The sequence below is a fragment of the Rhinolophus ferrumequinum genome, chromosome 22, assembly GCF_004115265.2.
Source record: "Rhinolophus ferrumequinum isolate MPI-CBG mRhiFer1 chromosome 22, mRhiFer1_v1.p, whole genome shotgun sequence".
Taxonomy (NCBI): Eukaryota; Metazoa; Chordata; class Mammalia; order Chiroptera; family Rhinolophidae; genus Rhinolophus; species Rhinolophus ferrumequinum.
The window spans coordinates 14,039,717-14,111,805 of record NC_046305.1 but is presented as its reverse complement, the minus strand read 5'-3'; the positions used below and the strand labels follow the sequence as shown (position 1 = coordinate 14,111,805).

General features: G+C 46.2%; 1 protein-coding gene across 1 annotated transcript; it reads left to right on the top strand.

Annotated features, from left to right (window-relative positions):
- The first annotated feature begins 53,710 nt into the window (after nt 1-53,710).
- Nucleotides 53,711-55,231, top strand: ZNF648 (zinc finger protein 648). The gene has a single exon (XM_033092719.1). The coding sequence runs from the start codon at nt 53,711-53,713 to the stop codon at nt 55,229-55,231; it is 1,521 nt and encodes a 506-aa protein (XP_032948610.1).
- Nucleotides 55,232-72,089: the final 16,858 nt, after the last annotated feature.

Below are 72,089 nucleotides of genomic sequence, written 5' to 3'. Positions count from 1 at the left end.
GAAGGTGCAGGGGTCTGAGGTGAGAGTCCTTGCTTGCTGTGTTTCTGAGGATGAATCCCTTTGGGTGCATAGAAATAGCCAAATGTGTTTGGGGGAAACCAAGACTTGCTTCCTTGAGTCTAGCTTGGAGAGACTGTAGGTTGTCAGAGATGGTCCTCATTTAGCACAGTGTCGTGTCCATAATGGTGACAAGCAGGATTCCACTATGATGGAGGGAAGTATATAAAGAGATAGTCACAACTGCACAATCCTGGGATTTTTATGTGGTGCCAGCTGATCCAGGAGTTATGACTTGCTCCAGGGTGGGGACATGGTAGAAGGGTAGAGAGGCTTGTTGGATGAGAAGGAGCCTGGGGTCACAGTCAATGAAGAGGTCCCCAGTTTCGATGACATCAGGAGCCATTGAAACACCTTGAAAGACCACAACACATCACCTAAGAACCTTAAAACTGCAGTGCTGAGGCGAGCAGCGTTGCCTTGTTGATTTCCTTCTTGGAATACAAATCTCTGACTTATACGCATGACTACTTCTGCGACTGAGCAGACTGGCTTCAAAATTCTCAAAATTTGGCAAATATTAGAGTTAAGTGCAACAAGGCAGTGCGAGCTCTTCAAACTGAGGATTGAGGGAGAGTGAAGAGGAGGGCTTCGGAGTCACACTGACCGGGGTCTTACCCTGGCTCTGCCTTTTACTTACTCTGTGACCTTGGGGACATCCTTTCTCTCATAAGTGAATCACAGACAGGAACATCTACCTTTCAGCATTGCTATAGGGATTAGCAAGTATGTAGGGACATCACCTTAATCCTATGTATGTGCTTAGTACCTAGAAGGTACTCGAGAAATGAAACTGTTCTTATATTGAGTTGAGATTTGCAAGTTGCTAAGAACCTAGCACGCTTCTCTTTCCATTCTACTTTCTTTTCAGAAAGAATTGAAAACCTTTCGTTATACCTACCCCAAGAAGAAAAAGGATGACTGACAGTAAACCCTTCGTATGCCCGGGACTGCGATTTCCAGCAGTGTCTACCCCAACTTCAATATTCAGTTTTACTATTAATCCGCATTTTCTGACAATGAACTCACACTGCCTGTGAAAGTCTATTTTTATTTGTTTCTTGTGATGCATTTTATTTTAGTAAAGAGAACCCCTTATTTAACGAAGAAGGTGTCTTACGTCACAGGAATCTAGAAGGGGTCATTCATTCATTGATTGTGCCTTCTCGAAGCCTAAACACTCATCCAGTCCTTTTCCTAAACCCACATTTACTATACCCAAGTTTACTATAGCGGGACCCCCTGGCCCACAGCAGCACTTCTCAAGAGTACCCTCTCATACCCAAGGCTTGGGTTTTAAAACTTTAGGTCACCAAATCCATGTTAGCAGAACCTGATGTGCCTGAAATTAAGATACATCTTCACGCCCAGTGCTTCGTAGGGCATTTTCAGGTAGATCCCCAAGAGTCTGCTGGCCCACACACGAGGCTAGCCTCGTGGTAGCTTTCAAGGCAGATAAGCTTCATAATCTTGAGAGGTAGGCAGGTCACTGAAGCTACTGTGATTAGAATGGCTGTAGGGGTTGCTGAACAGAAGAAAAAAAGTCCCAAATTTTATTAAATCTTTCAGCCACTCCATTCTCCAATAATTTCCTTGTGGGATTTAAATTCCATAGAAAAAGGTCTGTGGCTATTGCACTGTAGTTCACGGAGGTGTTCTGCATTGTCACTAGAGGAAAGAGGAGAGATTGTGGTCTAGACTGACAGGAGCACACCATATGAGGGGCTGAGGGGTCAGCTCCTAGGACCGAATAATCATGGTTCCACTAAATAAAAGGCTCCAAGAGTCTTAGCTGGTTCAACAGTCAGCTAAGAATAAAAGTAGCAAAACAGAATTGGGTTCAACTTCAAGGTTGACCAAGTGAAATGGAACAAGCACATATAATAAGAAAATCTTATAAGAGAACTGGGGAGTTTATAGGAACTAGGCAGCCGTTTGGAAACAGGATACCAAGGCCAAGTGAGGACTTCAAGTCAGGCCTACCCCTGGGTTACCTGGGAAGCTACTTCTCTAGCCAGAGAAGCTTATGCTTAAGTCAAACTTTTCTCTTCCACTAATAAGATAGGAAATATGGTCAGACACAGCACACCTGGGGAATGTCATCAATTTCTGTATTTTACTGTGGTCCTTATTGGAGCTCATATTATCAGAGACGGTCAACTACTCTTTTTTTTTTGTTTGTTTTTTTTTGAGTCAAAAATTTGTTGAAACTAATTTACCCAAGGTTATTATCAACAATGAGCCAATGAATATTTGAAGAGTAACTACTTCGCCTCCCAATTGCAAGATGATATCTCATGATTTCATCTAATGTACTAGCTCTGACCTATTAGAGTGGTTCCTGGAACGTTTGGGGTTGAGAAGGATTCTGAGCTTTTGACTGTTCTTAGAAGGAAAAAAGGAAGACACTGAGGAGTGACAACTCCATGAGTACAGGAGGGAGGAAAAGTACACGTGGTACTTTTCACCAACCTTATACCAACCTTACACTCCTCACAATATTGTCTATTGTTCTTTACACTCACTCCAATTCACTACACTTAAAACTTGGAGACTTCTTTTGCTTCTTCACTCCACTCAAATCTACGTGATCAACAAGGCATTTCTGAAATCCCTCTCTCTCTTTCCATTCCTCCAGCCCCAACCTTGGTCCAGGTCAGCTTTTTAGACTATCAAAGCTGTTGTCATTCAGAGGGATGAGGTATAGTCCAGGAGATGCAATTACATGCCCAGAAAGAATCCAAGTGACTAGATCCCCGGGGATCTTACCATATTGAGCTTCAGTCCTCCCTCAGCCAGCCAGGTTTAAACCTCAGTCATGTCTGTGTCCCAAATTGGACCCAGAGGGAAATGATTTCTATGAATCAAAACCATAAGATACTGATGTATAAAAAAAACTACAGTAAAAAATGAACTGGTCTTACAGAAAGTTTTTTTTTTTTTAATTTATTGGGGTGACAATTGTTAGTAAAATTACATAGATTTCAGGTGTACAATTCTGTATCACTTCCTCTATAAATTACATTGTGTGTTCACCACCCAGAGTCAGTTCTCCTTCCATCACCATATATTTGATCCCCCTTACCCTCATCTTCCACCCCCCACCCCCACAGAAAGTTTTAAAGTTCTCTGATCTGCACATCTCCATACAAAGTCAGGACCTGATCAGAACAGGGCTTGGTGAACATGAAGCCAAGCCAGGGAACTAGCTGTGTGGTCTGAAGGGAGTGAAGCCGTCTCCACACAGGAACGTCTCATTGCCTTTTCCCCTGGACTGTTCTAGAGAAGCGCTGAACGTGCTTCTCTTTGCTGGTTTGCATGCTGGCAATGTACCCTTGTCAACAAGCCGTTTAACAGCATGGATATTGCTTCAGCCACGGTCAAGTGGCTCCATTCAGTGCGGCGTGAACAACCTGCCTTTCAATACTGAGTGTTGATTTTATGAGCTGAACCCTCACAATTGGGGGAGTCCCCCACTCTCATGCCTACCTCACCCACTCCCTCACTGCTTAGTTGGCTTCACCACCTCCAGATTTCTAATGAATTCATTTGCCTGCAAAGACCTTTAGTCATCTAACAATACCTCACTTTTGATGGGCCACTAGCTGACAAAGCCCTTCCGTGTGCAGGGTCTCATGAAGCCCTCACAACGGGCTTGGGTGGCAGGAAAGCATGTAAGTCCATCCCCATTTCACAAGCTCAGGAGCCCAGGCTACTTCCACTCCTGCAGAGAACCTGCCCCAGCGCGCCAGGCCCGGGACATGTTTCCTTTGCTACTCCCCCTCCCCTGTTCTCTTTCCACTAAAGATGCTGATGAAAGTTCCCAATAGCTCAGGGTCGTGAAACTCCTAATGATGGGTGTTCAGGCCCCTACCCTGCGTCTGACTACCTGCTCCCTATCCCCCAGAGTTTTCATTCTGCTCAGCCACGTGAACCCTGTTCTCATTTCCTCTTGCCCCCGCTTTTCAGCCTCGGCTTTGGCAGCTGCTAAGCAAGGAGAAAATGAGTTCGGAGTATGCTTCTGGGTCCCATTTGAGCGCCCTTCCCCAAGCTACAAGGGGTATCAGTTTGGCAGGTCACCTTCTGCTGGCACTGGGCTTAGGACACTGAGATGGTGTGGGACAAGAGAGGGATGACAGACTGAGAACTGAATATTTTCAGGGCATGTTTGGTCCTCATTTCCATTCAGGCCTCTCATTAGGCCTCAGAGGCAGCGCCGACCTGTTCTGTCCCTCCTTTTGAGTTGGCAGGGCCCGCAGCCCCATTAGCACTAATATGCACCAGCGGGACTCCAGGGAAAGGAAGAAGGCTGAAAGGACTGGACTTTCTGCTCCAATTTTTTAAAGAAAAGAAGAGAATGAAAGTCTCACAAAATTCAGAAACACTCTCTTCCCTTGGTTCATTCACATGGAAATGCAAGTCTGATGATCACGGACAGGGAGGTGGTGGCCCCAGGAGCAGGGGTCAGGGTGACCTCTAACTCCTCTGCTCTAACCCCACGTGCCTGCAGGACTCACCTCCTGAGTCACCAGTGCCAAATGGAAAGACTTGAATGTCACGTCTTTGGACACTTGGCAGGAAAAAACACAAGTTTCCAATTACTAAACTCATAAACACTCGAGACCCCAAACAGTCCTTCCTGGTACACGTGCTCCCAAGGGCTGGGTGATGGGAAACTCGTGAAGCACAAGAAGCCCCTTTGATTGCTGTGTTCCTGTATGGAGCAGAAAAAGAATAACAGTAACGACCGTGGCAGAGGCTGTCAACAGTTCCTCAGAGGGCTGCATGTGCTGGGTGGTCTAAGGCTCACTGATGGGTGTCAGGCTTAATGCAGGGAAAGGAAGCTGTGGATCCTGTTTCTTGCAACTTAAAGAAACAGGTACTGAAACGAGATCAATGTGTTGCAACCTGATCTCTTGATGACAGATGTAGACGGCAGCACCGCCTTTGTTATCGCCGCTCTGTTTGTTACTTAACCTGTATGCACGCTTGCCCTGAGCACAGCATTTCAGATGACGCATGGGGAAATGCCAGCCCTGATTTCAGCAGATTCTCAGCCCACCCTCACAGCCGCTTAGGGAGGGAGGCAGGGTGGTGTTAACCGTCCCATCTTACACGTGAGGAAATTCAGACTCTGCATGTACATGAGTTGCCTATGAGCAGCAGAGTTAAGGCTTCCGATCAACTCCAGTACTTCTTCCAGGAATTCACTTTCTAGAAAGATTTCAAGCTAACACGTGTGCTTAGGATTGGCAAGGGCATCCACCTTGGGACTATGAAGAACTCTGTTTGAAGACAAGTTTCACGACATGGGCTTCCTGAAGTCCACCAATTACCAGAACTTTCTTTAAGACACCTGAACTAAGGCTCTCATCTCAAGGAACAGCCTGCTATGAACACAGTCACAACAGGTATATGGTGCTCTTCAGCTTACCACGTTGACTTCCCATACACGGTTCATTTTCTACTTTCCAGCTGACCTCCAGCTTCCAAATTCCCTTTACTCCTCCTTCCACGACGACTGACCTCTTAGCTTTCTTTCCTTGGGTTTATTGTCCTTCTTGCTGCCTTCTCCTCCATTCTGTTTGTTGTCGGGAGCCAGAAAATATGTGTCCATTGGGGGAAAACAGACCATTCGATGAAGCCACATATATGCAGATGTCCTACAAGCACCAGAACTTCTCATAACACCATATATTATGTGTCTGGAGTGCATTTATCCATCAGATGAGAATGGCTGTAGAGTTGCACCAGCCTGCGAGTGACCTCAGCCTTCTAGTGTTCTGTCTAGGGAACAGAGGGGTTTGGAAGATGGAGATTGACTCATTTTACAAATGTGGACCCCAAGAAGAAAGATTCATTTGATATGAACACCAAGAAGGAATCTATCTGCTAAGATGGACTTTCCACGGTCAACAAAGGGCCCCAAATTTATAAATAATAAGAATCTAAGGGCCATTTGCTGACAGGGGCTCCTCATGTACCGGGAATAAGCTCAGACTGAACTCCTGGCTTCCCTCACTATGCCCTGATCGTTTACTTCATATGAGTCAACTAGTACAGGGAAGCCCTGGTTTTGCCTTTAGACCAATGGACTGAGACTTGCCCTGTCCAATGAGAACTGCACAACTATATCCTCATTTACATGTATACTGACCAATCAGCACTGCATGATTAGGATCAGAGCTGTATGAATTTGGAAACTTCATTTGCATGCCAACTGGAAACCTGGGTGGGAACTTTCTCTATAAAAGGCAGCCTCCCCTCTGTCCCGGGGGAACATACTCTCGGCTTTTTTTGGAGACTACATTTCCCCTGGTTTGCAAACTGTTTCACCTGAATAAAAAGCATCCCCTTTTCCACACCTCTTTGGGAATTTTGGTTGACACAAGTAAGTCATGATTTCCCCAAAGTTAGTTGGCTAGTCAGTGGCAAAACAGAGGCTTATTTCTACCTGTGTTACTCTCTTTTTTTCCCCTATAACTTATAGGACTGAAGGATGGAAAGGAATATCTGGGTCCTTTTTAGATGGGAAGACAAATCATACGAGTCCACACTGCCTTCCCACATAGTTTTCCTGAAGACCATAAGGGTAAGCTAAAAGGGTCTTGCTCAAGTTTTCTTGAGGGGAAGAGCTTAAAGAAAGAAAATCAATCTGTTCTCTGCTTATGGACTATCTTTCCATCAGTACTTCTACATCTTTCTATCAGTTCCTTTAAGGTATGAGTAGGAAGTGGAAAATGTGGTCCTCTAATCTTCAATGCAAAAGCACTATAATTACCTTATCTGAACTGAAGAACTAAAAACATGAGGATTTTTCATCCCATATACCTCAGGTAGAAGTATTTTGCAATCTTAAATTTGAATCCTAGATTACAGAATACAGTGGCTCCATAAAATGCCCATATATAACACTTCTCTATAAAGACACAATGAAGAACTTGTCTTTGTCCACGTCTGAGCAGCTTAATGGACTCGCCAGCCTCTGTTTTCCCTGACAGTGACCTTATTTTCCAACTTCAAAGCCAAAGCTCCTATTCTAGCAAAGAATTATTTTATGTTGGGAGTTAACTTATACAGAAAGGCTTATAAAGGTGTAAAAGTAAAAGTGCATTTAATTATGCAATTGGCTAAACATAGGTATGAAAAAGGACAAAAAGAAATGACATCAAGACTATTCCTATTAAAGTTTTTCATGGGGAAAATCATGAGTTGCTAGTCTATGTTTTTAAGTTTAACTTTTCAAGATATGTTTGGTGACTTTTTAAAATAATTATTGTCTTCTAAAACTCAATATTCATGGTAGAATATTTAGAAAATACAGATAAGCAAAAATAGTGAAATTTTAAAACTTGATGATCTCACCCTTCAAGATAACCAGGGTTAGCAACTTGATTCACCTTCCTTCCAGACCTATACACGTACTATACATACTATACCAGCAATGCACACACACACACACACTGGATTGTACAGCCTCATATTTTTTCCATTTAATATTCCAATAGATATTTACCTACAACATTATTCCCATGACTGATTTGTATCCCTCTGTATGGTGTTCTGTTATTTAATTAACCCATCCCCTATTGTTTGACTATTTTAAAGCTGCAATAAACATTCTTGGAATTAATTAACCACTGCAGAGATCTCTCAAATTCTGAAGCAGTAGTTTTCCTAAAATGCATACTTCTAACACGTTAGTGTTCAGTAATAGAGAAGGTGTATAAACTGTCCTGCAAACCATCATGCCGGCAATAACTTAGAGAGCGACTGAAATAAGTCAGGTTGTTAGAAATTAAACTTGAATAATAAAGGACAGCATGACCCATAAAAATGGTATCTGTTCAGGTAATCACTGCTAAGCAGGGGTGAGGGAGGAGGCACTGTGGTGTTGCAAGGACTGGTGTGAGAACATCAACAGTTCGCCCAGCACACGGTTGGCACCCTCATAGTCTCTTAACTCCCCAAGGTGCCCTCCTTGCATTTATTTTGCCCTTCTATGTTGACCTTCAGTAGAGAATCAAAATTATAGAAAGGTCAGGTATTGCATGTGATCTGTCCCCGGTCCCGTGACCCACGTCCTCCATCCTACCCCCATTCATCAGTGTTGGTCCCAATGTGACATTAATAAACAGAGTGAGGAGGGCTGATGAACACATGGTTGATAAGATGTGTACACAGTCTCGGGAAGATTGGTGTGAACTGGCCTGGGTATATTCCCTTCCTTGCCTGAGACTGGATGAACACTGTTGGTTTCTGTACCATTCATCATCTGTCAAAATTAGGAGCATAATAACTTAAGTGACACATCTTGGAGACCAAGTACCACAAAAGTTCCTTTGGCATGTTTGGCGATGGTAATTTACTATTAGTAGTGTCCATAGTGGATGGTCGCAATGTGTTTTTTAAAAATATCCTCAAATTTCTTATACTCAGAATCTGACCAAAGAAAACCAAACCAAAACAAAAAAACCCCACAACTCATCAATTTTATTATCCCAATCTAGATGAACCTATTTATGAAAAATGGCCACTTCCACATTAGTTTCTTCAGGCTATTTGAGAGCAATTTGGGTTTTCTGCTACAACCTTTTTCTCCCATGAACTACTTTATTCAAGGACTCTGTTTTCGATGCCTGACTTTGGCTGAGAACTACCGAGACATGCAGCCAGCCCCTCCGTCTCATCTACCTCCAGGCCTGGTGTGTGGCCCTCCTCCACCAGGCCTTCTCTGATACAGAGTCTGCATTCCATTCCCAGCACAGGTCCTGCCTCAGGGAGGCAACCTCCTTCTAGGACATTCTTTCCCACAGTCCCTGATGTCCATGTGCTGAGATAAAGCAAGCCTTGGGCGCCATCCCTTTGTGCCGAGCATCTGCGTATGACCAGGCAAGGCAAATATCGTTGGACTCTTTCAAAGTGCTGCTAATCAAATTACAGTGCAGTCCAAATGACCTGGTTAAGCGTTGTGAGCACTCACTGGTCCTGGCATTGACAAGCCCTTGAAGGACGTCAACAGCTTCAGTGGGGATAAATATCAGGTTATCCTTTGGCATTGAACCTGTCAAGCTGAGCTGGAAGACTAAGGACCACAAGGGCTGGGATCTTTGCGTGCTTTTGTCTTCTAATCTATCCCCTAGTTCACCTGCAGTACTTCCAGAACAGTACCCAAAAGAGTGCCAGGAACATAGTTGGTACTCAAGAAATGATTTCTTAAAAACTGAGTTAAGGTTTCCTTATAGGGAACAATCTGTTCTTGAACTTCATTATAAATGGAACCCTTTCGTGTGCACTCTTTTTGTATCTGCCACATTGTTTTATCTCAATGTGTTTTGGAGATTTATCCATGTTATTCCATGTGTTAGTAGTTTGTTCCTTTTGATTGTTGTGTAATATTCCAGACGTGAATATTCCACAATTTGTTTATCCATTCTCTTGTTGATATTTGGTTGTTTCCAGTTTTGGGCTACTATGGGTAAAGCTGTCTAAAAGATTCTTGTACAAGTCTTTTTGTGGGCATATGTTTTCATTTCTCTCAGGTAAATACATCAGTGACTTTGCTGGATCATAGGGTAGGGGTAACTTTATAAGATTCTGCCAAACTAGCAACAAATATTTATTGGGTCCTATGAAACATATTCAAATAAGTTGTTCTTTCTATTTAAACTATCCTTTCCTTTCTCCATCAATTAGAGTGAAATTTATTTTTCAGAATTTGGCCCCCTCCTACATAAAGACTTCCCTGATTGCCACACTGTGTATTCAGCAATTTCAATGGTTAACAGATATATATTGCCTACCTGCTAGGTTCCTTGTATGTTATTATTTTCTGAGGCTTACAGAGATGGAAATCAGTCTGTGTCCCCAGGAAGCTCACCGTCTAGTGGGGAAGACAGACACTGATAATGGAAGACAGTGAGGTATGCACAGGAGGCTAGTGGCCCACAAAGAAATGCATAGTACAGACACAGGTTTTTCTAGGACTGGACACTTCAGTTGAAGCTAATAGCTGGGGTGGAGAAAAGACATTCTAGGCAATGAAAAGCGGAGGTCCAGTGGTAAAGGACCATGCTGCATTTGAGAACAAGTGGGTCCCCGAGGCTGGAGCACTGGGTATGAGTGGGTCAGGGTTGGTGTGAAGGAGACAAAGGGGGCTGGGAACAGCCAAGACCCAGAACACACAAGGCCTTGCTTCAAGCCTTGTTAAGTGCCCGGCACTTCACCTTGAAAACAGTGGAGAACCACTGAATGGTCTTACGCCAGGGAAGGGGTGGGGAAGGTGACTTATCAGAATTCACTGTCCCCCTACCCGCTTTTCCACGGCAATTGGCTTGACCTTGATCATACCACTTGTTTCAATTTGCTTCTTGCCGCTGGGGTTTGCACGTGTGCCTCCTTCCCATCCGGCCCACAAGAAAACCCTCGGAGTCTCCATGACCCCTAGGTACCTGTCAGCAGGTGTGTGTATAGTAGGTACAAGTGCATTATGGGTGTTTGATACATAGGACTGAACCAGGGCTTCCTAGAGACTGTCATCACCTCCGGGGCTGCCACACTGAGATTTATAGAGGATGTTATTGTCACTGGGGCAGAGGTCCCATTGAAGCAGATCTGAGAGAAAAGTTCTGAACTCTAAGAGCGAAGAAAGGGAGGCAAAAATCACACAGAACTAAGAGCCCTCCGTTGGTTTTGTCATAACCTGAACTGCCTCTCACCTGGCATCCCACCGAGGTATTTTGAGGCTGTTCTGCAGCAAAAACCTGGTTGCTTTTCTGAGACTTTCTGGAATTTCCATTTAGTAAACAGATGGCATTGTTTTCATAGGAAGAGCAAAAGAAGTTCATGTTCTCCAACACTGAGAGCTTCAGAAAACACACAGCGCATGGGTAGTGATTATAAAGGGGAAGTATATAATTCAGTCTGAGAGGTTTTTCTAGGACTGGACAACACAGTTGAGGCTAAGTTCGAAAGAACATGATATGTCGACAGACAGCTAGACTCTGTACAAGGCAAGAATCCAGCTGGATGCCCAGCCAGGATTGAGGACTCTGCAGGGGGAGGTTGAAATAGACTGTACTGACAGGTGGTGGAACAGGCCCTGGGCCAGGCTGGAGTCTCATTTACAAGCACAGCTGAATTGCTTTCTCTGCCTCGGATGTTATGGCCGTGGCCCCGAGCATTCAGAGATGAAAAGAGATAGTCCCTGCCCTCAGGGGGCTTTTGGGTGGTGGTGGAGACAGAATCGTAAAAGATCTGCATGGAAAATGAGGACAGAGAGTAGAGGCCCCCACCCCTGCCCACAGGGGGCAGGGGAAGCTCTGGGAAGGTGTTATCTGAGCTGAGTCTTATGAGAGGACTGGGAGCAGGCCAGGAGGGGTGGTGGGGAGGGAAAGTAAACGACAAGATGAAGGGCATTCAGGATGGAGGGTCAGTGCGAGCAAGGGCATGGAGGTCCCAGGAGTGAGCTGAGGACACGGACGTCACACACGCACGTTGGCACGGCTGGAGAGGGCAGGGAGTGGCAAATATGAGGCCAGAGACGCAAGCTGGGGATTAGAAATACCTGACTATAGGGAAATAGCTGAGCGCGGCAACATTATACAAGTTCATGCAAATTAGCTGCAAAACAAGGTGTGCTTTATCAGTAAGCCTGCTCATAAGGGCATATTTGGCGACAGAATCACACTGCCAAGATCAACAGGCTGCACACGGAAGAATTAGTCATTTAGGCATTTCATCTAGGCCCATAGAGAGCTTGTGCCCAGCGCCACGCATGGGCAGCCCCACGGTGAACACTATATTCCTCACAAAAAGACTAGCCCTCGGCTGGCACTCTGCCCAAGGTGAGGACTCGATAGGCAGTTTGTTGAATGAATACATCAATGGTCAATTTGGGCCTTTGCCCAAGGAACTCGCAGTGTGCTGGGAGAATCAGAGAGGTAAACAGATGAGTATGATATCGAATGATTACAATTAACATAGAGCAGGAAATTGATCCTAACAATGTCTGCAAGAGCCAGAAAAGTGAAATAAGGAAAGGAAGAGACCTCTGGGTGAAACACAATAGGGACTGGTGGGAACTACAGCCAGTGGAGAGAATGTGCTACTTCTAAAGGGGGCAGTGGCTACTCAATTCCAGGTAAATAAGGATCAAATGATGCTCAAAATCTGTGTTTCTTAATGAAGTGAAATATCACTGTCTAAGCTAGTTGCTCCCACACGCCCAGGATTCCAGCCTCGTCAACCTGGTACCTACATGGAAGTGATAGGGACATTAGTTAGCAAGACACAAGTCCTGACAAGCAGCCTTTCTGGATGGACGTGGCGTGGGACAGTGGTCTGCATAATCACAGGGGGACACCAGAGCCTTAACAGCCAAGAGGGCAAACAGTATGGGGGTCTGCCAACTGCCAGGACCCCCACCTCTCGGCAGCCCCTCAGGCTCACGTGTACCTGACGAGGGCCCGACTTTAGGTCAGTCTCCGGCCTTCTTAGGCCAGGTCGGGGCTATGCAGCTTCTCCCCCCAACCCGTGTGGCAGTTGCTAATTCTCTGGCCCCAGGGATCTGTTTGGGGCTGTTTATTCTGCAGAAGGAAACAGAAGATTGTACTATGTCAGAATCCTGCACTGCTGCCTCCCCCACTGCATAAAAGCTGCTGAGCAAACAGAGAAATCAAAGATGATTATAAGCCGCTGGAAACCCGCGTGCTTCCGCCTGGCTGCGTCCCCCTGCCAAACTGTTATATAAGCCATGGCCCCACTCAAGCCTGGAACCAAGCAGAGATGCCACGGACAGCCTGTCCAGGACGGGATCATCACCCACAGCCTTCCTCAGATCCTGGCTCACCTGGAGAAGACCTGCCCCGGGGAGGGGAGGGCCACAGCACAGGCTGACAAGCTGCTTTTACATTTGTTTTGGGATTTCCCTCTCCTTTCCCAGCCGGTTCAGAGGCCCGGGTGGGTCAGCACTAGGAGTTTACTTTGGCTGGTTTCCAAGTGACTAAGACATTTTCATACTGGAAAGCTTTGTTTGACATTCCACAGGAGGTGCCTGGTTTTCACCCTCTGCAGTGAAGAATTCACTTTGTTTAGATACCAGAGAGGAACAAGTAATTCCTGGAGCCCAAGGTGAACTTCTGGCCAGGAAGGGCCTGACCACACTTCTCTGATGAGCACCACTTATTTCTATTTAGGGAATCTGGCCATGTCCCTCAGTCCCAAACCCCCCAAGTGGACTTATGGGAGCTTTTCATTGATGTGTCAGTGACTTGGGTTAATGAGCTGAATTCTCAGTGTTTTATTTATTTTTTTTCCTTTCTGCATCACAGGGTTTGGACTACTCAGTGGCTCTTACAGCAAGTGCACTAGAGGTTTTAAAATGTTAACTCCCTCTTCTTGGCATGGTTATAATTATATCTGAAATGAGGTCCAAGCTATGTAGTGTCGACACCGTTGAGGAGTTTGTGTGTTCGTATCTATTCAGCACTGGGCTTCCATTCTTCTCCTTTTCATGGACCAGACCCTGTGTGAGAGGCTCAAATCTCAAGCAGAAGGGGCCCGATTTCTGGAGTCAGATAAAACCATGTTGGAGCTATCGTTTGATCATTCAGAGGCTGTGTGACCTTGTGCTCTAGCCTAAAGCTTGCTAAGTCCGCGGAATGTATTGCTGTCCCTTATTTTTCCTACATCACTTTTGGAAACCACAGGCTCCCAAGGAGGCCAGTTCTGGCCTTGGAGAACATCTGACCATGTCCACCTCTCGCTTCTTCATCATGGATCCCGTGTGCAGCACCCTTCATTTGTTGGTGACATTGCCCTAGGAGTGAGGACGTGGACTGGAATCTTGGGCTCAGTGCCCCTTTCTTGGCCTCCATCTCTTTTCCTATTAACCCTGCAGGGAGCCCCTCACAAGCCAAAGGGCCTGGTCCAACCCTTTCTCACTGCTGGTGACCAAGGCACCAGACCTTGTAGTTGGTGGTGATGTTTCCTCCCAGGAAGGTGGCTGACAAATTCGTATTCCTTGCACAGGTATTTTGAAAACGCTCACACCAACAAGGAACTACCTTTTCTAGATTCCAGTCCATAGAAGGACTAGTCAGCAGGGCCCTGAAGCCTGACAAGAAAAGAGATTTTTGAGGGTACCCAGAAGCACCATGGCAGGAAGAGAGAGCAAACTCTAAATAGCCTGTAACTATTTTTCCTAAGTATCGCATTGTAACTGCACCATGAAAGTAATAAATTACTTTCCCGTTGAACCAACCTCAGGTCTTATTCCTCATCTTCAGGATAGCTTTGCTTCTCACTCTGCTTCATGAGGAACTTTGGCGAGGACAATAAATGGGTCTGAATTCAGTATAGCTTGGAACTCCTGCACTAACCTTTACATCCGTAACAATTACTGCTCAGTCTAATCTGGACCATACTCTTGGGTAGAGTAACTCAATTGTTTCTGGAAATTTCTACGAATACAAAGTCTCCTGGAATGTGCATGTGGCTTTGGAGAATGAGGTTTTTATTTAGTGTTTTTTTAAAAAAATTTTAAATAAACTTTATTTATTTTTTACAAGTTTTAGATTTGCAGAAAAATTGCAAAGAGTGTAGAGTTCCCATGTACCTCTCATCCAATTTTCCCTATGGGTAACGTCTTACATGAGCGAGGTATATGCGTCACCATGAACGAACTGAGCTTGATACATTGTTATTAACTGAAGTCCATACTTTAAAGGATTGGGGGAGGGGGTGTTACAGAAAATTGGCATTAAAATTCCTGAGAAGTCACTTAACTCAGGCTTTCAGGGAACAGACAGAGGGTCTTTGCTGCCCTTGGATCTACCCATCGCTTCCTGGAACATTCGCTGGCTGTTTCCTCCATCACTGCCTTCTTTCTGCAAAGGAAAAATGCTTTCTGGTCTAAGAACTTGGCTATCTATCCACTGTGAAGCAATTCCCATACATCTTGTTTTAAGTCATTCTCCTCAAAAATATTTTAAAATAGCAATGGCATGAACTGGTGAGCTAGGGATTTTGGAGTCAAACAGACGGAATCCCAGGGCTCCCATGTATAAGCTCTTACTTTATCAAGTGTCATTTTTGTCATCCTTAACATGGCAATAATAATATATCTTCCTCACTGAGCTGCTGTGAGGATTGAATAAAGATATTTCAAAAGCATTTAGCACAGGGCTAGCATATAATAACAGTCCCGTAACGGTAGCTATTATTAAGCTTAAAAGCTGAAGCCCTTTTGAAAAGCATCTGTGGTCAACAGATTAGACATTGCGTAATCTAGGTCCATTTGATGAAAAACAGCGTTTTCAACAAAGATCAGTTTCAAAGGTTGGTTGAGAGAAAATAGTTACAGAAGCATAAATTAGTCGCCTAAAGAATTCTCTTCAAATTGGAGAGAAAAAAAAGGGTAATTATAGGGACTGCGAAAACATGTGAGGCGTTACCCCATGGGCTTTCTCTGCTTTCCATTCTGCGTGAAGGATCAGAATATCGATAAATGTGTAGAGCAGTAAATATCTCTATCGAAGGCATGGTTTAGGCAGAAATGACGTCTCAGGGCTAATCGAGAATATCTACATCTCCAGTTTACAGTCACCATATCCCATCTCACCGCTTCTTTCCATCCTCCAGCCACACGGAACTATTGCAGTTGATCAAACACACAGGCTCTCCTACCTTCCATGCCCTCGCATGCTCTACTCCTTCTGCCTGGCTGCACCCCATACCTTCACCTGGCTAGCCAGGTGATCTTCAAGATTCAGCTCAGGTTACACCTCCTCTGGAAAGTGTCCCTCAGCCACTGCTATTCTGGTGAGACATGCTCCCACCAGCTCCCAGCCTTCCTAGCATTGAAGGCCCTGTTGTCACCACTCTCCCTCACTCTGTCGTGAGTAGCACAGGTAGCTCAAATCTATGGCACCTGGGACATGATCAATGTTCAAAAAAAAGTTGGCAAGTTCCAAGGCTTTTGCTTCTTCTCTCAAGTTCTGAAGTGGAAGCCATTAGGGGAGGCACATGAATTTGGTGAAAGTTGCATTTTTTATACTTGAAGCATAAATGAGAACACGTTAAAGGTTTCTCTTTAAAGAATATAATTAAAGCCAGTGGAGGATTTAACTGCAACAGACATTTTGTACGGTGGTTTCCAGCCTCAGGACATGAAACAGTGTTGGTCCGTGTGAAGTTTTCCCAGGTTAAAGAGGAATCTCAAAAAATGGCCACCTGTCTGGTGAGGGTGCACGGTGCTGTGAGCAGGGTCTCCTCAGCGGAGAAGGGCCTCAGGGGGGGGTGTCCTGCAGCCTGCTTGCTTCCACTTTCCCAGGACATCTGCTTGGGCTGGCCCTGCCTATCTCCCTAATATCAATAACGGCCGTTGTGATTAGTTCAGTTGAGAAAATAAAAGTAACTTCTTCGAGATCTCATAGTGACCACAGTTTGAAATTAGGACCCAGGCTCACCTGTCTGATTCTAGAGCATGTAACCACTGTTTTCTTCTTCAGTTGGCACCTGCTAACGTTGTAGGTTTGGTGCCCAGAAGGATGGAGCCTGCCTGTTTGAGGCTGAGCTGACAAACCCGGATCTATTTCATGTGTACACGTATTCCCAGACGGGATCGTATTGGTGCTTTTTTATCATTCAGGAAGCATTTTACATCCCCTGACTCTCTTCTCTCCTTTATCCTATGGAGTCCTCTGGTACTGGACAGGAAGATAGCATTCCAGAGTGGATAAACAGGGATGTTTATATCTTATAATATTATAACTTACCCATCGCAGGATCCACTCAGCATCTGGGGATTACGGTAGAATTTCTAGTGGTAGGAAAAGTGCCATGGGTCAAACCGTTCTACAGTGGCCTGCAAAAATCTCTTTAAATAGGTAAGTTGGATAAGAGCTTTGCACCAAGATAAATAGGTCTTTGCTGGAGTTTGGACATTTTTCGTTACTATATAAGATTATTTGTTATAATTTGGTATCTTCTTGGCTTGAAATTTAGCCTTACATAAAATACTCACTACAGGACACTCATAACTTTTTGGTTAACTTTTCAGCATTTGTGGTTTATAAGTTAAGGCAGCAATAGACATACCATATAGTCATAGTACAGATTCCCATGCAAAGAGTCTCTGGGCCCAGCAGTTAAATATTTTCTCGATGTGACTTCAGACACAAGCCTGGAGCTATAGCCAACCTGTCCCTGGGCTTGGAGAGCACCTCAGAACAGGTGAGCTGGCCAGCTGTGTCAAGGAAGGTGCACCTGTCTGCATAGCCTCTGCACTTCAGCATCCCGCATCAACGTAAAAGATGGTGTTATTTCTGTCTCCGAGTAATCATCTTGACTGACAGCATTCTTTTCCTTCAAAGTGGTGAGCTAGCACAGAGGTAAAACATGAGCTGACTCAGAAATGAAAAGCCATCCGGCAGTGACGAAAACAGACAGAAGCAGAAGGCAGACCCCACAGCAAGTTAGCCTTGCTGTTTCCTTGCTAGGAGATTATTCTGTGGATTTGGCACAAGACCACGATCGGGGAGAGCAGGCAAAGTCTATGGATATGGTGGTCTTTTCTCCTCAAAGCCAACGAGTGCCTTGTTTGTCTGTGAGCCTGCCACTGTGGGAAAACTGCGAGAGTGTAAAGTTTCCCTCTTTGTCCCCAGAGCACTTCATTTACCAGGGAGCCAAGCTGGAAACAGAGCAGCCTCTCACAGAGCTCATGAATGACTCCATTTTCTCAGGGAAGCCTCTGTCTGCCCATTGTCTAACTGTCATGCCCTCTTGTATAGGTGTTCCCTGCCGTCCCGGCTGTTATGTAATGCCTGTGCAGGGAGTATTGCATAAGAGAGAACCCAGGGCACCAGAGGAAAAACCCAGAGGGTAACCAAGACCAAAATGTCTTCCTGGAGAAGGCAAAACCAAATGCTAGCGATGTGAGCCCTTGCCTCTGGCTTGTTTGCCTGAGTGATAAACTTTGATTACTGGCATACAGAGTCCATGGCTGGCTCAAATGAACACTTCTGTTTATATCTATGAGACGGGACGTGCTGTACCCTCATATGTCCATGCAGGTGCAGCTGCCACCTCGGTCCTCCCACAAGACTCTGACACGAAATCCTACCCCTTCTCTCTTATAGCTTAGGAGGAAAGGACTTTCTCCCTCCCTGGTCACCACTTTCTATGCCTCCCTCTCCTGTCATTGGCTCGGTGAGCCTCTCAATTCTGCTTAGAGAATCACCCACACCCCTGGGCTACCGATGGCAATTTCTAGGTGGCCTTGACTCTTCATTGGAGTTCAGTGTAGAGAGGCAGCCACCATTTGGTGTCCAAGAATGGGGTCACTCTCCCCCACACTTGCATGTGGATGCCATGTTTTGGGCTTACGTGTTACCTATCACTTCTTCGGTCACACTACCAATATAGTGATGAAATGAAGGAAGGTGGAAGTGGTATTTGTCGTTCTTTCTCTATCTGCCCCAGCCTTTCCTCCAAGCCTGTGCTACAGAATAGCAGCCCTGTTGTCATGGGAAGAGACATTATGGCAAATAAAATAGGATTCCATGCCATCGTAAGGTCAGAGTGCAACGCATTACTCACGTATTTGGGGTGACGCTGGTGTAAACAAACCCACTGCGCTGCCAGTTGTATAAAGTACAGCACATACAATTATGGACAGTACATGATATTTGATTATGACAATCAACGACTGTGCTGCTGTTTGTATATTTACTGTATTACATTTTTATCGTTATTTTAGAGTATTGTCTTTCTACTTATGAAGACAAAGTTTGCTGTCAAGGGTATGCTGTGTTTACTGGCAGCAGCTTCATACTCGTGTTTACCAGATCTCCTGATTACATCATTTTCTCTTGTGCTTGATTTAATCTCGGGTTGTTTTGTACAGTAACCTGCTGTGCAGGCTTGCAGCCGAGGAGCAATAGGCTATACCATGTAGCCTAGGTGTGTAGCAGGCTACACCACCCGGATTTGTGTGAGTATGTTCCCTGATGTTGACACAATGACGCAGTTGCCTAACGATGCATTTCTCAGAATGTATCCACACAATTAAATGGTGTGTGACTTAATTACAAAGAAAAGAGAAGAACAAGAGCACAAGTGGACCCAAGGTGAAGGCTTTCTGGTCCTCACATAGGCTGCAGGAAGTAGCTTTGTTTGCAGCTTTTTAAATGCATCCGGCCTACCCGTGAGCCATTCCACGGGGACGAACCTCTCTCTGCTACTCCACCAGACCTTCTGACTTGTCCTTCCCCCCATTCTTTTTGTTCACCCTGGTTTTTGAACCATTGGCTTTGGGGACTGCCTCACAATGGGTTCTTCTGACTCTCTTCCTTGTTAGAAAAATCCATGCAAACAAAACAGAATCTTATCTCTAGCTTGCTGGGGAGGGCTTTGGAGTCTGAAAAACCTCGATTTGAAGCCATAGTCTTCCACTTACTGGCGGTGAGATTTTTTCGAAAGTTCTTATACCTATGAGAACCTCATTCTCCTCTCTATAAAATGAAGATGCTAGGACCTGCCTTAGAGAGTTGTTGTGGGAGTTGAATGTGTGAAGCCTGAGCACAGTGCCTGGCGTTTAGCCAGCGCCAGGCACGTGGCTGCTGCTATTCACTTGTTCTCCCCTGTCAGCTCTCAGCCATGCCTGCTGCCTCCGTCTGGGCACACGCACCTCCAGGTGAGCCTTTCTTCTCTCCCTCCGCTGCGTTAGCCCCATGAGACCCTGCTGGCAGGCACCCTGGTCCACATATCCTCTGCTTCTGGGACTTCTCTCTTCTCATCTGTCCCCTCATTGCAGCCTTCAGCAGCTCCTTAGACTCGCTTTTCTACCATTTCTTATGTCTCCTCGAGGCCCCCACAGGAAAGGGTGACCCTTCATCAGTAGAGTGTTTTGGAGTTTACAAAATTCTTTCTCATGTATCACCTCACTCAGTCTTCACAGCAGTGCTCTGCAGGTTATCTTTCTACAGATGAGAGAAGAGTGACTGAATGACTGGTTTGAGGTTATAGAGCAACCAAACACCAGAAGCTGTGTTTGAGCACAGGGTTAGCTCAGATGCAGTGCCTTCCCTCCCCACCTCACTACAGCTGCCCCCTGGGTAACTGAAGCATAATGGGAGGCCGAGGCCTATCCTCCTGCCCCCTCAGGACCTTGTCACTGGCATTCCTTTTCTACCTCCACTCCATCCCAGACCATGGTCTCACACAACAATAAAAGGACACGGAGAGAGAGGAAGATCTGGGGTAGAAAAGTAGCCCGAGTGACCCTCCAACTGCATGTCCTAGACTCTGGCCCTGCTCTCTGACCCATGGGCTCCCTTTCCAGGAGAGTGGTGCATAAAATTCCTCTGCCCACATCCAGTAGCCGTGAACAAAGATATTCAATGAAACATGCAGAAGAAAATTCTGAGATGCATGCTTGAGAGTCCAGTATAAGGAATATTACATTGTCAATGATAAAATACCTCAAAGCCCTGAAGGAGGGCTTGTTTCGTCTTTGCTCTGTTGAAGAGAATAAACACACACACGCAACTCTATGGTACTAAAGTAAAGAGATGAACAAATGGTGGTCTTCTTTTTCAGACTGTTCTTTATAACACATCCTAGAACACATATGTGAAACCTAGTGATAAATCATCTAAGGATCTAGGATGCCTCTGTCAGTGTAAATGGTGGAGCCTGTAAATGTGAGTTCCTCTGAAGGGACAATGCGTGTCAGGAGCAGGAGGCATTGAAAAGGCAGCACCATGGACAGTCACCACCTTTCTTCTCATCACTGAGGCCAATGCCCTAGAATGAAAGGAAGTAGCCTATGAGAAGAGAGAGACGGGTCTTCCTTCTCTGTGGGAAGAGTCCTGCATGAGGAAAAGTAAGGCTCTTGTGTTTTTCTGCAGGGCAGTGAACACTGTTGGAGAATCAGGACTGCAATGCACAAAACAGAAGAGAATGGTTGTCTCTAGCCTTCTGGTACGGAGGTACCAGGAATAGTCTGTCACTTGCTACTCTTCCACTTTAATCTGGTCTAATCTCTTTCTTTCTCCAGCCTCCAAAGGGCCCTGAAAAAGTACCTCTGGTGTTCTTTTCACACAGAAGCCTCAACACAAAGAGTTTAAAACCCTCTGACATGCCACTGCACTCTGCCGTCCAAGGGCACATCTAGAGTCTCAAATTTCCCCCTTTATAGAAAAGACATCAAATCAGAGCTCTGGTCCAAACTCTGACGGTGAGGGGTATTCTGCCTACACATGTCTTCATGACAAAACCCTTCAAAACCTAGTGGTTTAGAATAACAACATTTGCTCATAAATCTGCAATTTGGGCAAGATATGGAGGGACACTTTTGACCTTGTCTCAGCTGAGGCAGCTCACTGCATGGGAACTTGAATCCCCTAAAGAGTCCTTACTTACATCTCTGTCACTTGGTAGGAAGACACAAAACAGGGCTGAACCTGCTGGGGTTCCTTGGGCATCTCTATCTCCATGTGATGTCTCCACATGGCCTTTCCAGCATGCGGCTTCCATGTAGGTGGACTTCTCATCAGTCAACTCTGAGTTCCCTCAAAGTGTGGATTGCCTTCTGTAATCTTATCTCAGAAGTTACTCGGGGTCACTTCTGCCATGTTACACTCCCTGAGGCAGTCACCGGACTCACCCAGGTTTGAGGGGAGGGGACTTAGACTTCACTGTTTGATGGGGGACTGACAAGTTTCTGGAACAGCATGTAGGGTGAGAAATAGCGCTGTGGCCATTTTTGGAAAGTTCAATCTGCCACAAGGAGTAGACCAGTGGAAGGGACATTAATCTGAAAGGTTGCTAGTTTCTGAATGGTCGGATACTGAGCTAATGGACTTTTCTGCTGCCTTTCAAAGGTTATAAGTTACAAGAGAATGAAGCAACAAAGCCAAATGGAGGCCAACTCAATTGTAAAAGGCATTCACTGCCGTTTTATCCTTGGTGCTTTTCAAACCACTAGCGATAGGTGTTGAAGCAGGCACCACTCTTATTGTCAGTCAGAAGCCAAGGGAAGCTGGGATTTTTCCATCAAAGACAAAAAGGTTGACAGTGATCCCCAAGATTGATAGCAGGGCAAAGAGAACCAGACTAAATATTGATCCAGCAACTGGCAACAAGGGAACATCTCCCTCCTGCTGAAAGAAGAGTTTTATTTTGAGGAATTGGGAATGGTTCCAGGACACAAATATAAGGAGTTAGTTAGCATGTGGAGTGAATGGCGACATTAAACAATATAGGTTGTAATCCCACTAGTGAGGAAAGTAACATTAATAAAGGTGACATACTAATAAATGGAGCTTCATACTATAGGTGACATAAAAAAGAACCATCAGTTTCTTTTCATGGAGTGGGAGGATGAAAAACACATCAAAGTATGTGAGGGTTCTAAAAGGAGAAAATGAGCTCACTCATCTTGCTATGTAAAAAAAAAAATCAACTTCTCTGATAATAAAATAGAGATTCATAAGGTAAAAAAGGTAACAGACCTTGAACAGATAGTGGCAATGCTCATTAATAGTATAAAAATTAAGAGACAAAATAAAACTCAAGAAACAACATAACAAACCAACTATTAAAATGACCAAGACAGTTGAACAATATGCATTCTGATTTTGATTAATCTTAAAGATTATTCTTCAATTAAACTCTTCAAATTGAAAAAAGGAGGATCTGTTGGGGTTATTCAGGACCTATCAAGTGCCACCAATAAGCTGGAGTGACTTCAAGTTTCTTACATATAAGTGAAAGTGACAGACATAAAAACCATCCTTTCAGTATGATGGATTATGTTTTCTAGTTGAACTCTGCCTTGGGGGCCCCCTGAAGAATCACTTGGAATAGTTTGGGAAGCTGGGGAAGAGGATTTTTTTTTGAAAAAGAAGAACAAATTAAACAGGTGAAGAAGTGAGGCAAGGGACAGAAATTCATGCAGAAGGAATAACAGGAACGCTCAGAAGCATAATATATTTGGTCATTTTAGGCCACAAACGTCAAAAAAGGAATAGTGGAAAATTAGGCTGAGTGGTAGGCAGGGGCCAGGTTATAAATACCTTTTAGCACAGAAGAGCTTTAAACGATGCAATGTCAATGTCTGATCATTCTATGGAGGATGGTCCAGAAAGAATGGAGGTGAGACCAGCTAGGTGGCCCGTGCTAAACAACAGATGAGCAGTGACAGGAGCTTACATCAAAGCAGTCGGAGGGGAGATGTCTCGGATAGGGACAAATATGAGAAATAATTACGACACAGCCTCATCAGACTTGGTGATTTAGGGGAGGATGGAAGAAGGGATGACCGCTAGGATTCTAATACAGGCAAGTGAGAGGAAGCAGGGACACCAATGGAGACAGCGAGCAAAGAGAAGGAGAGGAAAGACGCTGAGTTGAGTTCAGGGCTTGTGGAAACTGAACTGACAGTGAGAAGATCCATCGGGTAACATGCTACGACAAATCAGTAAGAAAAAAAATAACCTAATAGGAAAGTGGGATTTAAACAATCACATCAGAAGAGAGAATATTCAAGTGCCAAACACTGAGATGCTGCTACACATCCACGAGAATGACTAAAATTCAAAAGACTGAGAATATTAAGTATTGATAAGGTTGTGCAAAAACGGAAACCCATACACCTGCTTAGGCATTTTAGTTGGCGTTACCTACCCAAGTACCTATGACCTAGAAATTCCATACCCACAGAAATGGGAATACATGTGCACCAAAGGACATGCACAGGAATATCCATCATAGCATTATTTATAAGAACCCCAAACTGGATCTAATTCAAAAGTCCATCAACAAGAGAATGGACAAATAAATTGAATAAGTGGATAAATAAATGTATCCATATTAAGATATACCATAAAGATGTGAACATGAAAAATTGCAGACAAATAATAACATGAACAATAAATAACATGAATAAATAATATGCACAAGTAATAACGTGAATTAAGTTTATGAACAAAGTAGTGAGCAAAAGAAGCCAGACATACAAAGAACACACACGGTGTGAGTCTATCCATACAGTGTTTAAAAAAGGATAAATACTAAACCTTAGTGTTTAAGGTTTAATAATGAGGTAGTAAAACTCTGAAGAAAAACAAGCAAGTGGTTTCCGAAAAAAAGTCAGGATAGTTTTTTTCCTTTGAAGGGAAGAAGGAGGTAAGAATTGAGAACGCTCGCGAGGGCTGCGTCTGGAGCTCTGGCAACGTCTGTTTCTTGATTTTACATGGTGTTTTCTTTGGGACAAATCATTGAGCCTTTGTTTTGTGCACTCTTTGGTAGGTGAGTTCACAACAAAAAAGGTTTTATATACAAATGCACACACAGGTATTTAGTTCACCCAATATATACTCATACAGAAGGACCTAGCTTCATGCCTGGCACATAATAGATGCTCAAAGAACATGAGATGGCTTCTCTTCCCCCATTCCTTCTTTCTTTCTAGCAGAGAGACAAGAAAACGAGGAAAATGTAAATTTTCATAAACATCTTACTTCCCAAGTACAGGCACCATCATGCTCTTGCTTTCTTACAATAATCTCCTCACCATGGCAACTATGATCAAAGGTCCAGCCTGTGAGGAGAAGGAGGGAGATACGCCTGGCAGCCTGAACTGATTCCCTCCTTGGACAAGGAAAGCCTTGCTGGAGCCCTAAACCCAAAGTGTCCATTAATGGATGTTATGTTTGTTCTGTAATTCATCTTCCCTTCCCTGCTACGACAGGTGGCTGTTAATCCTATAATCACTGGGTGCATGTTTATGGAGCCAGATATTATTTGTGGGCCCGAAAAGCCAGAAGCAGGCAGTGGAGGCATTGTCTTCATGTGATCACGTCACCTGGGGAGGACAGAGGGCTGGCGGGGGGGCGGCAGGCACAGTGGACGTGTTTTGGCCTGCGCCCACTGGGCTTGGTGTCTGCACCTGCCTGCTCTCATGCCTCAGCTCCTTACCACAGCCACTCGACATGTTCAGAACGGGGGAAAAGGCTAATGACACTTAGGAAAAACACTTAAACTCAATCAGATGAAAAAACAAAGACGTCTGAAAAATAAGGAGGTGCCAAAGACCATTCTTTTTTTTTTTCTACTACCCCTCTGACATCACATACAGCTGTTACATTTCCACTGTGTCTATTCCTAATGCTGTACTTCACTTCTTGTAATTTTATATATATATATAAAATTCTAGTTGACAATTCATTATTGTTCGGCTTCAGCTTCAGGTGTACAGTGCAGTGGTCAGGCATCTACATCATCCCTAAAGTAAGACCACTCTTTGAACCTTTCCGCAAGGCACATTCACCCGCCCCCCCGCCCCCCCTCGCCCCACCCCAACCAAGTCACCTGAAAAATACCAATCTTGGAAAGAGATAAAAGAATGAGATTTCTACGTCGGAAAATAAGGAACAAGTCCAAAGGGCCAAACAGTGAAATCACAAAGGACCGTGGAAGTTTATGTTTAGCTGATGTTGAAATCCCTCGTACGACCTCACAGGAAATTCTGCCCGTAGCACAGATTTGTTCTTCAAGGGGGCTCAGACTAGAATTCCTTATGAACTGGAAGCACATAGGGGATGGGGAAGGGAGTCGGGAGGACATCTGGACTTCAGTTTCTTGGACCTGTGGAATTAGGCAGGAGGCATTCTGCTGGTTTGGTAGAAGTGCTTTGAATCTCGGAAGACCAGATTATTGATTAATTAGCTCAGCACATGGTGACTGAGTACCTAGGGTGTGCCTGTGCTGGAGTAGATATAGGAGTTAGGCTGGCCAACCAGAAAGGTGGTGTTTCCCTCACCCCACGGAGTGCCAAGACAGGAGGGTGATGGGCCTCAAAAGTATGTTCCATGTGGGCTAGAGATACATAGGTACATACGGACATTGCAGGGTAACCTGCCTCAGAAAAAGACAGGAAAGACCGCAGAGACTCTGCAGGCCAGAATAAACACCAATCCCTCCACCGCAGGGCTGCAGAAGCCCGGCAGGAGGGCAAAGTGTGAACAAGGGGGTATGTGAGGGGCTGTCCTAGGTGGCTGTACCCACAGGACTCTCCCCATTCATGAACAAGATGAGCCAGGGGAAAAGGGAACCCAAAACATGGTTGGGGAGACTCGTCATCTACATAAATATATAAAATGTGTCAAGAACCTGGGGGTGAACCAAAGGCCAGAACAGAGCCATCTTGCAAAATATCAAAAACAATCCAAGTAACATGACAGATACTTGCCTGTCTTCTTCCAGGGAATCCATAACTAGAAGGAAGAGAAAATAAAACGTGATTGACAGACAGCTGACCACCCAGAGGTCAGCCAAGAAGGGACCATACTACCCATCTGCTCACGATGTCCCATCCATCTGGGGCTGGTAAGAGATCCAGCCAGGGACAAGGCTTACCTTCTGGTCTGGTCACGCTATGAGTTCCAGAATGGACCAGTGAGAGACAGAAGAGAGATCTGCAAGAGGAGGACTTTCTAGTTTTGATTCTGCTCTGGATTCATCTGCATGACCCTTGGCAAGCTTCTTTCCTCGAAAATTTCCTCATTTGCAAAACATCAAAAACGCTCATGATGGCAATTCCACTTCCATGCCCTTCATCACACTCGCTGCCAAAATTAAGTACCAACCTATCTTCCGTAACCCTTCCTTATGACACCATCTCCGGGATTTGTAAAAGTGTTTCCCGGCCAAATTAGAGAAGGGAGAATTGGACTTTGACATCCAGAGAGAGGGAGATGGGTCCATCTCCTTTCAGGAGATGAAGTCATGGCCCAAGGGCACCACGGATCGGACGTCAGCCAACTTGGAAAGCTGAGCAAAGCAGAGCTTCTCTAAGCCCTCACACCTGGCAGGACCACAAATCACAGATGCACCCCAGTCATAGGTGGGATTTCACTCTTCAAACATGTAAGTCTTCACCACAGGATTGTAGGACAACTGAGGACAGGGCCATGTCATTCTTCTTCTATATTTCTCCCTCAATGTCTACAGCTAAATGCTTGGTGTTCATTAATTCTTGTCAGTAGAACAGATTCAATGGATATCCACCAAATGTGTATTGAATGGATCCTGTGTGAGGGGTGCTGTGCTACAATAAACAGATACTGTTTTTAAAGGTCCAAACAACTCTCCAGGTAGGCGCTTACTGATGCAACATTGTTGTCAACTGCTTTTCAAAAATAGCCCCTCAGATCAATATTTTTTCCTAGAAGAGCAGTCACCTGGAAGCGATGGGGAGAATGCCATTCCCTGCGTTTGCACAGGCCAGTTCCAGCCCAGCGTCCGCGGCGGGGTTGGGCCAGGCCTTGTCGGAATCGTCTGGGATCTGCTGCTGAGTTTGACAGGCCAGGAGCAAGTCACCGCTACAAGTTTTAGCGGCCAGTAGGGTCTCAAAGTTCACTCAAAAGACAAAGAAAGGACCTCAACTTAAGTGTTTTCCTACCATGTTTCCCCCAAAATAAGACCTAACTGGAAAATCAGCTCTAATGTGTCTTTTGGAGCAAAAATTAATATAAGACCCGGTCTATATAATATAATATAATATAATATAATATAATATAATATAATATAATATAATATAATATAATATAACATAATACTGGGTCTTATATTAATTTTTGCTCCAAAGAACGCATTAGAGCTAATTGTCCAGCTAGGTCTTATTTTCAGGGACACACGGTACTTTATTGTGAGTTGAATTGTTTTCTGAGATTCTGGTAATGGCACTGCGTGTTGACGGTGATGTGGAGGGACAAGGTGTTAGAACAGGTAGGGAGAGTCAAGCAAGCAGAACATTTCAGAGGGACACTGAAACTGTGTCAAGTGTCTTCTCAGGAGGTTGTAAAGGTGAGAGCAGCACTTAGAAACTTTGTCCCTTTGATAAGATGAATGAGACAGAAAACGGGAAGGCTATGAGACAAACCTTGAAATGCTCCCAGTTGGCCAGCTGAGTTCTTGCCCCAAACTCAGAGTCCAGCCCTGTAGACACCTGAGCAGACCCGATCAGGTTCAAGGCAGATGGAACCGTCTTCTGCATGTACTTTCCAGGAAACTAGGCATTTGGGGATAATGTACCCTGTTCCTCTGAACCTTTCTCAATGTCCTCGAAACGGAGACCAGGCCAGGCCCTCGCTACTCTGACTCACCGATTTCCTGAAAAGCTGTTCTCCTGCCTGCACATGCTGGAAGAGAGGTTCTGCAGATACATCCCCTCTGGCCCCCTATTTCTCCCCCATGCCTTGCCCCAGAGCCAAAGTGGCCATGCAGCTTAGGGCCACAGGATAGTCAGTCTTTGCCATGATCCTTCTCTGTCCACACTGATGACCTCCTGCTAGGAGGTCACAGTTGTGGCGTTGGCACAGGTTGAGTCCCCACACCCCAAATTCAAGGAGACAAAGGTTTTGTGCTGCAGTGGCCAGGGCTCCCCACTGGGCAGGGAGTGACGAGTAGCCCCCCTCCCCCACCCCCAACGTCTGTGGGAGGTTGTGGACTAGAGAACCTTCTTCCCATAAGGCACGGGGAAGATTAGAAACGTCTCCCTTGACCTCTGCTTCCTAGAGGGTGGCCATCTTACTTATTCTCATTCACATTCCACCCGAAGCCGAAGGGGCCACACTTCTTCCAAGCCCTTCCCTTGGGCCACTTAGCCTGAAGCAAGACTAGCAATTAAGTAACACAGCAACTCCGTGGAATTCCAGAGCTCAGAGCCACAAAGTCCCAGAGTTGGAAGAGGCTGTGGAGGCTGTCCATCCTCACTCCTCCGAGATGCACGTTACCACTGACACATCAAGGCTGAGGGGTTGTCGAGTTTTCCTTTTCCTCCTAATAAAAGAATCATACTTCCCCTTTCTCTGGGCTATACATTCTCAGGTGCTTTAGTCATTCTTTGTAAGATGTGACACCAGATACAAGAATGTGGCCAGCCACTGTCCTGGGCATCCAGAGATGAATAAGACAGAGAAACCAGGTAGGCAAATTAGTACAATGGCTGAGTGCTCCACGAGGCACGTGCTAAGTGCTGTAGGAAGTGCAGCATCAGGAAGAACATTTTCAGAATGTTCTTTGGAAGATGAATGGATTTACCAGTTGGACAAACAAGAAGGGAGGACGTTCTAAGCAGAGGACCTGGCACTAAGTCCTTCCTTCTTTCCTCCTTCCTTCCTTCTTTCCTCCTTCCTTCCTTTTTCAACCCATATTGACTGAGTACCTGCTTTGTGGCAAGATCCGCCCCAAGTAGGAAAATAAGAATGAGAAAAGGAACACTGCCCCTGCCCTCAGCTAGCTGACAGTCTAGTCTGGGATATAGGTAAGAAAAGAGTCAACAATGGCACAGAGAGGTAAGCCAAGAACAACACAGGGGAAAAAATAAGTGCTTTGAGAGCCCACAGGAAGACACTAAATCTGGGAGCAAAGGCAGGAAATGAGAGCCAGCTTAGGGATTCGGGGTGGCCAGGGCATCAGGCCCACGGGGAGGGTAGAGGGAAATGCAGCTGCGGAGACAGGGATAGAATGTGGGAAGTCTGGGTCTTATTCCTTAGGCAATGGGAGAAAGAGCATTGAGGACTTTAAATAAGTGAGTGGTGTGACCCTATTTGGGAGTGGCATGGAGACCTGGCGGGGAAGGAAAGAGATGGAAGTAGGTGGAGCAGCAGGTGGCAGCCATTTTCGTGGGTCCAATTTTTCTCCTCTCTATGCACCGTACTAGGTCAATTTCCCCCTTTACGCATGATGCCAGAGTGGAAAAAAAAAATACTATAGATGTTGAATGATGAGCACAGAATGTCGTAAGAGAATTACTGTAGCTATCACTCTTCTGTCATGGCTGCCTGGGGTGAAAACAACTTTCAGTAATAAATCAGTATGCTGCTTTATACAGAGCTACTATCAATATAAATTGTGGGGCCACTTTCTCCCCTGCTGTGGCCAAACACTGGTTCTGTCATCTGATATTTACATGTTCAGTGCTTGCAACCAAAGTGCAGGAATTCCCATTCATTCCTGCTAAATATGGTGTTAGCTCCGCCCATTCATCTAGTCCTGGGGGATCCCCTTGTGCTCTGTTAACATATTTCTATGTCGCCTAGCTTTGCAACTTCTGTAAATTGGACTATCATTCTAGTGATGTTTTTATTTGAGTCCTTGCTAAAATTTTTGAACAAGCCACGGGGAAAGAGGGTAGAATATGCCATTTATAAAATCAAGTAATAAAACGGTTTCACAAGCCTCTATTTTGCCATCATGTTCAAAAACACCAGAAGAATCTTTGTTTGTTGGTTGGTTTCAAACACCATGTTGAAATCTGGGCAAACCCTGGCATTATCCAAGGACACTTCCAAAGTAAAAGAATGTGCTTCATCGTGCAAAATCTGTTCTTGGTGATGCAATCTTGAATCCTAGTTACCACTACTTTCTTTTTTAAGGATCCATTGACAGTCCTTTTAACTAACTGTCCAATAGTCATTTCTCCGTCCTCGTCTTACTTGACCTTTCAGCAGGAGTGGACACAGCCCATCTCTCCCTCCTGAAAGCCCTGTCTTCCTTCACTGGCCCCCAGGGCACCCACCACCTTCTCCTGGCTGACCTCTCACCTCACTGGCTGCTCCTTTGTGGTCTCCCTGTGCTACCTTCTCCTCCTCGTCCCAACATCTCAACATGGGGACCAGTCATTGGACCTCCTCTCTTTTCCAGCTAATTTCAGTCCTTTGTTAATTTCAGCGTTCTCGTGGCCATACCTCTCCAACCTTGTCTTCTTCCCTGATCTCCAAACTTATACATCCAACTAGCTGCCACATGTCTCTTCTTGGATGCCAAGGAAGCATCTCAAATGTAACATATCCAAGAACAGCTCCTCATCTCCCCATCCCCTAAGCCAGGTGCTCTTGCAGTTGTCCCTTTTCAGTTAATGTCACTCCATCATTCCAGCTGATCAGGCCCAAATCCTTGGAAGTAACCTTGACTCCTCTCTTTTTCTCTCATCCTCGTTCAGTCCGTTAGCAAAATCCAATACGGTTTCTATCTGAATTTGACCACTCCTTACCATGTCTCATCATCTCCGTTGTCTACCAGCCTGTTTCAAGCCGCCAGCACGGCACAGTTTATTACAAGAATCTCAGAAGAGACTTCCCTGCCTCCACAGTAGCCTCCTTCAGTCTACGACACAGCAGAGTAAACTTTTTAAAACCTAACTCAGAGCACATCACTGCTTTGGTCATTGGCTGCCATCTCTCTAAGTACCACCACTCCCTGTCCTTACATGGGCAGTGCCCATTCTGGCTTCCTGTTATCTCTCTGACCCCGTTCTCTACCATCATTTCCCCCAGTCCCTGCATTACAGCCACACTGGACTCTGTGCTGGGCCAGGAACACACCAGGCATGTTTCCCTCTTGGGCCTTTGTATTTGCAGTTCCTTCTCCAAGAGCCACATGTTTTTAGGTTTTACTAAAATATCTTCTTCTGTCAAAGACCTTTAAAATTGAAACGCTCGAGCATTGTGTATCTTCTTGCCCTGTTTTCCTCCACACCACCTATCAGCAACCGACATATTACATATTTACTTAGAACGTTTAAAAATTGTATTTCTCCCCTGGGAGACCTACTACACTGAACAAGGCATGGATTTCTGTTTATTTTGTCCCGTCCTCCATTTCCAGGACCTAGCACAGCGCCTGGCACCTGATAGGGAAATAATAAGACTTGTTGAATAGTCAGAAATTTTGCTTGGAATCTGGCAGCACCTAGAAAATTCACTTCTTTTCAAAACTGGAATGTATTTGTTCATCTCTGTCTTCTAGACTTTTTCTCTGATTGCCATGATGTTTCATAGACTACCAGCAGACTATCATCCATATAATAGTGGTAGCCACAGCAACAGCAGCAGCTAACAGTTATTGAGCACTTAGTAGGTGCCAGGCTGAGTGCAAAGAATAGATTGAATCTTATTTAAACACTTCAAAATCCTATAAAATAGGTATTATTATTTTACCCATTTAATAGGTGGAAAAACTAAGATACAGATTGATTAGATAATTTTCCCACAGCTAGCAAGTGACAGAGCCAAGATTCAAACCCAGATATTTTAGCTTCAGGGCCCGTGTACTTCACTAGTCACCTGCATCTATAACAATCCCTTCTTGAAAATTGTTTCAGAATTCTGGAATGTAATTCATTCGGGGCAGGATACGTCAGCTCGTTTGAGGAGTACGTTTCACTCTCGCACACTTTTCATTCTTTGGGGATTTCAATGTCTTCTGCTCTTTGCGGTCTTGAAATCATTCACTTTGAAAAAGGAGTTGACAGAGAAATAGACCAGCTGGACTGTTTTTTTTTTTTTGTCATTCAGTAACACCCCTCTCTCACCTCCGGGGATAGACCTAAGTCTCCTTTGTTTGTCTGCTCAAACAAAGCTGTGAGAAGCCTTATTCACATTTTGTGGGTATGCTGCATTCTTGACATCACTCTTACAGCTCCATACCAATCTTTTATTTTTTTTTCTGTTGTTTTGGGTCAACGACCCCTCTTTCCACCTTTCCTACATGTGCGTTTTTGAGACTGAGCTCACCTGAGCATTTCCTAGGTGGCCACTTTTGTCTATTGTTCTGCTTACCCTTGTTGAGTAAGATGGCCCTTTGAGATCCCTCCCACTCTTCTTCATCTCAGGAGCAATCGAGGTCTCATTAGTAGATCTCATTCCCAGTTGGTTGCTTCTACCTGAGTCGTGTTCCCTGATTACAGGATGGAGTTGCTGCCGGGATGAGCTTTCCAGCAGCGATTACATAGCCCAGCTACGTGTAAAGCGAGGAAGCTTGTGGTTGAGTTCTGGCCAATGGAATGTGGGTAGAAGTTATGCATCCTGACTGCAGGGCTCAGCCTCCTTCCTGGCTTTCCCCAGCCCCCTTTGCCCATCTGTGAGCAGAAGGTCTTTACTCCAGCTGATCTGGAAGCCACGTGTTAAAAGAGGCAGGGCCTCTGTCTGCCAGCCTGGATGCCTGAGTGAGCCCTTTCCTGATTGGATTTTGTGGGAGTAGGAAATACAGTAAACTTTTATCCTGTTAAGCCACTGAGATTTGAGAATTTGTATATTACAAGAGCCAGGATCATTTTAACTAAAACAAATCATATGTACGCTTTTTTTATGAGCCTGTTGAAATCTTCTCACGACAGCCTGAAAAATGCGTTGAGCCTGTAGCATGGGTTTCTCTCCTCGGCCTTCACAAGCTTTACGGGGAAATGGGTACGTTCTCTCAACCATCCCATTGCCACTGTGTCACAAGCAATTCTTTTCTGTCACAGTGAGGCCCATGTCCGTTTCCTCCCTCGTGCTTTCTATCTTCTGGGAGAGAACTGTCAAAAGAAATGAAAGAGGCAGCTCTTTAAACAACGGGTTTGGGTAAGGGGTTGCCTGGATCCTATTAAGAGAGAGGAGAGTAAAGAGCAAGTGAGGATGGAGGGAGGAGGCAAATGTTCTGGTTCTTTCTGTTAGGGAGCCGGGAACAAGCTCCAAGCCGTGTAAGAAACTTTGCATTCGGCCTTCGGGGCCAGGCCACGAAGCAGGCGTGTGTCCATCCTGCACCGGGACAGCGAGAAGCTGCTGGCAGGCCCGGCCACTGAGTGGCTGTTTGTACGGCCTCGATGCTGCAGTGACAGCCCAAGCGTTCCCAGGACAGATGGGGGAATAAGAGCAGAGCCCTGTGGTCAGGAGACCACCAAGCAAGGCTGACTCCTGAACCAGAGAGATGAGTTCCTAGAAGGCCCACTCTCGGCCCCCCGGTACCTCTCTAGCACCAGGGAGCTCACAGGGGCGGCTTCATAGCTCTCAGCACCGGCAGTGTGGCCGGAAACCTGAGTTGAGGGCAGCTAGGGCTGTTTGGCTTCAGCTTTTTTCTTTTTTCTTTTGTATGAAACAGGAAATGGGTGACACCTTTGCTCTGTTTGCAAGTCGTATTCAATATCAAACATGTAACATTATTGTTATTACTTAACAATAATAAATGCTTATGGAGCACTTATTAAGTGCTAACCACGGTTCTAAGCACGTTATACAGATTAACTCGGCTAGTCCCCCAACTCTATGAGGTGGTGTTATTATAACCCCATTTTACAGGTGAGAGGTCTGAGGTCCAGAAAGGTGAATTCTTGTCTGAGATCACACAGGGCGTTTGTGGCAGCGCTTGAGGTATTAACCCAGGCAGTGTGGCCCCTGAGCCACATATGAGGCCACCAGAAAGCACTGATGACTGTCCACTGAAGGAGGACACACAGAGGACACAAGTGTGACTACACCACGCCCGACTCACAGGAGGAACTGTTTGTGCTTTGCTTCCTCCCTTCCCGCCTTGTCTCCATGCTGAGGGACTCAGAAACAGACCCCGCCCTCATAACCACTCCACCGTCCCACGTTTCAGAGAAGGAGGCGGCTTTGTGTAATGCAAAACTCTGAATCAGGAACCAGAAGACCTGTGCCTGCCACTTAGCTTTGTGATCTGAGCCAAGTCGCTTAAGCAAACCGAGTTTTCCTGTCTGAAACCATGCACCTCGAGGGCTCTCATGAGGCCGACCCGTGCAGAGGCATTTAGGGGCACGTACGTGCGTGGAGTGTGAATCGGAGCCAGGAATTAAGTCCAGGGAGATGAGATTCTGTGGGGGAGGCGGGGGCCTCTGAGCAGGGGCACTGACATTGCTTGGAGGGCTGATGTCCACAAAGCTCATTGCACTTGCGCTGCCCTCTGCTCCGATCCTTGAGAACGAAACACTGGGAGCAGCCCGGGGCAGCAGGGTCACAGCAGGTGGCCAGGGCGACACAGCCTCCCTGGGCAGCGCTGGCTCTCACCTGCTCCACTGCAAGGTGTGGCCGCAGCCGTGTAGCCCGTTGCTCAGAAGGTGACCCGCAGCGTGCATGGCCACCTCAGTGCACGGCCCTGCGTTTAGGAGTAACCACGGCTGCGTGACTGATCCCTGCCCAGAAAGCTGCTCTCCTCCCCGGCACATTCAAACCCCCCAACTGAGGCTGAAAAGGACTTTTTGGGCAATTGTGACTCCTGCTGCTTGCTACAAGGATAAGGGATTAGATAGTGGGCTTCCGGCCTAGACAGACAAGATGGAAATCAAGCTGGTCTTTGAGCCTCCACATGGGGTTTTCATGGATGCCATGTTCACGTGTCACTTGGGGTCTGGTCCGATGGGTCATGACGTCTCCACTTCTCCCACCATCTGTCCAATGGGCCGTTACAGGTCTCAGGGGCCCCAGTCTTGCTATGATTCGTGCTCAGCAGGCCCATGCTTCCTACTTCCCGAGCCAAGAAGGCCCATTCACGAGCTTCATCTGCACTGCAGGGTGCTGTGTGAGCAGCAGAGAGCACAGGATTTAGAGGAAGGAGGTGGTGGGAGGTTTCAGCCACATCAGCTGCTGCTCGTTTACGCTCCCAGCCAGGACTAGATAGAGCAGAAACCCACGAGCGTCTGCTGTGGCTGGCCTGGAGATTTCCTTTCTCTTTACACGAGGCCATTCCTGAGTCAGGAGGCGTTCCTGCTGCTTCGGCTGGGCTCCGGATGCCAAGTGCAAGACCCAGGCTCAGAATCCAGAATCTTCAGAGCCAGTGCGCTTCTCTGAGGGGATCTGAGCTCCTGGTGGGGAGGGAAAGACATGTATTTTTCTCACACAGGACCCAAGATGGTGCTGGTCCTTCCAGATCCTTCAATGACCAAAAGGTATTGGTCAGCGTGATGGGCTCAGTGCTCCATTTGCCCGGGCCTGGTGAAGGAATGTGAGGAGAGGCGGGGTAGGTTCTGAATTCCAGGGCTCAAATATGAGGAACCAACTGTTTTTATTTTCCCTGGGAATTTCTTGAGCCTTTGTAAAATAAATTGTATTTCCTTTCCTCCACCCAATAGCTGAGTGTCTTACAGGTATTGTCTCTGTGTGGTGAGGGTTTGCCAGGGCTGCAGGAGCCCAGGGAACCACAGCCAGGCTCTGGGCATATGTTGGGGGAGGGAGTGAGGAAGAGGAGCCAGAACTGGGGCTGTTGTCCCAGAATGTATGAGGAGGGGTGGGTCCAACCTGCTCCAACAGCTGCCTGGCAGCCGTGACGGATGACAGCAGCACATAGACGCAGGTACAGAGAACACACACACCATCTGTGGGGACAGAGCCCCAAAAAGCAGTTTCCAGGCTCTCAGCCTCACATAGAAAGGTGCTGGCTCAGGTAGTAAATGGCCATCGAGTGTGATCAAATGGCCATCAGCTGTGGCTAGTTGGCCGTCAGCTGTAACCAGTGAGCCATTGGCCATGAATATAACTGCCGTGACTAGGCTAGCAGGAAAAGGGGGAGCTAGCAAGAAGATGGTGGCTGAGTCTGCAAGCGGCACAGTGAGGGTTGAGAATTGTGTGGCTCCTGCTTTCTATGTCTCCAACCCAGCCGCCAGCGAGAGTATAGTGGTGTGACTCCCCTACCTATGGCTCCGTGGGTGTTCCTTTTTGGCCTCACCATGTCCTGTGTTCTTATGTGGGGAGTGGGACCAGAGACCCCACCTGACACCCCGCAGGTCGCCCCACACGACACCCCGCATGACACCATCTAACAGGCATCTGCTGGGCGCCTGGGATGGGCAGTCTCTGTGCTGGAATTCAAAGTGAAATGAGTGCTGGACTCGCTGTCCAGGAGGCACAGTAAGGGGACAAAACAGCACCAAGCACATGGGCCACCAGAACCAGGCTGGCCCACCCCCCAATAGGCAGGAGGACCTGGGGAAGGCCGTGTTGTGCTCGTGAGGTTAGCGATTCACAGGGTGCAACCTTCTGCCACAGTCGCTCTCTCCTCACTTTCGGAAGCATGCCCAAGGGCTGCCTGACTACCCACATCAGCGCCCTGAGTTTAGCAGCACCACCGGATGCAGTATGGAGCCTGAGCATCCATTCATCCACTCAAAGGATGTCCAGAGTGCTTACCAGGTGGCAAGCATTGTGCTCGCTGTCTGAGACGAGAAACCTCAGGCTTCCCAGCTGGGAGGACAGACCCATAAACTAATTACCTGCTTGAAAACGAAGAGGCAGATGGGCCGCGTGGATGCAGGGCTGGGAGAGCGTAACACCTGGGCTGTACGTGTTTGGGATGAGCCAGAAGGGCAGAGCTGTGGCTTGTTTACCAAAAGGCACAGTCGCCGTGATGGGCTCAGTGCTAGCTTTCCTGGAATCCACCTGGCACCGTGGTGATCTCGTTACTTCTGCCCTTCCTCGTTCCCAGCTCATGAAAGGTCATCAGAAGATGCTGATGTCAGAAACAGCAAGTCGGGACACACACTGAGGTCCAGGACACTTGTCCCCTCCCCCCCCAGCATCTCCACTGCAGCTTCTTCCTGCTGCCCCAGGGATAGGCCTGACTTTAATAAACGGCAAGTAATGCCCCAGCTTTACTCTGCCCTGGGCTGGGGCAGCCGCCCCGGGGCGATGAGGGTGGCTGTTTTCCTTCTGTGGTTGCACTCCTGGTTACCTGAATGACTCATGGGAGGTGGCAGGCCAGCCAGGGGCAAAGGGGGAGGGGTGTGGCCCAGAGCCAGCCTGGGGCTCAGAGCCTGGGCTGCCCCAGACGCCCAGCTCTTACAGGATGCCATCGGGAGGAGCGTGCCCCCACATGGGCACAACTTGTCTGTTTTTCAGAGTTTAGCAAGGTGACCTGATAAAGGGTAAGTGACGCCCTCAGGAGGAAGAAAGGAAAGGCAGGGTGATACATGTTTGTGCTTTTTTGGCCGGAGCTCCATCAGATAGTCGAGAAAGGATGCGTTCTCCTGGGAAACACAAGGTACACTCTGTCCTTGAGGTGCCATTTTCCCAAACAACAGGGGTGAGGCCAGACAAGCCGTGGTGGGTGGAGTGCTGACTGCAACGCAGGCTTTTGGCTCCCCACCCTGCCCTCGGCACGCACAGCCACTCTCGGGGCTGTGGCTGGGTGGCTGAGAGGGGACTCTGCTGGAACCTTTTCTTGTCTTAGGTAAACTCAGAAGGAAGCATGGTGAGTGTGGGCAATGCCGTCAGGGTGGAACACAGAAGGTACAGCACAGGTTTTCACCTTCCCTGTGGGCCCTCCCCATTTCTCCATCCTACCTGTTCTTCCCTCCAAGCACCCTGACCACATTAAGCAAAGATCCCAAGCTGTTCACTGAAGAGGAGAAACTAGTTATAGCCCCAAAGTCTCATAACATGTCCCCTGGGGGCAGGGGAAGAGAAGATAGGACAGTTCACAGCGTATACAAGTCCTCAGACTCCAGCCCAGGTGACCTTCCGAGGCGCTTGACACGGATTCTACCTCCCAGCTGCTTCCTCTGCGATTTTAGGACGTGGCTTCGCTGGACTGCTGTCAGGCTCAGCCCATCACGACTCTGCTTTCAGCACAGGGACTGGGTCTGGGGCAAGCTGTGCCTATTCTGACAGCATTTCTGCCTCTCGCACTCTCTCTGGCTTTGTGCTTGGCGATCCTTTCTTGGTGTGAACTGGGTCGAGGAGCGAAGCCAAGGCCCTGCCATCTGTGTACTTCTCACTCAGTGGTAGTTCCACACACTCCAGAAAGTTCTCTTGGGGGTTGAGCAGGGACATCAGCCATTGACGGCTGCTCATGAATGGCCCGCCCCACCCATCGAACACTTTCACCCCACCCAGAACATCCCAGCGTTGACTTTCCTTAAGAAGCAAACTCTGAGAACTTGCCGGTGACTTTCCTCGTCACCTAATTCATCCTTCAGGGCCCAGGTCAATTCCTTCCACCACGAAGAAAGCTCCCCTGTCAACTGCAGCATGACACCGTCTCCTCCCTCCCCTTTAGGCATTCATCATATTTAAAAATGTACCCACTCTTCTGGTTTCCTTCATCACTTCCTGTGTCTCCTTTCACCACATCCTCACAAGACCCTGCACCAGGGCCTGGCACGGGTGTCACCTGGTACCCCCACCCCTCAGAGTCGCTTCCAATGTAGTCAACAAGATGTATGCACAGCAGCAACCATCTCATATGATTCCATGGGGCAGAGTGAGAGAAAATGGTGTGGGGTTAGAGGAGGAAAACTGCACTGACCTGACGGGACCTCCCAAGGGCAGCTAGAAAATGACTTTCTAAACCCATAGGAGTTGGATGGCAGGGGCCCATCTAGGAACACTTTCTGGCAGAAGCAAAGAGTGGACACAGACATGGAGACAGGAAATGGTGGATGGATATGTGGGGAGCCACCAGGATGGGTCCCCGCCCGGCCAGCTCCTTCAGGCTTCCCCACTCCAGGCTCTGCTCACCTGGCAGCTTTCTGCTCAGGGCCACCAGTGGGCAGTAACTTGGGGGGTGCGGGGCTGCAGGAAGAAGTAGAAGCAACGATGTGGTCAAAAGCCCCAGTCAGCCTCCCTGGCTAAGACTTCCCGTGCATGGATAGCCCTGCCAACTTGTGCCCCCGTCGACCCCAGGATGCCCTCCAGGCACCTCAGTTTCATGAGGGACTGCAAGAAGACTGCCCGCCTGAGAGGTAACAGAGCTGGTCCCTACACAAACACTACTCAGCTACCCCATCTGCTTGTCAATGAGCCCTGCCGCTGGGTTACAGGCCCGCCAGCCATGGGGTGGGCTGTGTTCAGGCCACACAGCTCATGTCAAGGCTGAATGTGCCACGGAGGAGATAAAGGCTGTTCCTGGAAGGCACCACTGATCGTTGCGACCCAGCAGCCATCTCCTGCTGGACACCTGGAGATACCTGCTCAGCCATCCCAGGTGAAGTTCTGTGCCAGGGGCAGAGCAGTGGGCTGGGGGCCCGGCTATGCTAGGTTTTCCGATGGATAAAGTCAACTTTGTGACTGAAAGCCTGGCCTATGGACTCTGATCACACAGATGAGAATTTGGCCTGCCCACATCGGAATCACCTGGGAATTCCCAGGAATCATCCAGGCGACTCTGATTCAGTGGTTCCAGGTGAGGCGTCTGAGATTTTTTTATTTTCTTTTAAACAATACAAGGACCCCTAGAAGAAGGCTTGGAATTACAGAGACTGGGATCCACAAATGCCTCCCTACACGCAAATCCCTACTGCTCGTAGGGCAGCGGGCGGCATCCATGCCTCAAATCACACTCTGAGGTTGGCTTAGAAGAGGCCTCCTGTGGACCGTCTTCCAGAGCAGAAGTGTCCTTCGCCACTCCTGCAGCAGGGGGCCCTCATCCATGGGGCAATGCTGCCACCTGCTGATCAGACCTAGAAACGTCTCCCATTCTCCAGATGCCTGTGTCACGGCCCTGCCCCTCCCTCTACTGTTCTGCCTTTGAAGGTCCGATTCTGAGAACTAGGCGTCTCCCAAGCTTGTGTCTCTTCAGGTGTCTCCCATTTAAGCCCGTCTTCTCGGGGCAGATCCTGCTAATCCACACCTTGCCCTGAATTCGGTCAGTTTAGCACACACACTTGGTAGGAGCCCCGGGGTGGGCTGGCTGTTACAGAGGAAAACAAGGTAGGGGGAGTGAGAAGTGGGGGCGATTCGTGAATATGGATAATTTCTGTCTGAGGCGATATCTGGGCTGAGTCCTAAAGGTGAAGCCAGGTGGAAAAGTGGGTAAGGGGAGTCCAGGAACGAGGACTAGCAAAGACAGAATATTCCGGTTGTTTGAATATAGAAACTGAATTGTTTTATTTTTAATTCATTTCTTTGCTGCCCCCCAAAGGATGGCATGCAAACATTTCCCCTCAATTTCTGGGCAGACTTAAAGATTAAGAGAAAGGAACATCCGTTTTTCAGAGGCTAAAATTCAATTCTGGGTGTTAGGGGCCTCCAGGTGTGTTGAAAAAGTACAAGGCGGAGCGTTTGCAAGAAGAGGCAATGTGACCGCGGAAGCAGGAGGCGGAGAAGCCTTCTCCCTATGAGAGAGCTCTGGCTGGCATGGGGAGAAGGCTCCAGGTCAGCATTCCCAGCAGGGTCCCTGCAGTGCCCCCCAGAGAAGTAGCAGAGCCCCAGACGGAAGTGCTGCTTAGTGCCAGGATGCACTACACTTCTGGCCTTGCAAAGAATTTCCGGATCCCAAGAATGGCAGGGAGGCATCCCAGAGCCAGGGACCGGTGCACCCCACACTGAGAGAGCCCCAGAGGTCTCCGTGGTAATCCATGGGGACAAATGCCCCAGAACCAGACCCCGTGCCCCCATGAAGGACTAGAGAACCTTGATGTAGCCCTGGACGTAGAGAAATACAAATTGAAACCCCAAGGAGAAAACAAAGGAACTCTACATTCTTGCACACCAGGTTTAGAGCAGATTCGTTCTGGTCACAAGTACAAAGAAGGAGAGGACGTGGCTTCAGAATCAAAAGAAGAGGGTGTACCTATCGCACAGCTGGTTGATCAGACTGTCTGGGTGGTGGGTGATAGTCCCAGACATCCTGTAACTCCAGTGGTTCCGGGATCCCAGCCAAATGTTTCCCCTGCGGGGCCTTGTTTGGTGCCCCAGAAGGTTGGGGTCATCTGCCTCCAGCTTCACACTTATTCTGGAGCCAAACACAACGGGGGCCAACTTTGATAAAGTACTGCTTCTGCTCATAATCCTTCAGCAAAAGGGCACGCTTTCTAAAACAAACAATAAAAATCACCCTTTGGGGGCCCCAGGATGGAGCCCAAACTCCGTAGGACGGTCCATGTCTCACAGGCCCCCGTCAGGGGGTCATCTCCACAGCACCCCCCTTTCTCACCCCTCTAACTCCAGCCCCCTCCCACCTCCTCTCCCACCCTCCGTGCAGCCAATGGCCTTGCTTCCTTTTGCTCTGAGCAAAGGCAGCCCTAGAGAGAGGACTTCTTCAAGCTCCCACCGGTGCATCTCCCTGCACACCTGTAGCCATGTCCCTGCCCTTGGAAGGGCTCCTGGCTCCCTGCAATGTCTCAGTGGACTCCTGCTCATCCTTCCGGTCTCTCGGATCGTCATTTTCTGAGTCCTACCGCCAGCCCATGGCTGAGGTCAGGGTTTCTCTTGTGCCCTCCTGCGTGCTCTGGGCTTGCCCCATCAGGGCCCTTAGCACGCTCTCAAATCACCTGCTCATGTCTTCGTCCGCTTCACCACACTCTGGATTCCTTGAGGGCAGACACTGTATGTGGGTCATTTTTACTTCCAGGTCCCCCACCCAGCACAGCCCTGATGTAAATGAGGCGTTCAGCAAGGTTTCCTAGAGGAAAATGACGCTCCACACGAGACCTAAAGGATTGGGGTGGGAGTAGAGGTGTGATTTCAAGAAAAGAAAGAGCATGCCGGGAAATGCAAAGGCCCTGGGGTTGGATAGAACGTGGCACATCCCCAAAGCGTGCTAGGGACACTGGCTAGAAGGTAGAAGGAGTGAGCAGGTACCATGGCATTTGGTACCTGGTAGCATGTCTGAGGGGTTCTAAGCATGGCAGGAATCACTGAAATCTGTTCAGCTGGAGAGAAACATGATCCTACGTGGTCAACGTCTTCTCTTCCCCTTTATGCGCTCATTGAACACTGAGTCTCTTCTGAGAACAGCTCCCGGAAATGTGCTCCCGGAAGTGTGCTCCAGCAGATGTATTTGTTTCTCTCACATCCTTCTACCACGGGGTGGGGCAGGTGTCTTCCTCATTCCTTGTGGCTATATCAGGCCATTCGTCCTGAAAACTTTGAAGACCAAATCGTCAGCCTGCAGCACCCACCACCCCTCGTTGGTGCAGTCTCCCACAAACCCCCGATCACGCCCCTTCATTCCTTGTATGGCTCTCTCCCCAACACCACCCCCTTGTCATTGTTGGGGCTGCAGCCCCGTGGAGCTGGCTTCTCAGTTCCCTGAGCTTCTCTCCTCCAATTATCTCATCCTCTACCCTGTCTCAAATACTCACTCAAATGGCCCTTTGGACTAATGCCTGAGGTCGATAATAACGGCACCCTCTCCATAATCTCAAGTCCGTGCCTCTCCCTCTCCGACCAGCACCGCCCCCCGTCCCCAACTTCCCGTCTCGTTACTCCTGACATCCCATCACCAACAAGCCTTCACTACGGGGGACCCCTGGCTCTTCCTGTTCTCCCCTCTTGTTCTCTCGCCCTGCCTTACTCCGCTTAAACTTCATGATTGGCCATTTGCACGGCTTCTCTTTTCATGCACCCTCATCTTCAGTACCCCTCTTTTGCTTCATGGTTTTCATTTGGCAAAAGTCTAAGCCTGGTGAGCTCCACCTCCGAGCCTACACCGAGCTTGCACCCATGTAGCTGACCACATCTGGAGGAAGACACACAATCTTCCTGGCTGGTCTGACTATAGTTCATGACCGCGAACCTCGAGTGGGCTTGTTCTGCTGCCGGGCAGTCGTGGACCCATTTACTCTGCCCCCCTCCGAGATGAATATTTCATACTGTCTTTCTCTTCAGTCCTCTCCCACCTCCTCTCCCACCCTCCAGGCAGCCAATGGCCTTGCTTCCTTTTGCCCTGAGCAAAGGCAGCCCTAGAGAGAGGACTTCTTCAAGCTCCCACCTGTGCATCGCCCCGCACACCTGTAGCCACGTCCCTGCCCTTTACCTTCTCTCCTGTTTCTGTGGCGGGACTGCCTTGCTTGGGCACTGGATCCCACGTCTCTCCCTTTCTCAGGGACCTCATCCTAGCCACTCCCTCCGCTCCTACCTTATCGATTTTTCCTTCTCTCCCGGGTTGTTTCCTTCAGCCTACAAACATACTGTTCCCATTTCTCAGCTCCCTCTTACAACGAAATGCCTCAAATGAGCTGTCTCTACTCATCGTCTACAATTCCTCTGCCCTCTTAAATCTACTCCAATCAGCGTTCGCTGCCCACATGACTACACCAAATGGTCGATTCTTAGCCCTCACGTAACAGGAGCTCCCAGAAGCATTTCACGTAATGGATCACTTCCTTCTTCTTGAACCACTTCTTCCCTCGATTTCCAGAAAATCACATTCTTATGATGTCCCTTCAAATCCTTTTGTTCTCTTCATCTCTTTAGCAGAGCCCGCTCACCTCCCCCACTTATTTGCACTGAATCATTCAAGGCTCAGTCCTTGTACCCCCTTCACTATGTACACTCTTGGTGACATGTAATCATGTGGCTTTCAATGTCATCCACACACTGAGAACTCTTACAATTTATATTCTATCAAGATCTCCATCTTGAAATCCAGATGCCTACATCCAAGCCAGTGCTAATGTCCAGTTGTCTCTTCAATGTTTCTACTTGGAAACACTGTCTGCGCCTAAACTCCCGATCTTCTCCCCTAAAATCTGTTTCCCATAGTCTTTCCATCTCACTTAAGGGCAAGCCCATCCTTCTGGTTGCGGGGGCCCCAAATCTTAGAGTTGTCCCTGACTCTTTCTCCCACTTCCACATCCAATCTGTAACCAAATCATGTTAGCTCTAACTTCAAAATATGTGCAGTAGTTGACCACTTGCCACCCTTTGTGCCCATTCTGGTCCAAACCACCCTCATCTCTCACCCAGATCTCTCACCACTGCAAAGCCTCTTAACTGATCCTCCAGAAGATACCAGGGCTCCCCTCAGCTTTCTTTCTTAAAACAGCAGCCAGACTCATCTGGCTAACGCGTTATTCACGATAGAAGCCAAACTTCTTAACGTGACCTGCAAGACCCGACGTGATCTGGCCATAGCCTCATCTGTCCTTCTCTCGCCTGCTCACTCTATCCATCCATTCAGCCTCCTTGTTCCCCACATGTGAGGGCGTGCTCCCACCTCGGGAGCTTTGTACTGGTTCTTGCCTCTCCTGGCCTGTCCCAGATATCGGTACATCTTGCTTTCTTGCTTCCTTCAAGAATTTACATAAAAGTTATCTTAATGAGATCGACCTCACCCAGACATTTCAAGTTGCAACTCTACTCCCACACTTCCACATCCCGCAACACTGTTCTATTTTTCTTTCCATAGCATTTATCAACATCTCTAGCAGATTCTATAGTTTGGGGGTGGGAGGCTTAAGAGAAAGTTTCTTTTTCTCACAGGCTACGTGTTCTCTGTGGGTCTGCATAGAAGCTCTCTGCTCATGAATGCCGCTCAGGAATCCGAGTCACTGGATGACGGAGCTACCAGCATCTTGGATGTGCTGGTTGCCGTGAGAGGAAAGACAGAGCTTGGAGTCTCAGACAGGCAAACACATGCTCTGTCTGAAAGACACTCACATCTCATGGGCCGGAAGCAATCCCATGGTCCGTCCCCACTATCCACAAGGGGCAAGGGAAAAAAATCCTACCATAAGCTAAGAAGGTAGGGAACTGGAAATATTTGATGGACAACATCAAATGATTATGAAACAGTCAATATTTATTAAACAAATGAATCCATTGGAGGGAGTGAGTTAGAAGATCTTGCCTTCGATGAAGCCTTATCTGATGGAAATTGAGAACGGGGAAAGAACATGATACAGCAGTTAGTGACTAATCAGATGTACAGAGCATGAGAAAGTCCTGTTTGACCACCAGATTTTCAGTCCTGGTGAGTGGAGGAAAGGTAATAGGGACTTAAAGGAAAAAAGATAGAGGAGGTACCAATGTAGGTGTGGTCCTATGCGTGTGCTAGGAAGAGTGCAGACAAGACACCTGCATTTGGACCTCACTTGTTCCTAGATGTGATGTTTGGCCTCAGACCCTCTGTTCAGTAGACTGCATCTCCTCCATGGTCAGGCCCTGGGAACCTGGCTGGGAATTGTATCTGGTCCCTGATCGGAAGGAGCTTGCAACCTGTTATGGTCACAATTTGCATGTGTCATCTCACATCCTTCCTTCAGTAAAATGTTCTTACAGAATTTATCACTGAAGATTCCTGCCTAATCCAGGATCACGAGCAAGAAAGGAAGTGGGACAAAGAACTGACCTCTGAATCCAGTGTTTTGTTGTGTGGTTTCTAGCTAAAAATTGAGTTTTTAAGTAGCTATAAGGCTATTACCATTATTTCTTCTTGAGTAAGATTTGGTAATATGTTTCTTTCAAGGAATTTGTCTATTCTAAGGTGTCAAATTTATTGGGAGAAAGGTATAGTATTCTTTTATTATCCTTTCAATAGCTGTAGAATCTGTAGAAATGTCATATTGCTAATTCTTCATATTAATTGTTTTTTTTCTCTCTTTATTTATTTATTTTTTTACCTGATCAGTCTGCCTAGAGGATTATCAATTCCATTGAGATTCCATTGAGAATTCCATCAATTCTCAAAGAACCAGCTTTTGGTTTTATTGGTGTGTTTTTTTCCTATTGTATTTGTTTTCTCGTTTACTTATTTCTGCTCTGATCTTTATCATTACTTTGAGTTTACTTTGCTCTTCTTTTTCTAGTTTCTTAAGGTGAAAACCGAGGTCATTATTTGAAATCTTTTTTCTTTTATCATATGGACCTTTTGTGTTATAAGTTTCTTGTGGTGGGATTTGTCTGTTTTGTTCACTGATAAACCCTGAAATCCAAAACAGTAATTGGCTCGTCCCAGGTACTAAATACTTGTTAAATTAATGAATGGATGCCTCCTGTCTACCCAAAACCCCTTGAAGAGTTCTCGTTTTACTCCAAAGAAAGCCAATTCTTAACATAATCTTCAAGGCCTTACACAACCGAGACTCTTCCTGCTTCTCTGCACTCCTTTGCCTCCCCTCACACATGCCAGGCAGGATCTGAACTCAGGGCCTCTGCAGTTCCTGTTCTTTGGCTGAATACGCCCCTCAACCCCATTTCTTCTGGTAAAGAATGACTGTACATCTCAGTGCGATGAGCTCCTGCCACCTCTCACCTTCCCTCTCCTCCCCGGGTCCTCCCAGATGGAGGCACCTGGCCAAAAAGCTGAACCGGGACACTTTGGGTTCTCATGGCCTGGAGCCGTCACACCTCTGCCCTGACTCCGACTCGCCTCATCACCTTGGGGTGCCCCATCGAAATCAGCTGTCTGTTTCTGAAAGGTTGAGGGCTGCCATCGGCCATGGCATTTTTACCTGAGGAGGCCCAGCCAGTAACACATTGTGGCTCCTTTTTATTCTGAATATAAGATTTTAAATATATTTTAACCCATTTTACCTACAAGGACATAACTTGTCTCCTTGTTGTTTTCAAATGTAATGGGATACAACCGTGCAAAGTACGCCTTTATATTTTTATAACCGCTTACAATTTTGTGTATTCGACTCCATGCTCATCCACACCCTCCGACTTGCCTGAGGTTTTCGTGGCCTTTCCAAGGGGTGGACACATACACTGCTGGGCCAGGAGGCTGACCAGTCCTCAGTTCACCCAGGCCAGGAGAACCCACACAGACAGAGTACTATTGCACTCCTGGAGCCCTAAAGAGAGTTTCTGTAAGAACCTTGCCTTCACACAGCCAGAACATTCTGGAAAGAGGTCCTCTCCGGTTGTGTTCTGTGCAGCAGTTGGAAAAGGAAAGGGGAGGTGCATTTTTATGGAAACCTCAAACGCCTCTCCTCATCTCCTGTGAATTACCTCTGTGTTCAGGCAGCCGAGCTAGACAGCTGTGAGGAAAGACGTGTGTGTTTGGTTGGGGGCCTTGGAAAGAAAAGGCCCCTTGTGCCCTGGCCAGCGACTGTAGGTGGTGTGGCCCAGGACAGGGGAGCCAGGAGCTCTGCAGCAGTGGTGGCTAAAGCCAGAATCCCGGTGGCAATGTTCAAGCGGGCCAGAGGGGGAGCCAGAGAGCTGGAGGTCCCCCCCCCACAGCCCCACCCGACCCTGTGCAGAGAGAGGCGGAGCCAGGGCTGCCCCTCCAAAAAGGAGAGGACCAAGGGCCAAGGAATATGGTATGAAATTCCTACCAGTATGGAGACTCAAACTCCTCTTCAAGGTCCAACTCAAAAGCCATCTCTTTTGGAAAGATTTCCCTAAAGCCCAGGCAGAGACAATTCCTCCTGGCCACCCCCAGCGTTGCCGGCCCAAGGCAGACCTGTCTGAGGACGGCTCTGAGTTCTCCAGCATGTAAGTGTGTCTTGAAAACCAAGGAGACAGAGAGGGGAAATGAGTGTGGAAGTCCCGTGGCCTAGGGTAGTCAGTTGTGGTTTCTAGAAGCATGATGAAAGACAAGCTGTCTGGGTTGCACAGCAGCAGCTAGACACTCGTGGGAACCCACGTCTCCTTGGGCAGCTGCGCTATGGGAAGAGAAGGTCTTCCCGGGGAGTGACCGCAGTGAGCACAGGTACACCGGTCCTGCAGCCTTGGGGGGAGGGGCTAAGGGTTTCCAGGAGGAAATGAGGATGGAGTCAGAAAATGCCTGAAATCCCAGGGTTTGGGCGGCTTGTGGCTCAGGGTACAGACCTGAGGCCTGGGAGTAGAATCACAGCTCCACCACTAGTGACTATGTGGCTGTGACCCTAGGTGAGGTACAAGCTGTCTGTGCCCCAGGGGCCTCAGTCTGCAAACAGAAATAACGTTGATAGAGGCCACTCCTTCAGAATATGATGAACAATAATGGAGACATGGCATGTGGTGTGTTCGCATCCTGTTGGCCCAAGTAAACATCAATCAATGTTTACCGTTGCCATGAGGCTGGGAGTGGGAGGGACACACACACACACACACGTCCCAGCTGCAGTTTCACCTCCATGGCCTCTCCTGAGGAATTCAGCCACTTTCTTGCCAAAGGTATCTGAAACCCAAAGCCTGTGTGACGTGGCCATTTGGGAAATTCTGAACAACAGTGCTGGGATGTAGGCTGGTGGCACTACCACCTGAGAAGTTGGTATGAGAGATGTTTTAAGCACCTACTCTCTCTATCCTGCCCCCCAATACTAATGGTTCTCCACCTTCTTTGGATCATGGCCCCTTGAGAGACACACGGTAGCTAAGGATCCTCTAGCCTGAATGGTGCATATCCACATATCCGTAGCATTCTGTACTTTATTCCAGGGACAGCAGGATCTGAACCCTGTTCCAGACTTTCAGACCCAAAGACCCAGAGGCATTTCCCTGCTGTCTGCCTCCTCCTTCTGAAGCCACACCCTACAAAACGCCAAGGGGCAGAAGACGCTGCTTCTCTGGATCACAAGCTGGAAATTACTGTCCAGCAAAATGTGTTAGGTGTCAACATTGCAGCCCTAACAAGGCCATGGGGATATAAAAGGGGCCCTGTGAGTCACGTCTGCCATAGAAACAACAACAGCATAAATAATAAAAATGAGGGCAGCTAAATGTTCTGGGCACTACTATGTGCTCAGCTCTTTATATGCATTATCTTATTTAATCCTCCCAAGACTCCTGTGATGGGGATACCATCATGATCTCCATTTTACAGACGAGGAACTAAGGCACAGAGAGGTTAAGTAACATGCCCAAGGTAACACAGCTAGTGAGTGGTAAGATTCAAACCCAGTCCCAGAACGCTGCTGTCAACCAGTATAGTTTTTGCCTCCCTAGGTATATCACAGGCACTATATTCCTGTTTTCTATTTTAATATCCTGAGCGTTCACCCTAATAAAGGCTTGTCAGGCTTGAGTGGGTACAAATTCTTCACACAAAGTCTCACATCCTGGGCCAATTTTTCTCTTCAAAATGAACCTACATGGGAACCAATGCTGAAAGGTGGAGAGCGGGCCCAGGCAGGTCTGGCAGCTGTATGAATAAAGACAGAAAACTATTCCCCTGCACCCCCATGCCAGGCAAATGGTTATGGGCATCTTTGAGCCAGTGACTCTGTCAAAAAATTCTGGGAACACCTCTGCTCAAACCACAGCTCTGCAAAAGGTGGGTCCTACCTAGAATAGGGGAGGCGGGAGCGTAGGCCCAATTCACTGTCCTGCCTCCCAGGGAGGGAAAACATATGCTTCTCCAGGAAGCAAATATGTAACAAGTGTCCTAAGGACATAAGAGGATGGGATGGAAGGATGGACTGCTGGCTCTGCCGAGAGGAATGAGAGTGAACAGGAGGGGTAGGGCCACCTGCCGGAGGACTGAGGGAGGGACGGAGAGAGGGAGGAAGGCTGGCTCTGGCAAGAGGGGAGGGGGGGGCAGGGGGAGCAGCAGGATCGGCTCAGGCAGTGGGAGAGGGCAGCCCCACTGTATTTCCCCGGCTGCCCTCTGGGATGCAGGCAGGAAGGTTGAGTGTATTACACTGGCCCCACCTCCTGAAGCTCTCTCTGCAGCTGCTGAACTGGACACAAAAGTGTGAGGCACAGAGACAGCCTCTCTGCTGATTTGTACCAAACTCAGGTTCCGATTGCTGAGAGGCCACCTGTGACAGAAGCCAGGGCGGCCACCCCTCCCCACCGCCCCACCCTCCCAGGGCTGTTGTCTGCATTTCCCAGGTAAGCATGTGTCTGGGTCTGAGCCAGAGGTGGAGAGCAAAGCCTGAAGGCTGTGGGCAGAGGAGAGGGTGGGAGGGGGCTGCCCTGGGTAGACCTAGTACAGTCTCTGGAAGGAAAGCAGGAAGAGGAGTGTGTGTGTGGCGGGGGGAGGGCGGGGGGCGGCCCCAGCCCTATGGCCAGGCTTCTGCAAAGTGTCCACGTAGGAGGTGGGCGAGCTGGAGGCTGTGTTGGGCCACTCCTGGCTGGCAAGTGGGAGAAAGTTCCAGGAAAGAAAGGGCTGTGCTCTGACAGCCTCTGGGGGCCAGCGCATACGGAGAGCAGAGGGTCCAGCCAGACCTTGGGCACAGCGTTCCTCCTCCAGACAGGAATATTTGGGTCGCCTTTGCCAGAAAACCCCACCTGAACCCCTGCCTTCTCTCAGTCTTCTTGTGATCAAGAGACAGCCTGTGGCAGCTACAGAAGGAACAAAGCAGGATGTACTGACTGGGGATGAGGCTGCAGACAGAGGAGGGGTTTCCCAGCTGCCGAGGCCATCTCCTGTCAGCTTCCCAGAAGGTGTGAGCAGGCAGAAGGCTGCGTGCTGCCCTGGGGAGGCTCCCGCGGGGCTCACAGAAAGGGGAGTGAGACCCGTGTCATGTAGAATGGGGCACGTGTGCTGGAGGCACGATGGGGCGTGAGTTCTGTATGAACGTGCACAGTGCGTTGTCCCAGAGAAAGACGCCTAAGAAGTCTGTTTCAACCACACCCCGCACCGTTTTGCTGTCCCTGCCTGGACCACTGTCCCCACTCAGCCATGCTGTCCTGAGTAAGTCATATGCAGCTGGCTACTGCTGTGTCTCCTCTGTTAAGTACACACACGCATGCACGCAGGCACACAGCCACGCTCCAAGAACCACTGTGCTAAAAACATGTCACATTTGGTTTTCTGTCAAGAGGGATGCCAGCCATACTCTGACATGTTATGGGGATAAAGCAGAGAGGTCAGAGGGATCCCTGGGTCTCAGGGCACAAAGGAACATGAGACTCTGAACCCCACTGTGTTCTCTCTTCATCTACGGCTTCTGGATCTGACTAAAAAGTGGGGATTTCTCCCCATTGCTTCCCACTCCACACACACACACACACACACACACACACACACACAGTGGGCTTATGATCAGGCAGGAGCTGGGGCAAGAACAGTTTGATTACATGGGGGCTGCTACAACCACACGTGTCCTGACTGCGTGAACCTTGGCCATCGAACTGCTGTGACCGTCCATCTAGTCACCTCCCAGACGTCCCGCTGGGGTGCGGACATGCGAACAGCACAAGGAACAGAGCACTCGTCGCTGGATGCCCACTATGTGCCGGGACGCGACAGGAGGAGGAGTATTTCCATCTTGCAGATGAAGAAAACAAGGCTCAGAGATGTTTGTGGACGCACAAGCCTCTGATTTGGACTGTTTGGTAAAGATCAGTTCAATGAATGAATATATCTTGCTCAGAGTAATAGGACGCCTCCTGCCTCAAGGGGAACAGGGAAGGGGGACAGAGGAAGAGAGAAGGAGCTTTCTGAAAGTAAACACACAGTCACTAAGGCCCCTGGCCACCCCCGGCCAGCCCCCAGACAGTGGTCTCTGCAGCCTGTGTTGTGGCCTCTCTCCTCTGTGACAGGTAATCCGGGTCAACAGGAGCAGGGAGGAGCTCAGCGGTGAGGTCCAGGAAACACAAGGGGGCTTGGCTCCAGGATGCCGCGCTCTCCCCCAGGATGTTGTGGCCAGTCCTGGGCAGGGCCCAGCCACAGGGCAGCCTCAGTCCGGAGGCCACATCTGGGAGATGGCACAGCTTGGGGTTTAACATGACAGGGTCTCAGAAACCCCAGGGCTTCTGTCTGTGAGCCCTCGGCTGGTAACTAAGCTCTTTAAGCCTCAGTTTCCTGGTCTGTAAAATAGATAGAATAATATAATAGGAACAGGATCCATCTTAAAGGCTGCTGGGAGGAAGAAGTGAAACCATGCTTATGATTTGCTCAGCATATCGCCTGGCTCCTGATGTCTGCCCAGAAAATGGAAATATTAGTAACTGCTAATCCTGCCACCCCCTGGGTCCTCAGAAGGGTCCTTCCAAACCACAGCCAACTCAGGCCTCTGGTCGGAAATGCTCCCCCACCCCCACCCCCCACACAGAGACCCTCAGTAGCCTGCCTCTCACTCCAGCAACTCCTGTAAAATGTATCACTCACACAAACAATCCTTATTAACCAACCCCCACAGGCTGTCTGCGTGTATTCAAGCTAAAATAAAATCTGCAGTTAGAAAATGAAACTCAATGGCCCCCTTGTATCACACCGCGCAGACCAAACCCTAAGTCCATGCTTCTCAGGTCAGGGTACGCCCCCCTGGGGGCATGTGGGGGTGTGCCAGGAGTACATGAGGCCATGGGATAAAGAGGGCACACTTGGCGGGGGGGTGAGGGGGAGTTAAACATTTATACTGAAGGTAAAACATAAAACATCTTTTAGCTCAATGTGATGTAGCGTGTACATTCTCATGAATGTTCAAGATGAAGCCATATGGCAAAGATAATTCACACTCTCCGTGAGCATCCCTTTCTCCCAGGTGCACACGTTGACCCTGCCCCGCACTAGGGGTTTTCATCACCAAGGCCTGAGAAGCCCTGCCTCAGCCGTCAGGGGCGGCTCGTATCTTCTTGGGAACACACCGGTGTCTTCCTGACTCACCCCTATCCTCCCAGGGGTGAATGCTTGTTCTTTGGAAGAGGTGGCCCACACAGGCCAGTGCCTGTGCCACAACCCCAGCTGACACCATCACGAGATGGCAGACTAGCACTCCAGTAAGAGCCGGCCTGGTTTCCAGCTTCGTGTCTGGCCCGACAGTTAAAGAGCCCTGAAGAGGAGCAGACCATGCTTCCCGCCCCCTCCCATCGAGCCTGCTCCCAGGCGCACAGAGCACGCAGCAGTCTAGCAGTTGGGGTTTGAGCCCCTGGACAGAGCAGGGCACAGCTGGCACTTAGCAAGTGTCCCTCCCTTGCCATCCCTGACAGCATTGTCTCTTGGGTCTTCTAACAAGTGGGACCTCTGAAGGGCTTGAGGCTGCCTGCGTGCATTTTTCAGCGGGGCCCAGCCCCTCTTGGCACACTGAGGCACAGCAATGTGGAGGGCGTGGCTACCAGCTGGAACCAAATCTGTAGTGAGAACCCCAGTCACATCCTTTGTGATTTCCTCTCCACACTCTCCTTTTTGCAGGTCTCCTGAGCCAAGCAGAAGTTCTGTCTACAAGGAGCAAGGGTACAGGTGCCTGAACATCATGGCAGAGGTGGACCCCCAGGACAGGTGGGGTGAGGTGTCTTCTCTCTCCAGCTTTTCTCAGGAGCCTCTGAAGACGACCATGGCTTTAGAAAGTGAAGATGAGGACGGTGGGGAGGCAGAAGACGAAAGGGGCACTGGTGATCCTGAGCGCCAGGCCCATCCAAGGGGCAGCTTCCAAGTGGCTCAGGACCATCATGACATGCCATGGCGGCAGCCACCCTGCCAGGAGGAAGAGGATTTCTCTGACTCCTTTAGTACCAGGGACGTGGGGAAGAAACCTATGGCGATGCCTGGGAAGAGGGCCAGCGAGGGAAGAGATGAATCCAAGACCACTCGGACCCAGGACTCCTCCGGAGCACGTACAGCTCCGGGTGCCCTTCCCGGTGGCCTCTCACATAAGTTGTTAGATCAGATGCAATTTCCTAGGGACTCATTACCTGCAGGTGATGGTGGAGACTTGAGGACAGAGTTGGAGGCAGCCTTGGGTGTCCCCTACAGCTTCCCTGGTCCTGGGAGGTCCCTCTGTACACAAAGAGGTGTAGACATATCCCCGGACAACTCCTCTCCTTTGTGTGTCCCCAAGGCTGGGACCAGCCCGAAGGGCCAGAGCCTGGTGGGCGCGGGCGGGCAGGGGGCAGCACGTCCCTACAAGTGCCTGAGGGGAGGGCGGGCCTTCCAGAAGCCCAGTAGCCCGCTGAGCTCCGCACAGACACCAGGTGCCAAGCCATACCCATGCGAGGTGTGCGGGAAGGCCTACTCCCACCGGGGCACGCTCCAGCAGCACCGGCGCCTGCACACAGGGGAGCGGCCCTACCAGTGCCCCTTCTGCGACAAGGCGTACACCTGGTCCTCCGACCACCGCAAGCACATCCGCACCCACACCGGTGAGAAGCCCTACCCATGCCCGGACTGCGGGAAGGCCTTCGTGCGCTCTTCCGATCTGCGCAAACACCAGCGCAATATGCACGGCAACAACAAGCCCTTCCCGTGCGCCCAGTGCAGCCTGACCTTCAACAAGCCTCTGTCGCTGCTGCGCCACCAGCGCACGCACCTGGGCGAGAAGCCCTTCCGCTGCCCCGCCTGCGACCGGGAGTTCGCGGTGGCCAGCCGGATGATGGAGCACCAGCGTGTGCACTCCGGCGAGCGGCCCTTCCCCTGCCCCACCTGCGGCAAGTGCTTCACCAAGTCCTCCAACCTGATGGAGCACCAGACGCTGCACAGCGGCCAGAGGCCCTTCAAGTGTGCCGACTGCGGCGTGGCCTTCGCGCAGCCCTCGCGCCTGGCGCGCCACCAGCGCATCCACACTGGCGAGAGGCCCTTTCCCTGCACACAGTGTGGCCAGGCCTTTGCGCGCTCCTCCACCCTGAAGCGGCACCAGCAGGTCCACTCTGGGGAGAAGGGCTTCCTCTGTGCGCAGTGCGGCAGGGGCTTCCGCATCTCCTCGGAGCTGGCCCAGCACATTCGGGTGCACAACGGGGAGAGGCCCTACCAGTGCGAGGAATGCGGCCAGGCCTTCACCCGGTCCAACCACCTCCAGCGGCACCGAGCCAAACATGGCACCTGCAAGAACGAGCCCATCCCCTCCTCCTCTGACGAGTGAGGGCTCCGTTAGGAACTCGGGGAAGACCCAGGCACTGTCGACCTCATTGCTTGCAACCCTCCTCCGTGGACAAGCCGATTCACGTGGTATCGCCGTGCACCTAGTGCCCTGGTCAGCCTCTCCTCCCAGTGGGTCCCCGGCCATGGGGTGACCCATTTGATTTATGTGTTTGATCTCTGTGTAAAAAGTCACTGGAGGGCTAGCACCCACGCGTGCGTTTTCCTATCAGTCTTTCTTCTGCATCTCAGAGGTCATATTGGAAAAGGATAAGAAAACGGAGTGAGAGCTGGTCAAGAGTTGAGTTCGTTGGTTGGGGGATCTCAATCAACCGTAAATTATAGATTTATATGCTGGACGCTGGGCAGGGCTCCCAGGGTACAGTGAGGGCAAAGATTGCCCTGTCCTGCCCCCAAAGCCATATGCAAATACTGAGAAGACAGCGTCAGGGAATGGTCTCATTAGAGAAAGGTGTCAACATGAATAAAGGAACCCCAGAAGTGTTCTCTATGAAAAACTCTTCCAAGCAACAAATCCTTCCTGGCGGTGACTCAAACCCAGCCAGAGTGTCTCTTTCCTACTGAGATTACTTTACCCTCAGGAACGTCTGTCTTTAGGAACCTTGGCTTTGAAGTAGAGAAGACCTTTATCTTAAGGGGGAGGGGCTTGTGACCCATGTTTAGAAACCAGCTCTTCCGGAAGCTCAGAACAACCTTAGCATCTGTTAAAGAAGCCCACTCCTCTTTACAGTAGAAATTAGTGACTGGATCTAACCAGTCTTACCTGCAAAATTCACACGTGCCTTTTCTCTGGCCACCTTTGTACCTGTTCCCACCCTGGAAGCTTAAATCATATGTAATATTTACAGAAGACTCTGCCTACTTACAGAGAGATATATAAAATTTCTCCATAAGAGACGGACCATCGTTCAGGAAACCTTTTAGTTTCATTTGAATTTGCCAGGATCATTAGCTCCAATTGAAGCAAATAATACTGGGGGGTGGGTGGGGGTGCCAAAAAATGTACAAGTGGACACTTTGGTCAGCGTTGCTCAAGCAGTAGTTTGCCGTCATCAGAAGTGTCTGGATGCTGATGGTAACCACTTTGAGCACCTATTGTCATTGCAGAAGTCAAATGTGACTTGTACTCATCTTTTGTTATCGGTATATATTGAGTATTACAATTTGAATACAGTTTTCCCTTCTTAAAATATGTACACATTTTTTTGGCACCCTCTGTATAATATACCCCTTTCCCAAGTGCCTATTGGCTTGCCTATGTTTAAAGTCATTAAAACCAGGTTTGAAAACCTATATGACTCATAGTTATTCTTTAATGAGGTTATTCAAAATTTGCATCACCAACAGCCATTCTTCAAAATGTATTGATTTTATATATTAATAGTTTAAACTCAGTAGTTCTTAGCTCTGGGCCTTAACTGTGAGGAATCCAGGACTTCACAGAGTTCTCTTGACGCACAGGGGCAAACGGCACTTCTAATCTTACTAAAGTCAAAGAAGACATTCCACAAGAATGGATGGTACTCTCCTTTTGAAGGTATCTTTAGTATATTCCTAAAATTGCCACCGAAGTGTACCCAATCTGCATTTCGCTTGGGTCCCACTCTGTTTGGCCTGCTAAGTAGCATTCTCGTGGTTGGCACATGGGGGCCAAAGAGAACTAATATATGTCATCACGCCTCATTTGACAAAGTCACCTTAGTGAAGAGCTCTGACTGCATACTTGGAGGTCTTATGTGTCAAGTGCCTTAGCTACCTCTGCATGTTCAAACACCAGAGCTAGCTGGTTCTCGGTCTGGCACGAGAACCGAGGGGTTGGGTTCTTAGTCCATCCCCGGCATTTATCAGTGCTGTGACCTTGATTTCAGCTTCTGTGTCTGCAGGGCCAAAATAGGAATGATAATAATGCAGCAATCAAAATTGGAGTCATCCTACTTTGGCTGGATGCAAAGGTACTAACGTGGCAGAGAAGTCATAAAAATCAGCCATAACCTGAACAGAGGAAAGGCTAGTATATTTATTTCTGAGCAATCCGTGAAATATTGGAAGACTGAAGTTATTATCCCTTTACTTTGTGTCCTCTTTTTCTTTAAAGATTTTAATTAAAATATAACTAACGTATATTAGTTTCAGGTATACATAATAGTTATTCAACATTTATATATCTAAAGAAGTGATCACCATAAATCCAGCAGCCATCTGACACCATACTATGCTATCACAATATTGACTATGTTCCCCATGCCATACATTACATCCCCTTGACTTATTTGTTTTATACCTGGAAATTTGAACCTCTTATTCTCCATCTTCCCGCCCCTTTTTAATTTTTCAATTACAGTTGGCATTCAATATTATTTTATATGAGTTTCAGATGTACAGATAGTGGTTAGACATCATATAATTTAAGAAGTGATACCCCTGGCTAATCTAGTATCCACCTGGCACTATACATAGTTATTACCATATTATTATGTTCCTTATGCTTTGCTTTACATTCCTGTGACTGTTTTGTAACTACCAATTTGTACTTCTTAATGCCTTCATTTTTAAACCCTGTCCCCCAACCCCTCACCCATCTATCTCCTCAATAAATCCGGTACCCATTGGACACCATACATAGTTATTATAGTATTCATGACTATATTCCTTATGCTACACTCTACAACCCCATGACTACTGTGTAACAACCAATTTGTACTTCTTAATCCCTTCCCCTTTTTCACCCATTCCTAACCTTCCTCCCATCTTGAAACCATCGAGCTTGTTTCTGTTTTGTTTGTTAATTTTGTTCTTAGATTCCACATACAAATGAAACAATATTGCATCTGTCTTTCTCTGTCTGACATACTTCACTCAGCACAATACTCTGCAGGTTCATTCATGCTACCACAGTTGGTGAAAACCCATTCCCTGCCCTGGCTGAGCAAGATTCCATCGTATATATGTACCACTTCCTCTTTACCCATTATTCATCGACAGACATCCAGGATGCCTCCACATCTTGGCCAGTATAAATAATACAGCAGTGAACATATGGATGCACATGTCCCCTCAAAGTAGAATTTGGGGTTTCTTTGGATAAATACCTAGAAATGGGATTTCTGGGTCCTTCTTTGTCACTTGTTATAGACTTTAAGGTCTATTTTGTCTGGTATAAATATTGCTACCAATAGCTTTGTTTGTTTGTTTCCATTTTCATGAAATATCTTTTTCCCAACCCTTTACTTTCAGTCTGTGTGTGTCTTTTAATCTGAAGTGAGTCTGTGGTAGGCAGCATATGTAAGGGTCTTGTTTTTTAATTAATTCAGCCACCCTATCTTTTGATTGTAGCATTTAATCCATTCACATTTAAAGCAATTGCTGATAGATATGTAGTTATTGCCATTTTATTATTCACATTTTTTTTTCTTTTTCTTTTGTTTGTCTTCTAGTCCTTCTAATATTCCTTGTAATACTGGTTTGGTGGTGATGAACTCCTTTAACTTTTTCTTTTCTGGAAAGCTCTTTATCTGCCCTTCGAGTCTAAATGATAGCTTATGATGTGTCTTGGTGTGGGCCTCTTTGAGTTCATTTTGTTTGGGACTTTCAGCGCTTCCTGGGCTTGTATATCTATTTCCTTCACCAGGTTAGGGAAGTTTTCAGTCATTATTTCTTCAAATAGGTTTTCAATTCCTTGCTCTCTCTCTTCTCCTTCTGGTACCTCTATGATGCGAATTTTGGTGTGCTTCATGTTGTCCCAGAGGCCCCTTAAACTCTCCTAATTATTTTGGATTCTTTTTCCTTTTTGCTGTTTTGATTGGGTGTTTTCTGCTACCTTATCTTCTAAATCACTGATTCAGTCCTCTGCTTTGTCTAATCTGTTGATTCCCTCTAATGTGTTCTTCATTTCCGTTATTATAGTCTTTATTTCTGATTGGTTCTATTTTATGTTTTCTATGTCCGTTTTTATGTCTTCTATCTCTTTGTTGAAGTTCTCCCTGAGATCACGGAGCATCCTTATAACCAGTGTTTGGAACTGCATCTGGTAGATTGCTTGTCTCCGTTTTGTTCAGTTCTTACTTTGGAGCTTTGTTCTGTTCTTTGATTTGGGAAATGTTTCTTTGTCTCCCCATTTTGGCTGCCTTCCTGTGTTTGTTTCTATGCAGGGCTGCTATGCCTCCTGGTCTTAGTAGAGTGATCTTATGTGGTAGGTGTCCTGTGGGACCCAGTGGTGCAGTTTCCCTGGTCACCAGAGCCGGGTGCTCCAGGTGTGTCCCTTGTGTGGGTTGTGTGTGCCCTCCTGCTGTATTTGAGACTTGATTGCTCTTTGCAATGGGAGGTATTGACCCTCAAGCTGATTGGTTGTGAGGACTGGCTATGACTACAGTGGAGGAGCTGTTGTGCAGGGACTGACCCTACAGAGCATAGCTCTGCTGTCTCCCCAGTTTGCCCTTTGGGTGTGTCATCCTTGAAGGTGGCCAGGTGATGTTCCAGCCTAGTCTGAAGCTGGCCACTGGGCCTGCAAGCCCAGGGGCCTCCTGGGAGAGGACCCGCTGCCGATCAAGGTCAGCAGCAGTCTGTTCCCTGCCTGGGACTACCTGGCATGAGCCACAAAACAATCCAGAGATGACCGCCAACCACGCTCGGAGGTACCTTGAGAGGCCAAGCCACGAACCAAGTCCACTTGTCACTAGTGTGGGGCTTAGGGCTGCTCAGTCAGAAGTATAGAACGCACTGAAGCCAGATCCTGCTTTTTTGGATTTTGTGCACATTTGAGAGATTTTAGACAAGTCCATGGCATTAGCCAAGGCAAGCTGTTTATACAGAAAAGCCACTGGACGTGGCTTGGGTGTGCCTGAAATTTGAGTGGGGCATGGTCTCAAGGAATCAGTAGGTTGGGGCAGATGAAAGGTGATAGGCAGTTTGATGGAGACCCAGATTCAGAGTCTGCCTGTGTCTGCACGCAGCGATGGGGAGGGCTCAACAAAGAAACAGTGGCTTCTGCCAGCTCCTCTGTCTGGGAGAAAGCTGCCCCTCCAGCCCTTATCCTGAAACTGGACAGTTCAGTTCCTCCCAATATGTCCCTGACACGTTTCAAGCCACTGCCCCAGTGCTGGAGCTCAAAGTGAGTCCATCGGTGAGTAAGTCCATGCGTGGTCCCTTAAAGAGGAGCTCCTGGGAGTGCAGCCACCCTCTGTCTCACTCAGCCACAATCTCTGCTGGTTTTTGCAGCTAGACATTATAAGGACTTCTCTCCCCTTCACTGAAATCCTGGGCTGGGGAGGGGCTGAGACCCCTCGCTCCTAAGGGGGGACCTCCACAGCCAAGATATCCCTCCCAATTTTTAATCTCACATGTGGATGTGGGACTAGCCCATTCCATGTCTCTGCCCCTCCTACCTGTCTTGAGGTGGCTTCCTCTGTATGCCTGTTGTTGTAGGGCTTTGGTCCAGTTAGACTTCAGCTGATTCTCAGTAATGGTTGTTCTGGGGTTTAGTTCTAATTGATGTGGTCCTGAGAGGAGGTGAGCACGATGTTTACCTACCCTACCATCTTGACCAGAAATCCTGTATTCTCTTTTTAAAAGAGGGTTGTTAGTACAATTTTAATTATTAAAAATTTTAGTTTGGCTCTATAATTTTTTAAGGCAGTTGTTCCCCAATCCAGTTCATAAAATGGCCATGTAAAATTACCGGGGCTGTTTGTTAACCAACTTGCTAAATTCTAATCTTGAATATTGATATAGTACATTTTAGAATCTAATGTTTAAAGCTTTCAATGTTTTCTGATACACAGCCAAATTGGGATCACCTATATAACTAATATATTGGTGATGATTAAAGTTTATCACTGAGTCAACAGATAATATAAGAAAGAGAAGCAGGCAATCTGGATAAGATCACAGCAGAACTAGACTAAAAATAGGCTCAAACTACTGGAACATCTCCTGACTTGGATACAGTGGACTCAAACTAGCGAGCAGGATTTGATGCAGTCCCATAATCTGATTTCTGCAGATGAAATGTAGTTTCTAGTATGGTTTCCAGGTAGGCATACCTTTGAGGAGTGGGTGAGTATACTTTTTGCTAATAGGCAGAAAAACTAGATTAGCTTGTGCCAGGTATCTTTGGAGGCGCATACTGTGTTTCTGGAATGTAAAGGGATGTGATGTAATATGCTAAATAGGCTGAAGTGAGGTTTACTAACCCTTTACTGCCTACCACACAATCAAGTCACATCTTAAGGAAAATTCTCCCAACCAGGCTTTTCTGACATCCATTGTAAGGGTCATGCTGAGTAGCTATTACAGGGGAATGCAGTCCCTTTACTGTAGTTACCTGTCACTGGACCAGACAGTGGTGCACAACTGGAAAGTAACAATGCATGGAGTAGAGAAGCCAATACATAAGAGAAGCCAACCAGCTCCAAGGCAGCTTAGCACAAATTCTGCCCAATAGTCTGTCCGTCCAAAGTGGAGGCAGTTGCATCCTCTGTTTGCAGAAGAATCAATGCTAGAATACAGGCTATTCTGGCTCAGATCATTGCCCCAAATGATGCTGAGCTCCTTTTCTAGTTTTCTATAAACCTACTTCATATCACAGTAGACAATCTTATTTCCCTCCTGTGTCCTTAAAAATCAAAGCAGGGCCTTCTTCATGCTGGAATTTAAAGCTTCTCTCTGGACTAGTGCCCTTTCCACAGTTTAGTTTGCCAAAATGAATTTGTGTATACACAGTAAAAATATTCATATTTTTAAATGTTCATTTCATAAGTTTCCATTTACTATACATTCTCCTGATGTGGACCAGAGCCCACAATCCTTGTGACCATATCCTTTAGATAACGATAATAGCTAACATGTACCTAGTACTCAGGATGCCAGGAACTGGTTTAAGTGTTTCACGTATATTAACTACTTAAATTTTAAAGTTAGACTATGGTGATTACTAGCCCCATTTTTAAGACGAGTAAATCAAGAGACAAACAAGTTCTATGGCCCCAAATATCATAGCTGGAAAGCAGCATAATATTGATTTGACACTTAGCCATTTAGTGGCTCCTGAGACTCTGTTCTTAACCACAAGATTAACTGCCTCTGTTTGGCATAGAAGAAGACTCTGAAATTCTTGGTGACAGGCATTTTAAACGGGGATGACCGTAAATTCAAGAGAAGATAATGGTTGAAACACAGCATAGCAGACATTATGGCACGACTCAGGGAAGACGACCTATGAATTACCTAAGAATGGGTTTGGGAGAGCTTGGGTTGGCATCGATTAATAGATGGCATCTATTAATCGCTCCTTAGAAAAGCTAAGGTCAATAAGGTGGCCAGGAGGAAGGGATTAGAGCTAAAAGAGTGATGGTTCCTTGAAGGCTCAGGAGTGTTTTATCTCGCTGACTGAAGCAGCTCTTTGTGACTATTCTGTGCACAGAAAAATATTGGCAATGAATCTTGGCACTCCACATTTACACAACATTTTATGATCAAAATGCATGCACATTGAATAGTTATATTACCCCTGACCTGAACACAATAGATCACCCAGGAGTTCCAACGAGGCCTTAAAACTTCTTGCTTGGAAGAAAATTTTGTGTATAGCATCAGTTTAATTGCTAGAATCCTCAAGCAGATGTCATTGCTAGACTCAGAACTACACTATAAACTACCAATTCAATGACCCCTGAAAATATTGCCAAAGATGGAATGACTCAGGGTTTCATCAGACCAGAAAAGGGTATGTTTTTAAAGTTGAGAGGGAAGCTCATTTTTAACATCAGTTGCCCTCTCCTTTCTGCGTAAAACCATGACAGAAAAATTAAAATTCTGTGATGGCTGGATAATACTTTTATATCTCTCTCCTCCTTGTTTTCTCCTGAACCACTCCCACACCCTCAGTCAAATTGGCTCAGAGTTTCGCCGTCTCAGGAGTATCCATCACTCAGTGGACTGGCTCAGTGAATGAATGATGCTTCTATGGAACACAAGCTCTAATAGAGATTTACAGAAAACCAGACCTGTCCCATAAAGCAAAGATGTAGAAGAAAGGAGAGAAGCAGGGATCCTACGGGGTAGCTCTGATCAAGTCAAGGACAAGTGGGGACAGCAAATAACATGAGGAGATGCCTGAGATTTACAAGGTGGAGTCAACAAGGCTTGGTGACAGTGTAACAGCCACCATTTCATGAACACTTTTTATTATCCCGACTAATCCTTACAACCATCTGTTATGGGAAACCCTTGAAAAATATTCCCACATGGGGTTTGCGACAATTTTCCTTTCCAGGAAAACAGGTAAGATGAATAGATCATGGCTATTGTCTATTATCGCTAAGCAAGTGTCTCTGAGACCCGTCTAAGAAATAGCTGCTTGTCTGCCACACGGGGAATGTGCAGCAAATCTGTCACTTTTTGGTTTAGAAATAATGGTTGCTTAATTTTTTATTTTTCACAATTGTGGTGGTTTCAAATATATACAGCCAAATATATGTGGAATCTACAAAAGTTGAAAAATTAGAAACAGGGAGTAGAATTGTCGTTGCCAGGGGCTGATGGGTAGGGGAATTTGGGAGACGTTGGTGAAAGGGTTCAAACTTCCGGCGATAAAATGAGGAAAATTAGAGAGGGATAAAATTAGATTCTGGGGATCTAATTGTACAGCATGGTGACTAGAGTTAACAATACTGTATTATATACTTGAAAGTTGTTAAGAAAGCAGCACTTAAATGTTTTGACCAAAAAAAAAAAGGACAAATATGGGAGGTGATGGATGTGTCAATGAACTCGGTGGAGGGGAAATCCTGTAACAATATATACTGTATCAAATTATCACAATTGTACACTTTACATATCTATTTTATATGTCAGTTATACCTCAAAAAGCTGAAATTAAAAAACAAAACAAAAAAACAAAGAATAAAAAATTGTCTTTAGGGGCTCCCAGTTGGCTCAGTGCTTGGAGTGCAGTGCTCATAATGCCAAGGTCACCGGTTCGATTCTCACATGGGCCAGTGAGCTGCACCCTCCACAACTAGATTGAAAACAATGACTTGACACGGAGATGATGGGTCCTGGAAAAACACACTGTTCCCCAATAAAATTTTTTTTAAAAAATTGTTTTTAAATAAAACATTTAAAAATATGCCCACAAACTCTTTGACACTCCTCTCTTCAAAAAGTGGATCCTAATTTCTCTCCTGTTTCGTGTGGTCTAGACTCAAGGACTCGGTTGTAATGAATAGAATAACGCAGAAGTGTCAATGCACAACTTGTGAGGTTGATCATAAAAAGGACTGTGCCTTCCACAGTGCCTCTCTCTTTCTCTCTCTCTCTCCCATCACTCGCTCTGGGGGAAGCCAGCTACTATTAGATTGGCAAAACTTAAAAAAATCTGACAACCTCCTGATGTGATTCACTGAGAAGAACACAGTATCACTTAATCCCCACTCAAAATGCATAACCCAATCTAATCACGTGTAAACCAGCAGGCAAATCCAATTAGGAAGAGGGAACAAAATAACCCTTGTACTCTTCACGTATCATAGCAAAGAAAGAAAATCTAAGGAACTGCTCCAGATTAAAGGAGACCAAAGGGATGCGACGACTAAATGAAACATGTGTCCTGGGTCAGAAAAAAATTGCTAGCAAGGACTTAATTGGGAAGATTGGTGAAATTTTATGGTCTCTATCAGTGTTAAGTGACTGAATTTGATCATTGTATCATGGTTCCATAGGAGAAGGTCTTTGCTCTTGGGAACTACATATGGAAATACTGACTGCAACTTACTTTCAAATGGTTCAGGAAAAAAATTATGTAAATAAGATATAAACACATATGAAGGGAAAGAGGGGAGGGACAAGAGAAGAGAGAGAAAGCAAATGTAGCAAAGTGTTAATAATTGGTGAATTTGGTGATGCTTCCACAGGAGGTCATTATGTTATACTGCTCTAGCACACTTTCTGCTGGTTTGAAGTTGTTTTCGAAATAAAACGTCTAAAGCACATTTTGTATTGAGTGTTAGTAAGGTTGTAGGCAAATGGAAATACTCATAATCTGCTATAAGGAATGCAAATTAGTACAGTTCTTTGGCGAGTAATACAACAATAATATAGCCTTCTATTTATAAATGATAATATTAATTTACTAATATGATGGTAATATAAGATGGCCATGTCTATATTCTATAACCTAGCAATTCAAATGGAATGTGGGAAGAAAATAATAGAACTTTGTATTTATTTATTTTATCTTTTAAGAAAAAGGTTACATTTTATGCGGGATAGTACCGTGTTTCCCCGAAAATAAGATTGGGTCTTGTATTAAGTTTTGCTCCAAAAAACGCGTTAGGGCTTATGTTCAGGGGATGTCATCCTGAAAAATTGTGCTAGGGCTTATGTTCCGGTTAGGTCTTATTTTTGGGGAAGCAATATATGTATTACTATGCCAGGACATTTATACAATTTATAAATTAATATTCATAAGAAGATATATATATATATATATATATAGAGAGAGAGAGAGAGAGCTATGTATGTATATATACAATATATAAGAATATTAACTGCAGCATGATTTGTAATAGCAAAAATTTGGAAACATTCTAAGTGTTCCTCAGTAAGAAAAAATATAAATAAATTATGTTTTATTCATAGGATGGGATAATACATAGCAGTTAAAATGAATGAAATAGAGCTATAAGTAGCTACATGGATAGGTTTAGAAAATGTTGAGTGAAAAAAGTGACTTGCCGACCAATAAGGTCACTACTAAACGCTACATATTTTTTATGGATATTTCAATCTGTCCTAAAAACAAAAGCACTGACTAGACAACAAATTCACGATAGTGCTGTCCTCTGGGGAGAGAGAGAGCGATGAGCACCAGACAATAGATTATACGAAGTTTAAAATTAATTTGTCAAATCTTGTGACTTTACCCCTCCCATGAAAAGAGATCAAGAGATCTGAGGAAAATATTACTAACTGTTAAGATTGGCTAATTCTGTGTGGCAAATACATGTGTTTGCTCTATTATTCTTTCAGTGTGTCTGTATCTTACGCTTTTTGCAAAAAGCAAAACATACGTGAAGTTTTTATTTCTCTGATGGATTACAATTCCTGTACATGGAGCACAAGACAAGTCACACCTGTGCCTACAACTTTCCATATGTCTCAGCTTATGGCCACACCAAAGTACTGTAACCTTAAATCAGAGCTTCCCAACAGAAAACTCATGTTTCTTATTTTCATAGCATGTGTTCTTCATTTTATGGAAATGTCAGTCTAGTAAGGAACATTCAGATCCACAAGTGAGGTCTTCTTGAGCCCAAATATTCTGCGGTGATAAGTCATTGGTTATTATCCTGATTTATGCAAGGATAAAACTGGAAATTCTCTCAAAGTTTAAAATGTATTTTAACAGTACAAAAGTTGCGTATTTCTGAGTTACATATGTTCATGTTCATTATAACTTCTCTATAAAATTACTAAGCTCTTAATAAGGGCTCCCTAGTTCAGTATTTCAAGTTGTGCCCATATAATAAAAGAACTTGAATTATCTAAGCACTAAGTAATTTAGATTTCTCTAATATTTGGCTTTTTAAATGGCATGTTTGTTTGTACCTTGTACACACTCCACCTCCACTCGAGAGAAAGATGGTAAAGCTTAAAATTGGTCTATTTTACTATTTGTTGGAAGAATTCATTACCATTTAGTGGGGAAAAGGATTGACACTATTAATTTAAAGGAGATTTGAGGACTACCCCAAAAATGCAATTGTAGGAACTTCCTGTGGCCCTCATTTGCACTAATAATTAGGAGATGGCTCCCATATTATTGCTGTCAAAAAAATCTATAGCGTAAAGGTTTTCAAGGTCTAGCTAATAAGCTACTCATTTTAACCAGTAATTTTGGCAGTTTCTCTAAACTGGGGTGTGGGGAGTATAAGACATTAAGAATTTCTGTCTGAAGGAGTTGCTTAGGTTCTCCTCTTACTATACTTTTAATGTGTACAGGATCGTAGTATTGTCTCCTTTTTTCATTCCCTATATGGATATTTTTTTTTCTTGGGAAGTCTCACCAGAGACTTTATTAGTCCTTATTATTATTGTTTTTTTGGGGGGGTGAGGGGGTTTGTTGATTCTATTCTGTATGTGTGTTTTTCATCTCATTAATTTCTGCTCTTATTTTGACTCTTTCATTTCTTCAACTTATACTTATTTTTAAATCCTTTTCTAACTTCTCTAGATGGATAGAATGTTTGCTCATCAATTTTCAGTCTTTTTTCCTACTATATGCCTTTATGGCTATAAATGTCCTTCTTAGGACTTCTTTAGCTAAATTGTACAAATTTTCATATGTAATATTTTCATATTATTCAATTCAAAATATTTTCAATTCTGTTATGATTTCTTCTTTGACCCTGGGTTATTAGGATATGTGCTAAATTTCCAAATATATGAGAATTTCCTGGTTTTCTTTTATGATTGACTCACTTAACTGCATCAAGATCAAGAATATATTCTATCTAGTCTATATGATTTTATTTATTTGAACTTTGATGAAACTTGCTTTGTGGTCCAGGTTATAGTCAATTTCTTTAGCTGTTTCATGTATGCTTGAAAAGAAAGCATTTTCTGAAGTACGTGGGTAGAGTGTTCTATATTTATCCAGTAGATCAAGTGTCTTGATTATTCTTACCTGGCATTATATCCTTATTAAGTTTGTGTCCAATTCTTCTATAAATTACTTTAAAAGGTATGTATAAAAAGCTCCCACTGTGATTATGTGCTTGTCTACTTCTCTCTGGTTTTGACCTGTTTTACATGATATATTTTGAGACCACGTTATTTTCTCCACTTTACATGCAGGGAAAAAATAAAGAAAAAAAATTGATTGCAAAGAGAACTCCAGCTTTTAAAAACAATAAATCATAAACGTTGCTGGATAAGTAACTCACATGGTAGGACATTTTTCTTGACATTTGTTATGGGTTAAATTGTGTTCCCCCGAAAACAGATAATATTGAAGTCCTATAACCCAGTCCCTCCAAATGTGACCTTTACTTGAAGGTGTGAATTAAATGAAAACAAACTCATTAGGGTGGGTCCCAATCCAATATGACTAGTGTTCTTTTCAAAAGGGGAAATTTGGATGCAAAGTCAGACATGTATAAGTAGAAGATAGCCATCAACAAGCCAAGGAGAGAGATTCCACTTTACAGTCATCAGAAGGACCAACCCTGCCAACACTAGCCTCCAGAACTGTGAGACTATCAATTTCTGTCATTTAAGCCACCCAGCTTGTGGTATTTGATTATAGAAGCCCTAGCAAACTAATAGAACATTTATCATTTACAGGCAATTCTGTTATTTAAAAGGAAAAGTCTGTTTTCAGCAAAGGAAAAAACAAAAAACCTTTCTGCCCTTAAAAATATAAAATAAGGAACCAGAAGTTAAGGAGTAAAGCTGAGGTGCTATTTAACAGAATATCCTTTTATGTTTCAGCAGCAAAGTTAAAATTTTTTATCTGGTACCAAGAGAGAGTTTTGTTTAATAAACTTGGTGGGTTAGTCTTATTCAGCAAAGGAAAACAATCTCCACGTCCGCAGAATTGCATCTTATGATTTTCTAATTAAGGATAAGAAAGACAATTCCCACGCTTCCTTCTGAGATGACTGATGCAATAAACATAATTAACTCTAAGAGGTTTAATAATAAATCACCAAATCTCCTGAGTATAATAAATACAACTGGGGAGTTATTGTAATACAGACTCAGTGGAATAATCACAAATTCAACTTCAAAGCAGTGTGTGAGTTACAAATATCATGCAGATATATTAAACTGTCCTGGAAGCCAAATTTTAAAGAAGCTTAATTTTCTTCACATAGAATTCGAGCCATGACAATTTTGAGGCCCTTTATTACTGGAAAGAGAGGGGTATGCTAATGTATAGCCTTAGCTGTCAGGAAGGATAACAATGTCTTCCTACAAACTCTTTGTAGCACCTTGCTAGGGAGAAAATATGACGCTGAATAAAGCACGGACAGTGAATATGGTACAAGAAAGAACGTAAGGCCATCTGTGGAACTTTGCAATCACACACACAGCTTTTCCTGTTAGCAGTATACTGATCTCCCTAATTCCCTGATACTGTGAGTATTTTGAGTCTCTTGTCTCGTATGTTTAGACCCATGCCTGGAATATGCATTTAATAGATGGTCAGCTGATGAATAAGATGACACAGAAACAGTTTGATGGGATTCCATCTTTGTTGGATCTCATAAACACAGAGCAAGCTGATTGATAGGAAGAAATATACTTGTAAGTTGCAAATCTTTGCCTCTGACACCCCATCTGATATAATAGGTATGTAGACAGTTGGCTAGATCAACGAAAGTCTGACTTCAAGTACTTAGGTTTAAGTGTCTCCAGGTCAAAATTTTGATAAAGGGCCACTTGACTTTTTTTTAGTTTAAAAATTCTTAGAAACAGAAAACAGGAATCTTGGAACCATCTTCTTCAATCACCAACTTTGTACAAGAAATTCATACAGATGATCACCTAACCTTTTCCTGGACACTTCAGGTAATTGGAATCATAGACATCTCACGTATTTAGTAGGTATTCCATTCTAGCATCTGACTGCTCTTGTTATTAAAAATGCTTTCCCTAGAGTGAACCCTCAATTGGCCTATAGTTAAGTCTACTTATAAGTCTTACTTTTGCCTGAGGGAGATATAGGAAAAAGTTCATCTTAGAAATGACAGCCCTTCCGATATCTAAAGAGAGCAATCCTGTCTCCATTAAGTCTATTTCTCATTACAAAACAAACACATTTCTATATTTCAGTACGTGCCAGGGAGAGTGTTAATTTTCAACGATGGGGTTGGAGATAAGTAGAAGCTGGAGCGAATGATTTAATAATAGAGCAACTCTAAAGTCAAGTTGGCAAATGTATTCAGTTCTCACCTTCCCCAAAGGTAGAATAGCTACCGTCCTGCCACCCATAGTTTGATTATATGAGCCAATAAATTGCTTTCCCCCCCTAAATACTATACATTGGATTTTTCCACTTGCATCAGAGTTTCCTGACTAAATATATGTAGTGCCAGTGTCCTGGTAAACCTCGGTGGGGAGAGGCCACTAATCCTAACCGCCGCTGCAGCTCTGTTCTTTCCCTGAACCCCAATAAAAGTCCTGGGATCTTGCTGATTTCTAGTCAATGGCATGCTGTTGGAGACCAAGCCAAGGATTTGCACTTAGGTATATGTCTTCATCTGTTGGGGCTGGGACAGCAGATTACCATTGACTGAGTGGCTTATGAACAACAAACATTCATTTCTCACAGTTCTGGAGGTTGGGAAGTCCCAGATCAAGGAGCCAGCAGATTTGACGTCTGGTGAGGGCCCACTTCCTTGTTCATAGACAGACTTCATGTGTCCTCACATGGCACGAGGGAGCTCTCCGTGGTCTCTTTAATAAGGGCACTGATCCCATTCGTGAGTGCTCCGCCCTCGGGATCTAATCACCTTCCAAGTGATTAGATTACCCACCTCCAAGTAGCTTCACATTAAGAATTTTGGGGGGATGGCATGAACATTCAGTCTAAACCAATGCATGAATGAGAAAAACAGAAGATGGCGCAAGATGGCAGGACATGTTTTGGCAGGACAAGATGGCAGGAAGAGGGAATCCCTAAGTTAACTTACCCACTTTAGGAGATCAGAAGGAGAGAGAGAGAGATCACAAGATGGCCAGTTGGCCAGTCAGCTGTGAGGAGGCAGACTCTTAGCTACAAAGAAAAAGGAAATAGAAGAGGTACAAGGAGGCAGACCCTGGTTCAATTTACTCGCTCATCTATGTGACACTAAGAAATGGAAGAAACAACCATTGGGAGCGTGGCGCAATCAGTGACTTGGAACCTGATTGGATTAACAATTCCTTCTCTGTGGGGAAGGGGAGAAAAGCTAAACATGTGCTAGAGGAGAGAATAGGAAGATTCCAGAGATTGCCTTCCTCCTAGCCACATGTGGTCGTTAAGCACTTGAAATGTACAACTGAGCAACTACACTTTTAAACTTATTTAATTTTAATTTTAAAACTGCAGCAGTGTACAATATTTCCCCATTAAACATGGCTTTTTGTTTTGGTAGGATCCTATTTCACTCTAACTAACATAGTGTCTCAGATATTATTATTGTATTATAGTGTGTGTCAGGCATGTGTATCATTTCTAGTACATGTGAACACATCACTGGTCTGGTTGGTGCCAACCTTTGATCCAGTTTGAATGACTTTTTCCTAAGCACCAGTGTCACTTAATGCATTTATTTGAATATTTTATGCAGACAGCATGGGTTACGGTGGTATATACATTGTAATTGGTAATGAAATTGAAACACATATTATTTTTATTATAATGCATTAAATTATTTTTCCAGGTTAAAAAAAAGTATGGACAAATTTTTACATTTAAAATGAAGGCACAATGCTGATGTGGAATCAAATGGAAATGCAGAAGCTGGTACCAGAACCTGAACAGTGGAGGAAAGAGACAGACTGAAAGAAGGTATGCTGCAATTTTCACAATGAATTACAATTTGCTGAGTAAAACTTTAAAAAACTATTTGTTATGTAAAAATATTTTAAGGTAATAAAATGGACATTTTCCATAAATACATAGTAAATTTTATCAATAGTCAAAAGCGGGTCAATGAAATTAATTGCCTGAAATCAATATTAAATAATCAAACTGACTAAAATCTTGTCCATTTTGGTTCAGATTGGAGAAGTTGTAAGAATAATGATTATTGATTTGTATTATGAAAAGTTTCGATTTCAACATAAATGCTTGA

What these genes read in the sequence shown, in the direction of transcription:
- ZNF648 (XM_033092719.1), top strand. Translation starts at nt 53,711, where the DNA reads ATGGCTTTAGAAAGTGAAGATGAGGACGGTGGGGAGGCAGAAGACGAA.